General features: G+C 39.0%; 2 protein-coding genes across 3 annotated transcripts in view; one reads left to right on the top strand and one right to left on the bottom strand.

The window, feature by feature from the left end:
• LOC306876406 (neural-cadherin-like) overlaps positions 1 to 26,884 on the top strand; it is a gene marked incomplete at both ends in the record, with an annotated part of 304,042 nt that extends 277,158 nt beyond the window's left edge. Inside the window, 9 exons of the mRNA XM_079427539.1 lie at positions 1,584 to 1,711; positions 2,095 to 2,218; positions 8,368 to 8,548; positions 9,293 to 9,459; positions 14,612 to 14,876; positions 16,241 to 16,421; positions 18,262 to 18,506; positions 25,170 to 25,324; positions 26,333 to 26,884. Coding sequence (XP_079283665.1) covers positions 1,584 to 1,711; positions 2,095 to 2,218; positions 8,368 to 8,548; positions 9,293 to 9,459; positions 14,612 to 14,876; positions 16,241 to 16,421; positions 18,262 to 18,506; positions 25,170 to 25,324; positions 26,333 to 26,884 — 1,998 coding nt within the window. The remainder of the gene's footprint in view (positions 1 to 1,583; positions 1,712 to 2,094; positions 2,219 to 8,367; positions 8,549 to 9,292; positions 9,460 to 14,611; positions 14,877 to 16,240; positions 16,422 to 18,261; positions 18,507 to 25,169; positions 25,325 to 26,332) is intronic.
• A 2,280-nt stretch (positions 26,885 to 29,164) lies between these two features.
• On the bottom strand, positions 29,165 to 71,560 carry LOC306848510 (protein C-mannosyl-transferase DPY19L3-like). 2 transcript variants are annotated; one of them, XM_079383109.1, is made up of 19 exons: positions 71,322 to 71,560; positions 68,592 to 68,722; positions 67,706 to 67,833; positions 64,795 to 64,885; positions 62,607 to 62,728; positions 62,347 to 62,492; positions 61,706 to 61,829; positions 57,985 to 58,119; positions 57,770 to 57,901; positions 57,088 to 57,189; positions 56,811 to 56,884; positions 56,354 to 56,512; positions 55,606 to 55,728; positions 55,057 to 55,168; positions 52,099 to 52,155; positions 51,687 to 51,769; positions 36,022 to 36,154; positions 32,180 to 32,338; positions 29,165 to 30,942 (listed from the first exon to the last, which is right to left on the bottom strand). In XM_079383109.1, the coding sequence occupies exons 2-19, from the start codon at positions 68,698 to 68,700 to the stop codon at positions 30,754 to 30,756; spliced, it is 2,178 nt and encodes a 725-aa protein (XP_079239235.1). In that variant the 5' UTR covers positions 68,701 to 68,722; positions 71,322 to 71,560; the 3' UTR covers positions 29,165 to 30,753. The 2 variants fall into 2 exon arrangements, with proteins under 2 accessions (XP_079239235.1, XP_079239236.1); XM_079383110.1 differs by lacking the exon at positions 71,322 to 71,560 and having other exon boundaries at positions 68,592 to 68,827.
• Between the last annotated feature and the right edge of the window lie 529 nt (positions 71,561 to 72,089).

The following is a 72,089-nucleotide window of genomic DNA, read 5'->3' as shown; positions in this document are numbered from 1 at the left end:
CTCAACCATGTGTATGAAAATAAACCTCATTGGATCTCACATCAAGCAATCACATTTGAGCTTCCGAAGATTTGGGTTAGAAGTCTGGGACAACATGAGGATGAATAAATGATGACAGAATTTTCATTTTAAGTAAAATATCATTGCATCCATGTTCTGCATATATTTGTCTGTGTATGAGTGTATACACTAAAAAAAAAAATGCTGGGTTATTTTTAATATTTTTACCCAAGTGTTGGGTAGTTTTTCTGTAGCTCAGCTGCTGGGTCATTTTTATTGTCAATACAAATGATGAAACCTGTCACATACCTACCCAGCGCTGGGTACCCAATGTTGGGTAAACTGTGCCAAACTAGTTAAACCTGGATACATATCAACGGTCATTTTGTGTTCTGTTCTGAGAGAAAACTTGACTGATGGGAAACTTCCTGAATGAAATTAAGGTTTGTATTGCATTGTATTCCTATCAAATTAATACTGTACAAATAGAAAAACGTCTGTAGTCTCACATTTCTTTTTTTGTTTAAATGTATGTTGCAGCTAACATCTGCTTGAAACACTATCCGTCTACAAACGCTGCATCCACCGGATCTACAAATGTGTGACCAGGGCTGAACACAATGCGACTTTGCTGTTATAGGCTATGTAACAAAGTTCCTGTGTGCTCCACTGACTAAAATAGGAGCGGTATTGATCCTGTGCTCTAGCAGCACAGTTGTGGCCACACTATGCATTTGACAGGTTGAAACTTAAATGTCTATCAGACCAGATGGCATGAGGTAAAGCTGTTAAGATGTAACTTATCAAACATGCATATATAAGATTGTCATTTATGGACTGGAACAGCCCACTGATAGCAGTTTTCTTCCCACAGATTCCCATTGGCTGCTCTTGCTGCTCCTGTCACATCTTAAAAATGTTTACTAAATGTTTACTGAGTATTTTATGATTGTAAAAGACTGACTTCCCATTGAATAAAAATATTGTATATGAACTGTTCAGATTTTATAGTAAATTTTTTTATTATTTAAAATGAAAATCATTCAATAGGTTGACTGACCCAGCACTATGTAAAAAAAACTCAGCTTTTAAGTCATTACTTTTTTAGAGTAAGAAACCTTATCTTTGTACGGGGTCTCGGTGACCCAAAGACAAAGCTTAAAGTAACATTGACATATCTGTATACTATATACTGGATACTTGGGACTTTTTAGAAAATATTACATTGTTTCTGTTTGGTGTATTGGAGCACCCAACTGTAAAATATGAAACAGTCCAATGATTCTATTTTCTATTTTTCAACAGTGTTTTTGCCGAGGTCAAATTGAACCCTAACAGAAATAACATTAACAGAATGAATACCAGTCACGTTTCTGAGAATGTTATGAGAATTAGATTCAATAATATGTAGCAACAAGGTTTTGACCAGAGGAATATATTACATGGATCAGAAGGGGAATAAGAGGTTTATTTAAAAAAGTACTACATAAAAACATGCTTCCAATCAATGGTGTTTCATTGAAGTTAAATTCCTAAATTTTTGTGGTGATATAGGCTCTTTTTCCCCCTCGTTTCTTCTTCAGGAGGTTCGTTTTACACTTGACCGCTGCGCAGGAGCCACTATCATGGAGATGGAGGGAGTGGGAAGCTGGCTAACTACTGAAGACCACACTTCATGTGAAGTTACTGGCATCACGCCGAATATGGACAAGTAAATCACCTCATTTAGTTCTCTTTTCACACCAATGCACACTTGTTTAAAGTGTTTAAAAATGGCCCTGATGAACTATTAAAGTTTGAGTGCTAAATAAATCATTATTCTGCCTTGATAGTAGGCCAAAGAGGATCAGTCAATGAAACAATCATTACTTTATTCTTTCTCACTCTACATATAAGACTCATGCCAATTATGGACCCGATAATGTCTTGAAACATTTATAATTACACAAAGGTCTCTATCTAAAAGGTCAAATTAAATATCAGAGTTAATCTCTAGTGAAAAATGACCTCTCCATAGCATACAGCACATTAGTAACTCATGTGGTAGAGAAGCAAACGTGGCTAGGGTAACGACATCCTCTGATGTGCTTTCAGGCATCTGAACGTGACACAGGTGCTTCAGCTAGGAGGAGTGAATGAGAACCTGCCGTATATCTACCCACAACTACAACACAAGCACTTCACTGGCTGTATCCGAAACCTCATTGTGGACAGCAAGGTGAGGAAATGCATGCACATCAGTACTGACAGAGATGAATCTTTGATAGAGTGAGGGAAGAAGAAAAGATAAAGAAGCTTTATTATGCACATTACAATTATGACTCTGACTGGAGTTTTTCTCTGGTTGTTCTTGGTCTGGAGGTGACAAAAGCCTATTTTAAGAATTCATCAATGCTAATAACAGCTATGCTGCTTAAACTTTTTGTGGAAACCGTGCTTCATTTTTTTCAGGATTCTTGATGAACAGAAAGCTCAAAAGAACAGTATTTTATGCTGTCCCTTTTTAGAAGAGCAGGGGAAAAAAAGAAAACATATCATGAATTTTTAGGGTTGTGTTCACTGTCAGTTTTGAGTGTTTTTGGAACAAATGTGACCCGTTTTGGTAAAATGAGTTGAAATGTGCATGGGCTAATTTTGAGCATCACGCAAAAAAAAAAAAGTGAAAAAGTGAGTTTTTAACAAAAATTAGTTCATTAAGCCCTCGATTAGTGATCCCAATGCTCCAAATAGTAATTAAACACAATTATCTTTATTTGTACATTTTCTGAGAGGAGTACCCTTTCTCCACTTCATCCAAAGCGCCCGCATAAAAGGTGCTTCCGGCAGCACGCGATCCAGATAAATATACACATACTGTATATACAGAATTACAGTTTTTAAGTGTTCACACAAACATAATCTGTTATGTCTTAAGTGAACATTTGGGTAACTGCTGGAGAAAAACATCTGATGTGTAACGCATTAGATCTGTGCATCATAATAGGTCTTGATATATAGGTCGTCTGTCTCATTAATGTTAATCCAACAATAAAAGAATAGAGGGAATCACTTGCTGCTCTTGATCTAACTGCTTTTGTAGTTTTAATAATCAATTTATTTGTAATGAACACACTAAACGGCTTTTTACATTTGATGATTTGTTTTTCTTACTTACCTAATGAAAAATGTAATGCATTATTTACTGTTCATATGTTTGTTCTACTGTTTTTTTGTTTTTTTTTTGCATGTTTATAATAACAAAGATTAATTTAAAAATACCTATATTGTGTTTATTAATATAGTAATTATTATTAAGAAAAGAACTGGAGGAAAAGATGCAAGGTTGCTAGGAGATTTTGCTTTGGAACCTTCAGAAAACTTTAACTTGATTTTTCTCAAAATTGAGCCTGCTGACTCTATCAACTTCAAACAGGTGTAGCTCAGCTATTTTCCATCCGATTCCAACAAATCGTACATCATTTTGAATGTATTTTAATGGATAAATAACACACTTTTGAAAATTTGCTCACTGTGACTCATTTTGCTTGCACAGGTCACAAATATACCAGTATGTACTTTTAACTACTTAGCTGCTGAAGGAGATACGATTGTAAGATGTGTACTGCATAGTTCACACTTTCTCTTTCCAAGAAGTGTTATCTGAAGTGAGGTATAATCGACCATGCCACTGCCCATAATCTTTTAAGCCGATCTGAGATCTCGCATCATGTTATGTCAAGGTTTGATACAGTGGGTGACTGTTTGTTTCTCATTGTAACATCATAACTCAGTTGAAGGTTCTTGAGTCTAAAACACTTAACCAGTGGTCGCCAGCCACAAAGAAATAGCACAGAAGTGTTCACTGAGGCTACTGGGGCTTGCCTGAAGAGCAGGTCATAGACTGTTAAAGGAGGAAGTACAGAGGTGGAATTACTATTTTAGACTCTCTTCTGCCCACTCTCTTTTATCAAACCGTGTACTTCCTTTTGCTCTCTCTCTGTTGTTGACCTGTGAGAGGCTTTTTGGTGGCAAATACACAGTGTTATGGGGTGCATGGCAAAGTGGTTTTAAGATTTAAGGATATTATGCCATTTACTGAGCCACTTTGGGAGGTGCATGCAGGGAACTAAAGTGCGTTACTTAAAAGGTCACACAGGTTTGCTTGAGCCATGAATTAAGAAAAGAGAAAGTACGATCCTTTACTAAAACCAGACTTAAGGGAGAGAATAAACCAAAAAAACTCTAAAAATGTACAGTGAAAAGGCCGAACTTTCAGAGGTGTTCGGCCTTTTCTATGCTGTTTCATTGTTATACAACAGCATAGACAAAACAGAGCAATGTTTTGTCAAAAGTTTGGGGTCAGTCTCATTCTTGAACTGAATCGGTGAGTCACAAAGCATACCAGCAGTGTACAGGAGATGGTTTCAGGCAGACAACACAGGCAGTGCTAACATTCATTATGGTCTGTGCAAGATGACCTTACAGCTAACAATACAAATCGCAATATAATGTATGTAGAAAACTCACATTCAACAGGACAAGAAGGAGAGTTTCCAGGAATAATGTACCGACAGCTGGTAAATTTATCATTAATACTGCTAATGATGAAATATGTGGAAGGGTCTTGAAATAGTTTCGCAACAATGACCTGCTGGCTGTACATTGTCCCTGCTTATTGCATGACTTCTCACCAAATAAATTAATATGAAATATAGATATGAATAGATTATTAGCTTTTATTAGAGAGATGGAAATGAGCACAGCTATGTAGTAAGCATATAGGCTTGAAGTAGTTAGGTACCATGGACAACTGCCATTATCCATAGTTAGGACTGTTGAATGCTACTACTGACGAATAATTTGATTGCAATTTAAAAACGAGTATGCTGTCTCTTGGTCATGTGTCAAGTGTTTTTGAAAGAATCCTTTAAGCTTTCCAAAGCTGCCTTCATTTAATCAAAACTGCAGTAAAATCAGTAATATTGTTAAATATGATTACAAATTAAAACGACTGTTTTCAGTCACACTTTATTTTAACGTCCAATTCTTGCTATTAACAAACTATTAACTACGGCTTTTGCCTCAATAAACTCCTAATTTGCTGATTATTAATAGTGTGCAAGGCAGTTGTTGTCACGGATCGCTGAGAGGAAAAGACGAGGTCAGGGTCCAAATGCAGGTGAGGTCTTTAATAAAACAACCAAAGGCCAACACGGCACAACAAACACTTCAGCACGACAGATCACCAAATGGCAAGACAAGTAATGAACCCACACCAGAGTGGTGGGAGAGGGGAGACTAAATAGTCAGTGGCAAATGGGGAACAGCTGTGGGTGTACTGAGTGTGATGATGATGCGACAGGTGTGTGTTATGTGGCAGGTGTATGTGATATGGGAGAGGAGTCCGGGAGAACGGGAGATGGCGGCCTCCTGTGGCGCCAGGGAGAAGTGCAGGACCCGGACTCGTGACACTACCCCTCCCTAAAGGAACGGCTTCCAGACGTTCCACCAAGCGCAAAAGTCTGGAGGGAGGTGGAACCGGGGGATGGTGAAACAGGGGGAGGGATGGCGGGCCAGGTCCGTGTGAAGGCAGAGGGCCTGGAGACAGAGACCGAGCAGGAGACCGGGGCGGATTCGGAGGGTTGGACCAGGGAGACTCCAGCCGAACAGGAACCCCAGCGAACGGCCAGGGTGGGACCGGAGGGACAAACCAGGCGGGCACCGCCGCCTCGGGAGCGCTGTGAGCGGGTACCGCCGCTTCGGAAGCCTTGAGAGCGGGCACTGCCGCCTCGGGAGCTTCGTGAGTGAGCACAACTGTCTCGGGAGCTTCGTGAGCGAACGCCGCGCTCTCAGGAGGAACGTGAGTGAGCACAGCTGTCTCGGGAGCTTCGTGAGTGAGCACAGCTGTCTCGGGAGCTTCGTGAGCGAACGCCGTGCTCTCAGGAGGAACGTGAGTGACCACAGCTGTCTCGGGGGCTTCGTGAGCGAACGCCGCGCTCTCAGGAGGAACGTGAGTGATCACAGCTGTCTCGGGAGGAACGTGAGTGAGCACAGCTGTCTCGGGAGCAACGTGAGTGACCACAGTTGTCTCGGGAGCTTCGTGAGCGAACGCCGCGCTCTCAGGAGGAACGTGAGTGATCACAGCTGTCTCGGGAGCTTCGTGAGCGAACGCCGCGCTCTCAGGAGGAACGTGAGTGATCACAGCTGTCTCGGGAGGAACGTGAGTGAGCACAGCTGTCTCGGGAGGAACGGGAGTGAGCACAGCTGTCTCGGGAGGAACGGGAGTGAGCACAGCTGTCTCGGGAGGAACGGGAGTGAGCACAGCTGTCTCGGGAGGAACGGGAGTGAGCACAGCTGTCTCGGGAGGAACGGGAGTGAGCACAGCTGTCTCGGGAGGAACGTGAGTGAGCACAGCTGTCTCGGGAGCTTCGTGAGTGAGCACAGCTGTCTCGGGAGCTTCGTGAGCGAACGCCGCGCTCTCAGGAGGAACGTGAGTGACCACAGCTGTCTCGGGAGCTTCGTGAGCGAACGCCGCGCTCTCAGGAGGAACGTGAGTGATCACAGCTGTCTCGGGAGCTTCGTGAGCGAACGCCGCGCTCTCAGAAGGAACGTGAGTGATCACAGCTGTCTCGGGAGGAACGTGAGTGAGCACAGCTGTCTCGGGAGCTTCGTGAGTGAGCACAGCTGTCTCGGGAGCTTCGTGAGCGAACGCCGCGCTCTCAGGAGGAACGCGAGTGAGCACAGCTGTCTCGGAAGCCTTGTGAGCGGGCACCGCCGCTAACTCCACCCTGAAGGTTGAGCCGCTCATCCATAGAACCAGGTTGATGTACTCCTCCAGCGACTCCTCAGGGTCCCAGAATGGCGTCAGGGACTTGAAGGGCTCGGCTAGGCCACCCCTGAAAAAGACCATAAGACAGGTCTTCTCCCTCTCCGATCGCCGAGCCAATTCAAAAAACTCCCTGGCATACTCCTCCGTGCTCCGGACTCCCTGGCGAATGTTGAGGAGCCTCCCTGCTGGACCCATGTGTGGTGGGTTCATTCTGTCACGGATCGCTGAGAGGAAAAGACGAGGTCAGGGTCCAAATGCAGGTGAGGTCTTTAATAAAACAACCAAAGGCCAACACGGCACAACAAACACTTCAGCACGACAGATCACCAAATGGCAAGACAAGTAATGAACCCACACCAGAGTGGTGGGAGAGGGGAGACTAAATAGTCAGTGGCAAATGGGGAACAGCTGTGGGTGTACTGAGTGTGATGATGATGCGACAGGTGTGTGTTATGTGGCAGGTGTATGTGATATGGGAGAGGAGTCCGGGAGAACGGGAGATGGCGGCCTCCTGTGGCGCCAGGGAGAAGTGCAGGACCCGGACTCGTGACAGTTGTTAAATTTAGGGATTGGGTAGGATTAGGGATGTATAATATGTTCATACAGAATATGTGCTTAATAAGTACTAATACTAATAAACAACCAATATGTTAATAATAGGCATGCTAATAAACAACTAGTTAATAGTGATGATTGGTCCCTCAATAAACTAAGGTGTTACCCTGTTTTCTATTGTAATATATAAAAAAAAAACTAAAGCAAATAAGTGTCATTATTCAGAAATATAATATTGCTGAATTTCACTATTGACCGGTGGCTTTATTGTAAATTGTCTGTATGTATTGTTCTCTCTGTGTTATTAATGTAATCTGTTGGCCAGGTCATGTGTGGGAAGTGTTAGAAGTTAAATGTTTCCACACTGTTACTCAGGCGATACTGTAGTTTACTTCTTCCTTTGTTAGGAAATAAATGACAAAAAACCAACCTGTATAATATGAAATAATAGTGACAAACAGCAGTTCAGTGGAATTAATTCAGCCCCTTTGCTTATTTAGCTGTGCTGGTAAATCAGCCATGCTCTCTGTTTGTACAAGGTGCAAGAAGTTCCCGCACAGGGTCAAACTCATGCTGCAACCACTTCAAAAACACCCTGTTAGGAAGAGTGGGCATGAATAAATGCGAGTCATTAGATGAAAGGAAAAATTGATCTAATGTGGTGCGTGGTTGTTCTGATGTAAAGAGAATCTAAAGCCTCAAGGTTTCCCCATTCTGTTAATACAGAGCGCTGCAGGCCAGCTTTTTTAAGTGGCTGTGGCCTGCCTAGCATGGTAATATTCATTATGGCAGGCTGGATTAAAGGTGAATGCACAAATAAGATAAAACGTTCTTTCTCTTTTCATCTCTTATCTTTTCAAGGCCTCCCAGTTTGGCCCATCTTGACCGTTATTCTCTGTTTTACTTATACTAGCTTATTCTCTTTTATTTATTTATTTTCCTGCTGCTCTCAGTGTTTTCATGACTTCTGTTAGACTGTAACCCTCACTTTGATTCTTTCTCAGTTTTATGACCTCGGTTCACCGGCTGACTCCTCTGGCAGTGCTCCGGGATGTCTGATGACGGACAATAGCTGTGTGAACATGGGCTTTCCTTCCTGCGGGACCCGGGGGCGCTGCCACGGAGAGTGGGGTTCCTTCAGCTGTCAGTGCATACCTGGGTACAGCGGGCATCAGTGTGAAAAGGGTAATTACTCAGCAGTTGTCCCAAAGTTTTCAAGCCATGTCTGTTTCCACAAGTGGAATTTGAGAGAGATGGAGTCACCGAAGTTAAAGCAGATAAGAAGTCATTGCTAAGGAGAATGACTGAATGGATGTGAAAACTGTCTCTGTGTGTGTGTGCGTGCGTGCGTGTGTGTGTGTGTGTGTGTGCGTGCATGTTTATGTGGTTTATGAGGACACAAATTTGTATAATGATGACATGGGTATGACAGAGGTATTACAATATGAAGGTGGTTTATGAGGACACTGCCTATGTCCCCGTAATTCAAAAGGCTTAAAAAACATACTAAATGGTGTTTTTTTGAAAATCTAAAAATGCACAAAGTCTCCTGTGAGGGCTAAGTTTAGGTGTAGGGCAATAGCACACACAGTTTGTTCAGTATAAAAACCATTACGCCTATGGAGAGTCCCCATAAACCACAAAAACCAACATGTGTGTGTGTGTGTGTGTGTGTGTGTGAAGGCTTTTCAGTGGGGCATTAAATATCTTTGAATTGCTCTGTGTAGGAGGGGATAGTGTTAGCACCCAAGCAGGATTTTCACGCACACCGAATCTTGGCACAAATCGCATTCAGAAGTGTTATGAATTTGTAGAGCTTCTTTATGTAACATGACTGGAACATCCTGTGATATTCTCCCAGTGCATTTTTCACTGTTTATGCATCCTTTTTTAAGGACTGCATCTGAAGAACACATTTGTGTTTCACAGAGGTCCCGGAGTATTCTTTTGATGGAAGGAATCACATACACTTTCAGCTGGCCTTCACGCTCCCGGCCAGACACACGCAGGTTCAGGTCCTGGTCCGGACACGCAAACATAGCAGCTCTATCCTCAGCCTGCTGTCCAAAGAACAGAATGAATATATCAAGCTGGAGGTTAGTGCTCTTGAAAGCATCTCTCTTTTTCTCTCTCATGCTTGTCACTTCCCTTGAATATAGCAAATGCATTATCAAGGTTTTTCAGCATTATTGCATTATCTTTCTGCTGAAGATGTGTTGTTACCACGTTCTTTTTGAAAATAATTGTTCTTTTCCAAAGACTCTCATATTCTGCTTTAAAAAAACTAAAGGAAAAAAAAAACTACAGTACAAAAACTTTACCAATTCCCAAGCCTTTGAATGGTAAAGTGTGTTGAAAATAATATTTCTAATGTATTATTACTGTTAGTTCATGACACACATTAAATATGTGACCCGTGCTGACAAAATGAGTCAGAATGCGCATAGGCTAATTTTGAGCTACAGGCCAAAAAAAGTGAAAAATATTGAAAAAATTAGTTCATTAAGCCCTCGTCTAGCGATCCCAGTGCTCAGAGTAATAATTAAACTTTTAAAAGTATCTTTATTTGTACGTTTTCTGAGAGGAGTACCTTTTCTCCGATCGCTTCTCGTGCTGACTGTTATCTGAAGAGCCCGCATAAAGACGCTTCTTCCAACACGCTATCCCAATAAATATACACTTATACACAGAATTACGGTATTTAAGTGTTCATGCAAACATAATCTGTTATGTCTTAAGTGAATGTTTGGGGAACTGTTGGGGAAAAATATCGGATGTGTAACATTTTATTAGATCCGTGCATCACAGTACATAAAATAGGTTTGTCGTCTGTCACATTAATGTTAATCAAACCATAAAAGTGTTAATCAAACCCTAACCACACTTAAGTCATTTTTACATTTTACTGTTTGTTTTTCTTATTCGAATCCTTGTTTATATGTACAGTAAAATACAAATAAAAACAGTTATACACTATAGGCTACACTTTCTTATATTTGCTCTTTTTTGCATTGGTTCTTATTTATAACAACAAAGAAAAAAAAGCTATATTGTAATTATTAATCTAGTAATGATTATTAAGAAAAAAAGAGTGGGGGGGGGGGTGTAATGTTTGTGGGTGATTTTGATTTGGAACTTAAGATAAGAAAACTTTAAATCAGTTTTTCTCTAAATTTACTTTGCTGACTCATTTTTGTAATTTTTGTCCGATTCCAACAAATCATACATAATTTTAAATGTTTTTTAATAGAGAATGTAAAAATAAAAATAACTTTATTTAATTCATTAATTTTATTTAGTTAATTAATTTGTATTAGTTATTAGTTTTTTATTTGTAATTTGTATTAGTTATTAAAATTTGCTCATTGTGACTCGTTTTGCCAGCACAGGTCACACATATTGTTAACAATTTGAAACTGTATTGAGCTGTTTTTTGTTTGTTTAAATAAGTCTCAAGCTCACCAAGACTGCATTTATTTGATCAAATATATATCTAATACAAATATATATTAATACAATAAAAAATATATATTTTTATTTTAATATAGGAACAGCCATTACTGCAGTTTTCAGTGTCACATGATCCTTCAGAAATTGTTCTAATGTGCAAATGTGTTGCTCAAGAAACATTTATTATTATTATTATTAGCAAAAATGTTGAAAATGGTTGTGCTTTCTTTTGATGAATTGACAGCTCAAACTTTTGAATTCTGTATGCTAATACATTTTTTGACATTTCATGTTGTATAAATGAACATGAATGTATTATGAAAAAAAACATGAATTAACTTTGAACATTAATATGTTTATAAATTAACATTAACTTAGATATTATACCAGAAATATTGAGCACCCTGCCAACACCCTCCAAAGTGATTTTTTTGTAAGGAATGTTTTAAATGTCTCCTCTGTTTCCCTACAAATTTATGCCCATGAAATGTCCTTACAACAAATGAGCAATGTTGACCGCCGGCATATAAAGTTTATTTGTTCTTGATGTGCTCTGTAATAGCAGCCCATCTGCCAGACCCCGCGAACGTTGTTGCAACAGCGGTGCAATGTGAGAATTTGAATGGAGTAACGAGTTTGTGTTTAATCATAGAGGCATTAGTATGCGTCTCCTGATTCGACTGATACACTTGCAGAATGCATGCATCTACCCTCTCACTCCAAGGCTGTCTCATTTTTTCTTTTTTTTTTTTTTCTTCTCTCAACACCTGCTTTAAGATGCTGCAGTCGGGTTGCTGATTGCTGCTTTGTTTCTCTCCCTCTCTCTCCTCTCCTGTTCCTCTGTCTCTCTATCTCTCCCATGTAAATTGTGGGTGATTTATCTGTGGCATGAATTAGACGTGTCTGTGAGACAGGCTAGAAGACATTTTATATCCCCAAAAGTGGCAGGCTACAGATTTCATTACCTGCTTATATTGTGATTTTTGCTAGGCTTCGCAGCGGTGCAGGAACTGATGCTGCCTTTGTGCCATGTTCAAAAGATTAAAACTTAATCTCCTGCTGTGCTCCTCTCAATTACCTTAGCAATAATGCTAATTGATGTGATGTGCCAATACCCATTTAGCATTGCCTGTTGTGTCTGATTATGATGCATCATCTCACTGAGACATTTTCAGCAAGGTGTTCTTATCATCAGCGGATGAGGAGGAAATGATAGTTTGATAATCTAATTTCTTCTCAAGAGACTTAGCCACAGGTCCATTAGCGGGAGCAGAATATCAATGTAGTCTGTGTTTTTTTTTATTTTTTATTCAAGTTTTGATGACAGCTCACAGAAAACATTTGTATACATTATTTGAGACTATCACCTTTTTGAGAATAAGCATGGAAAAACAAAATATAGACCTCTAAACCTGTGGTTCTCAATCTTTTTGACTCCAACTAAAATAATTCAATTGAATCATTCCAGGAGTTATGAATGCTCCTCAAGACTACCACTCTAACTAATTGATTTACATGACTTTTGTTCATGATTTACTGGATAACAATAAATAAGGATTTTTAAATATTTATATTTTACTTACGAATTCTACCTGATAAAATATGGAAAATGTATAGGCCTATTTGTTGTAAAAAAAAATGCCATTAGAATTTTATTGTTTAATTTGTGTTAATTTACATGGCTTTTCCAGGTATAGAAATAGCACTTTTAAAATAAGGTTACCTCATGTATACAAGACTGTGGATACCCTAGATCTTCAGTGGAAAAAAAAAAAAAAAATTGTCGAGGGGGTGATATAAGAAATATCTTGATTTTTAGTAGTTTAGTGGTATTTTTTTAAAGGGGTCATGAACTGAGAAATCAAAATTATCTTCATCTTATGACATATAAGAGGTCGTTGTTCTATAAAAACGTCCTGTAAGTTTCAGAAGTTTCTTTTTAGTCTAAAAACATTATATTGAAGCCAGACTGCCAAAACAACAGCTTGTGGAATGTACAAGTCTATGATGTAATAGTGTGGCTAAACATCGCCTCCACAGAAGAAGATCATCACCTGCTTCTACATCACTGCCGGTTTAGCCCCGCCCACCAATTCATGCATGTAGTGGGTAATTGACAAAAGTTGCACTATTGCATTGTCTATCATTACAGATCATTTGATATGTAGTGAGTATTTAGGCGGTTTTACCTAAATCACAGCAGCGTCCATCTGTGAAGGATGTAGGCTGTCAAACATACACAACTTTTAGCCAATCGTATATATTCCCTCACTTTCCTCCTCAACGAAAACACTTCAGTCCTGATTCAATACCTGATGTCTCATCCCTTTACAGCGTATATCACCAAAAATAGTTTATTTAGGGTTTATTTAATGATTCACAAGATTTTGTCATGACACTGATTTATAATGTCTCATAATACTTTTTACACGTAACAAAATATGAAAAGGTGGTTGGGGAACCCAGGCATATGAGCGCTATGCACTTAAGATCCAATGATCCATGATTAAATGCTTTTTAATTCTTAAACATGCAACTAGGCAGATGGCTTCACCTGCTGCTCCAGATGATGACATTGATTTCTGGATCATTGGGTGGGGATGAGCAGCATGGAGACACGTTTCACACCAACTAGGGAAGAGAGTGAGCATTTATGGGGTAAATCTTAGGGCATGAGGAAAAAGACCAAATATTTTCCATGGAGAGATTAAAGTTAATGTTCTTGTTAATTAGTTCGCCTTCAGGTTTTAATACCTACCCAGCATAGCAAAGCCTTGAAATACTCGAACAATCCGGTTTGAGATTATTCTCATGAGCTGTATAACGCAGGTGAAACTGAGTAGGTTGTGGGAGAGGAGGAAGGTGCCAAGTTCACAGAGGTCAAAGATGTTTATTTATATAAACTGTTTACAGTTGTTGTTGAAATGTGAGAGAGCCTCACTGCCTTTTGCATCATTGATTAGTCCTGCTTTTTAAATCACCACAAAGCCAGGATCCAAAATGGAGGCTGGCAAATTATGCTCTCTGGGACACAAGCAGAAAGACTCTGAAATTAAAATGAAGGTTGGGGCTTTCTTCAGGAGATCGGCCAGCCGCTCGCTGTCTCACAAATAAATACACACTTCATTGTCAAACCTGGCTTTTTTTTTCTCCAGGCATGGCGCTATGGCTAGTACCCACGTGCTTGTAAAGTAAAACCCCAGTTGCATTTTTGTTATTAGTCTGTTAAAAAATAAGCCATTGAAGCACTTGTTGGATATTGGATGATTCAAAGCATGACACTTCAGGTTTTTTATATAGTACTTTGATATTACACACCTTTTATCCTACAAACCCTCATAAATAATAAAGCATTCCTTAGAAACATTTGATTTATATGAAGCAATCGGTTTAAGAAGAGCTCACAAAGGGAAAGAGAGAGTAAAAGAAAATCTTACAGTTGACCACTAGAGAGTGAGTGAGGCAACATACGAATATAGTGGCAAACCTCACTGACACCATATTGAATTCCCTGCTCCCACTGTCTCCAATTAAAGGGCTTATATGTTTAATTCTGTTAGTGCTCTGTCGTTTTATAAGATCCTGCCCTAGTCTGATGTCTCAAGTCCCTGTTGGGTCTGTTTCATCCCATACTGAGCCTCTCTCTCTACATCAATACCACTATTTTCATAATTTCACAATTGTTCTTTGTCTCCGGCACTATTTTCAACAGATTCCTCAGATAATTTACAAAATTCTACATAAGCTTATTAACTGAAACCATTCTCTCTCTCTTTTTTTTCTGTCCCACTTTCTCAGATCTATCAGGGTCTGTTAAGTGTCTTCTACAACCTCGGTGATGGGGACTTCAACTTGACAATGCCCTCTTATCATTTAGACAATGGAGAGTGGCATGACATTCACTTAGATCGGCATGACAATGAGTTGACCTTGCGTCTGGACGGCGGGGGAGGACGGCGAGAGGTCACGGGATCGCCGGGTCGCAGTCGGGAGATTGTTATTGATCCTGCTGTGGTGATGCTGGGCAACTCATTCCCCTCGGGACACAACAAGAGCTTCCAAGGTAAGGTACAGGTGTGCTCCTGAAGCTCAACTCTCCAATGACACATGATGCAAATCTCTGGAAATCGTATTTCCAATCCATGTTGTACTATACACTGCAATTCAAAAGAGAAATATACAATAAAAACATCAGGGCTGTGAGAAAAGTAAAATAATGAATCACAAATGATCTCTTTTTCGTCTGTTTTCTTCAAAACAAGACAACAACAGATGCACAATTGCCTCCAGACCTGTTATAACTTGCTAACGGCAAACAAGCTCAGGTGTCTCATTAAAGTGAGAAGAAACTGCTTGATGAGACTGTCTTCACCTTCTTGAGCAATTGTGTTTAGCCTCTTTACTAACATTACTGCTAATTCTAAATGAAGAATGAGTTTAAAGAAACACATTGCTGAAAAAAAGGTTAAGACATGCTATTCTAGATCCAAATACATAGTCTAATTTCTGTTTTACCTTGTTCTCTTGCGTTACGAGAAAACAAACCTGGCGCAAATGATGGAACTGGCTAATAAGCATCATGGTGTGAAAAACATACCACACTACACCAAGTTGTACTTTCAAAGCAGCACCAAATACAGCTCCCTGATTGTTAACTCGTCTCAGAGTTGATTAGCAGTCTGTCCAGAACTTCTCGCAATAGATGAATTGGTTGCAATAAATGAAATGGAGTCGATATGTCAAAGTGTGCATGGTGAGCTGTGGACAACTCCAATAGACACTGTAGCATGAAATTTTGAGCTAACAAAAATGCTGCCTTCCATGGCCAGAAAAATCCAATCACTGAGTTATATCAGAGCACTGTGAAGTAGACTGCCGTTTTACCGCTAATCCAATTTAACTTCAGTCAGAAAAAGGACTTAGCCAGCACATGCATACATCAAGCAGAAGAATCTGTACAGCTTTATCAGCTAATTCATACAGCAGTTCCCCTATCTGTCATGATTACACACTATTGTATTGGCAATAATGAAAAATTAATAGGAACGATTAATTCATAATAGCCTCAAATGCACCTTCAGTGTAGAGGGGAAGTACAGCTAGCATATAAAAACTGACTACGGGAGGGAAGGGAGACAATGACATGTGACATGAAAGAGAAGAGGAGGTGGAATAGTTCCCTGCGCGCAGGCACGCTGGTTAGCCTGAGGCACACACTTTGTGTCTTTATTAAATGGACTCTAAAAGCACTTGTCTTAAAAGCTCAGAATATGAGTGGATCATGTTGAGCTCAGTTTATCTATGTATGCGTGTGAAGAAGCAAGTGTATGTTGTGTAGGTGTAAGAGGAGGATTCACACTTTATGCTATATTTGTACTGTAACATGAAACATGTTGGCATTTGTTTTGTTTTTCCTTATTTGCACAGGCTGTATGCGGGACCTGAGACTCAATGGCCGGTTTATTCCTCTGGATGGTCAGGCCAGAGAGGTGGTGTCGTTGGTCAGTTCTCAAGGTGTGTCTCTGGGCTGTTCCTCTGACTCCTGCCGGAAAAACCAATGTAGTCCCCCCTTTACCTGCGTGGACCTGTGGAGAATCCATGAATGCAGGTACACAAATACACACAGTTGTGGTTAAAAGTTTACTTACACCTTGCAGAATGTTTATTATTTTACCTAAATAATAGGGATCATATAAAATACATGTTATTTTTTTATTTTGTACCAATGGATTTATAAAAATGGACCCTGTTCAAAAGTTTGTTTTGTGATGGTTATTCTTGAGTCCCATGTTTGTCCTGAACAGTTAAACTGTTGTTCAGAAAAAGTCATCCAGGTCTTGCATCTTTGGCATATTTGAACCCTTTCCAGCAGTGACTGTATGATTTTGACATCCATCTTTTCACACTGACAACATCTGAGGGACTCATACATACGCAACTGTTACCAAAGGTTTAAACATTCACTGATGTACAAGAAGGAAACACAATGCATTAAATATGGAGGGGGGGGCTTTTTGAAAGTTTTCACTCCCCAAATTGTACTTATTGTCTTATGGGAAACATGTAAGTGTTCTGTAGCTTCTAAAGGGCAGTACTAAATGAGAATATTATTTATTTATGAATGAAAAATGTACACATCTTTATCCTGTCCAAAAAAAGAAACAAGGTTAGTTTTAATGAAAATCCATTCTAATCTGCTCCATGTAAGACACACGTAGGGCACTCCACTTAGCCAAGCCTTATGCACTTTGGCTCTGGGGTTGTGTGTCAATGCGCCTCAGTCAAAGGCAGACAGGCAGGTATGATACATGTGGGCTGCTCTTCACCCCGGACCTATTCACTGTCCTCTCTGGCTGTGAGAGCTGTGCAGCTGCTGTGTATTGATTGTCTATGATTGTATGTTGTTGTTTGTCTACAGGTATTCCCTCTGACTTGCCGATAGTTTTATAAGCGGTCACATTGGATTTCCGCACTGTGTGCATGTGTGTTTTCCCTCGAGATTTTTAGAGAGAACCTCAAGATTTTTAGTTACATATTCAGACAAATCTTGAATTCTTTCAGTGCTCTCTTTCTATGCTGATCTCCTGGGCAAAGAAAAATTCAACGTGTGATCTTAAGCTTATTTTATTCACACAGGGTTTTAAACGTACCACATCACTGTGAGCAGTTTTACATTTACAAACATTGTGTGGATTTTTTTAGTTGTACCAAGGAATTTTCCATTGACTATTGACCACGACCAGTGTCTTTTCATTTTTGCACCACTAGCAGCACCAAACAAAATTGTGAACAAAATAAATAATTTTTTACTGTTTTCTTTTTAATGTTGGTTAAAGTTTTAATAGCTTTGTTTAGTTTTAAATATAGTATTTATTTAAATATTTTTCCTCCACTTTTAATTTTAGTCCCCCCCCCCCCCCCCCCCATTTCTGCACCACTAGCAGCACCAAATAATATTTAGTTTTAAATAGTTTCTAAACAGGTTTTTCAAATACTACCATCAGAGAAAGTATATATGTATACTTCGTCATTAATTAAAGATACAACAACTAACTTCCAAACCTGAATAATTTATGGATGTCATTGTGAGCCTTGTGTCGTGTGTCTTGTCTCCCGCCCTCGTGTTTCCTTATTTGGTTTGTTTCCTGTCCTTGTTAAGTGTGATTATCAGTTAATTATTGTCCAGCTGTGTATTTATAGTCCTGTCTGTTCAGTTAGTTTTGGTCTGGTCTACTCATTACTCCCCGGTGTTTCTGTGTGTGTCAGTCCTTGCCTTATTTGGATTTATTAAAGACTGTTTGATTTGAGTTTACTCCTCGTCTTGTGTGCCTCGTTCCTCCCCGTTGTGTGCACCGTGACAGTCTTCAGTTACTCACTTTATTTTTTTTTGCACATCATATATTACCATTTGATTAATGATTTTCTCTCTTTGTCTCCTTCAATCGCAGATGTCCCCCAGGTCACATGGTCAAGGCGAACTCTACTGGTAAATTTTGCGTGTACACGCTCTGTGCCAGCCTCCCATGTCACAGGGGCACTTGTGTGGCACAGTCTCCCTCCAAATTCACATGCCACTGTCCAGAGGGCTACCGCGGCCAGCACTGTGAGGTGACGCTGGCCATCTACAGAGAAGACGTGGGCCTCAGTTTCAGCTCCCTCTTCGCCATATGCATCTGCTTTATGGCCCTTCTAGGTATCTATCTTCAGCATGTGCTCTTAAAAAAAAATCACTTACTTTCATAATGTTACCAACCTGGTATGAAATTAATCCTTTGTTTCTGTCTAATTGATTCACCTATGTTATTTTATGGGCCTATACCTAATATCGGTGACTAATAATACTAATTATTGTCATAATACCAGTGCTTTATTGGTGTTGCTACATTGAAGAATGGGAGTTGCATTAAAAATGAGCTAATCAGCACCACTACAGGTGAACTTTACAGTTTTAATGAACAGTTTAAGTGCAAAAGGACAGTTAATTACTTAATTTTATTTAATGATAATGTCTCTCTCAGTCAACACCGATTGTTGGTTTTCTGTGAAAAGATTGTTTCATTAGGAGGCTTCAATTACTGGATCAGACCAGTTTTTCTGTCGCATAAATATTAACTCTGCTCTTCCTCCTCTGCTGAACCTCATGTATTTTCAAAACTTATTTTGATGGTTAGCACTTTAATATTCTTGCCCTGTGATTATTGGTATGCATTTATTTATAAGACTTCTGCTTTTTGTAGTAGCTGTTAGAGTTTGGTATATGTATATATTTCATACATATGCCAAGGTTTCTATCAACCGTGTTCCCATGTGTTGCATTTTACTAGCATTGTCTGACAGCGGTAAAGAACACAGTCTACATAATCAATGATCATGACTGCTGAAACTCGTATTAACTCCCTTCATTCTGACGTCCTCATCTGCCTGCATGGCTGCGCTCGGCGAGGCCAAAGGGAACCAAACAATCTTTTTCCTCCTCTCACAGTTTCGTTCCATTATAGATTTGACATGACCTTACTCATTCTCAGCTCCAGTTGCTTTTTAAAGTGTTAATTACTTGATTTGTAGGCACACATTGTGCTGTTTACCCAAGCCGGGCTGGAAATTGAGATCAATGCACTAGGGTTTTGGGCAGAATTTCAATGGTCCCGACTGTCCTGAACTGAATTTAAGTAGCCCGTAAGGTTTAATTTTTTTTCCCTTCTTTGTTTTTCTGCATTCCGTCCTGCCAGTTTGGAACAATTCCAAATGGCGACGAGCTGCGAGTCAGAGAAATATGGTTCTCTCTGCCATATGAAAGGCTTCGGCACAGCATTAAGAAGACATTTTTTCTTCCTGTAAGGTGGTTAATAGGTTTAGCACACCGTGCTAACTCTGCGCTTCCACCTAGCCAGTCAGGCCTCAATCTTCCCCACTGAAAATCAGCCCCCTGCTGACTAACATATCATAAACAGCAATGAGGGAAAAGGTCAATCCGTTAAACTCCAGGAGCAGATAATAGGGAAATGTGGTATAATGACTTGGATTGTTCTTGTATTTGCTACCTTTGAGGGTTTTATTTTGCTATTGTGGTGTCTAAGGGGACGTTTACGCAATGACGATGTACTAAAAACGGAAACATTTTACCCTTGTGTTTATCATATACAGACAACAACTTTGTCAAGCGACCCCTATTCACAGGGATCCGTGAAAACAACTTAAAACACTGTATTATGCATGCCAGGCCAGTAGTTGATGTCACTTTGTAAAGAAACTCGACCCGAACGCGTAATGTGATGTCACTGTTTTCACAAAAATACCCATTTTGTTTACACTGAGACAATAATGGAATCATTTTCGCAAACTTGCACTTTGAAACTCGTTTTCAAAAGTTTGCATTTTCAGGCTTCCAAAACACCATTGTCATGTAGCTAAATGAACAGTCAAAATACATAAAAAGGTTTCCGTTTTGTTGTGTAAATGGCCCCTAAGAGATTATGTGACTGACATGGCTTGTACCTGTTAATTTACAAATCACAAGAGAATTCAACTCTGGATACTGACTCCGTAATGATCATAATTCAGTGCAGCATGCTGTCCAGAGAACTGACTGTGGAGAGGCATCACTTGTCCTCTATTACACCTGGATTGTCAAGTATCTTTCTACAGCAGAGCAGATATGCAGATTTGACATTCACACAGTGTAGATGCTCACCTGCGGGAATAACCACCCATCATGACTTCAAAAGATGGACTTGAATGATTATGGTTTATAGTGCTCTTTGACAATCTCTCTCTCTCTCTCTGTGACTCTCATGGGATCCTTTTTAATGTCTGTGTGAAAAGTTTCTTTCAGTTAAGACACTCTCAGCAAAGTGTCAGTACCCCTATCTCCATTTTCCATGCATTTTGGTGATATCTGCTTTGAGATTAAAAAATATGCCCCATAAGACTTTTTATACCTACATTTAGATCTCAGGACTTCTGCATTTTTCTCATTCAACTAAACCAAGTCTGTCAAATTGTGTACTTTTATTTTCCACATCCTTATTTTCCTAATCATTAACCATTTAACATTTAATGTCACAATGACAGCTAAAGCTGCCACAAAGTTTCTATAATTTGCATTGCAGTTGTCATTTTGAGTGTCCAAAACCAGTTTAAGTTATGCATAGTAATAATGCTTTTAATAGCATGTGATTTCTTTGAAATGTTGCAATATGTCAGTTTTGAATGAATGATTTTTGAGTAAATGCATACAGACAGTGTGCTGAAGTATTACATGCATGCCACACAAATCTGGCATGTACTTTATGCAAGACTCATTTAGTAAAGCATCTGAAAGATATACAGATATACTGTCAGAATATAAAGGGATAATTGCTATATCTCATTAGTTTTTTAACCACAGTTTGAAGAAAAGTCGTAATGTGAGCCATTTGTATAATTAGGTACCTAATGAATACAGCTGTCATGGTTTAATGTAAGAAAGTGCCATGTCTTAAAATACTGAGTGCAATTTATTAACCTGAATTACATCAGTTACTCACAATAAATTGATTGCTCTGACTTAGCTTTTTTTTGGGGGGGGGTGTTACAGTCCAGTATCTAAGTTTAACTAACACATTCCCCTTTGATTTGACGCACTGTGTAGAGATTTGTGGTTCTGAGTTAAATTAAACAAACTTATATATATATATAAAACAAATATAAATGCTGTTGAGCAACATCTTGTTTTTCCAAGCCTAGAGAGAATGAAGAAAACATTTGTTTCCTATTAAAACGTTTCATCAGCTTGTATTGTTTTATGTTGAGCAAATATTCTACTTTTCTGTCTGTACTAAGATTTCTACTAGTGCTGTCAATCGATTAAAAACAGTAATCACATTTTTCTGAAATTAATTGATTAATCCCACCTAACATTAAAGTTTTTAAATATACTTTTATATTGCAATAATTTCTCATTCAATCTTCAAATTAATGCAGAAACAACATAAAAACTGAATATGTTTTAATATTTGTTTAATGGCATCTTTTTCTATGACTGCAAGCGAGTATCCCTGATACCAGTAGTCTAGGAAATTGTTCTTTTTTTCCCCTAATATTTAACTATTGACTGAAATTATCAAACACTAAATTCTAATTTAAATATAGATTAATTCTTAAAGTCCACTAAAGCACTAATTTTACATGTTCATTAAGATATTATTTAGTACCTTTATTAAGGTTTTTTCGTGGAGACTCTTGGCTTGTCAATTCGTGTAGTTGTGTTCAGGTTTTTCTGTCATTGTGAGGACAGCTGGTCCATAATGTAGGCAAATCCAGACAGACACAAGTCAAGTCAGTGCAAACATTCTGGATTTTTCATTTGATTTTCTGTTGAGGCTTCAGGGCATTGAAGGCCAAGTAGTGGTGAGCTTCAAAACTCTGTGCGTGTATGGATGTAGATATGGATGAGGGAAATGGAATAGTATGTGATGGTATGTAACCTTTATTATTATTATCATCTTTCTCTGGTGTATGTGTGTAGATTAGTTCATGTGATGATAGCAGTAAATGTCAATATCATATGCTCATATTGATTTGAGCATTTGAAGGTGGAGAGTGTCTGCAGGGACCTTAAATGGAGAGTGTTTCCAGAGACGTTGAATGTTAGTGTGAAAAAGTGACTAAGTGGTCATTGCATGGTTTCATATATTTCAGATCCCGATCTGGATATTCTTTAACTGGATTGCATTTACAACTTCATTATATTGTGCCGGATAAATACCTAAACAATTGATGGGATATTGTTTATTATTAAATGAGGAAACCAGATAGTGAGACTGTTACTTTCGTACAGCTCTGACAGTTTTTATATTTTACTGACGTAATGGAACCTTAACAACCTACTTTGTCAAACTGGCGGATAATTATTATATGTAGCACAATCTTTGTATTACAAATTACTTGTATGCAGATGATCTAATGTGGTTAGAATTTGTAATCCGATCACGTAAGAAAAATAGCTGCAAAGTGTAGGCTATAGAGAGAGAAACATAAGAAAATAGAAGTAGGAGTAAAGTTTTCATATGTGGTCTGAGCGACCAGATGCATTTACACTTGGGCAAGACTCCTGAGGTTTGAGTGACTGGATAGTTATGTGATTAGTTAATAAATTACCCGCAAATTGTGGTATGGATAGTAAGTGAAGAAAGGTTAAAATATAGAGGAGACCATGCAAATGAGTACAGAGAGATGAACAACGCAAAATCTTGTCTGTAGAGCAAAGGGTAACTCATTTTTAGTTTCCTGATTTATCTTTTCTTCCATCTCATCCTTTGTGATTTTCTGTATGGTAAAATAAATTCAGGGCTGCTTTTGGAGAGTGTCAGTGCTATTAAATTAATAATCACATATATTAAATTGATGAACAATGCGTTTCTTTTAATAAAACCGAATGCTTTGCCCAGGCAATGATTTATTGTTTTCCTTGAAACACAATAAATGTAATGACCATGAGACATCATCCTTAACATGTTCTGTTCCAGTGTTTATCAGAAACCTTGATAGATATTTAAACAGCTCTATTCAGGCTTTTCTATATGCGAAAAAAACATTTCTCCACTGGCTAAAGGTCTGTTATCTTTAGAATTTCAGAGTTTCACATTGAGTTCATTCCATAGCAGAAATAGAAGAGACGCATGAATGTCTTTCTGTATTGCAGTGTTTATCATCTCTACTGTGGAGATTAGGATGCTGGGCTGGTCTTGGGTGTCCTGAGAGGGGTCTGAAGGGTCAGATTGGAGGGTCATGTGATCGATGAAGCAGGCAGCGAGGAGACAAAAGGCTTGTCTGGAATCAGATGAAGAAGCCTCTCACTCAATATCAACCATACAAGATGAATAAAAAAAAAAATACTGTGAAAAATTACACTGTTGGAGAGACAGAAATAGAGTGAGAGGGAGCAAAGCGGCGTTTAGGTCATTTTTAAGGCATACTAATGAAGACGACCATTTTTAGACAGAAATAGCAATTAAATGAGTCACATTTGGCAATGAATAAGGGATAAAATTATATAAATTTCAGCCTTTTTTTCATAGAGTGCCTGGACAGTTTGACAGTTTAATAATGGTCTTGCAAGACTCTTAAAATTGTAAATGTGAAACATTTTTCCGTGTTGTTTTTATACAAGTTCTGTATATCATACATATGCCACAGTTGTCTGAAGGCATTTTGTTCGCAAATGATCTCAGTTGGATAGACACACTCCGTATGGCTTTCTGCACATCTTGTCATCATCTTCTACAAAGCTTGACAAAACTATGCAACAACATATGCCATATATCAGAACACAAATGGAATTATTTTTCTGTTTGCAAATGAGACGTTTCACCAAACAGTTAGGGTACATTTATGAAGACTCTCCAACCTCACAATTGAAATCTTGAACTCAGTTCATTGCATTGATCGAAGGACAAAAGTGAACTAAAAACATATTTTCACTCCAAGCATCTGCCTGATGACGAATCTTTAAAAAGAGCAGATATTTGATGTGTAGTTGTGTGTGGCGCGGTTACCGGCGAGGATTGAGATTGTAGGGTGCCAGAGTGCGATTTTCAGTCTGTTTTAAGAGGTATTGTGTGGAATTGTGCTGCAATGCTTTCAGTTAAGTGCACAAATAATTTAGATTAATCCAAAAGCAGTTATCAAGCTCTGACCCGGCTATTATAAGACCTTCTCGCAGACATCGTGCTTTCCCTCTTTATGGTCCCTTTGCCACATGTCAGGTTCTCATGTCTTGGAAGTCTAAAACTGGAATTATTTACTAGGTCAACCTTAAAACCCGTTGCAACAGACGCAGAATATCCCTGCTGAGGTAATGAAGTGGAAGCAATAGAAGGAAAGGAAAGAGAAAATTTCAAAAGATCTGAAGATTGAAAGAGATGAAACGCAAAAGGCAAGCACACAAAAGAAGGTAAATGGAGAAGAGATCTGAATCGAAAAGAGAGAGACAGAGAGAATAGAGTGTTGGCAGATTGAAGTGTACTGGGCATTTGATAGCAAGATAATATACTCTAAAGGTCAGAGTGGTGCCAAGCAGGATTGATTCAGCGAGCTATACTTGACACTAGCCTCACCACTCATTGAAATAATGTGTCTGTGACAAATCAAGGCCATGTCTACAAAGTCATCATGCTGACATCAAGCCACCCTAGTGCCAGGGAAGCATGACCTGCGGGATGCTCCAGGCGATGTGCTTTCACAGGCCGGCTCACCTAAAAGCAGTTTACCCTGATCTGGGAACAGGGTCAGCGTTCCCTGCAGATTGTAATAGGCTAAAGTGATCCTTGATCAGAACGATCAAGGTAATTCTCAACCACTCTCTGTTTCCCCGCAGTGCTGCTATTGGGGATTTTCCTGTACACGCGCTGGCGGAGCTATAAGGGGCTGAAGGAGGGCGTATATCACGTGTCTGCGCACCATGACGGATGGGAGGACATTCGAGAGAACGTGCTCAACTATGACGAGGAGGGAGGTGGGGAGGAGGATCAGGTGAGCACATGACTTCTGTTTCAAAATTGATTTTAGATCACAGGTCAGAGAATCCGACGCCTGCTTCCGACACAGGAGGACAAGCGAGTGCTCAAAGTTACTATGACAACTTGTACAGGTTGTCATGCGTCCCCGTCATGCACTCTGATGCTGATGACAAGTGACTTCGCTGAGCGCCGAGAGAAAATGCGACAACTCTTTTTTTTTTTTCTAAATGTGGCTTTTTATTTCCAGAAACCCACCTAACAAGAGGTTTGGGGTGTTTGATGTAACCGCCCGCTCCTCTGATCTATCTGAAGTATGTGGGTGTAGATATGTTGCAGGATCTTTTATTCTCATATCTGCCATGCGTAAAATCATGTTACATGATTATCAGATGCATAGTGGTGCTCTGATCCTCTCCATCTGATGAGGGTTCACACATCTCCCTCATCATGTAATCAATTACGCCCACACCCGTGTCACCCACTCCTCCCTCTCTGTCGCTCTTCCTCCTCCTCCTCCTCTTCGTCTATTTTTTCCTCAAGGGGCATTATATGTTTTTCTTCCTACCCCGAGAGCTGCACCACTAAATAACGAGAGGAATCATCCTCGGTGGAATGGGATTAATGTTGATGCTCAATGGGAGAAGGGGACCGGTGTCTTGTTTTGTTGCGTTGACTGAGTGTGTAATGCCGGGCTGTGCTCTTCACTGCGTCTGTCAGGATTCTTCCTCTCAGGTGCAGGAAGACGCACACAAAGGTGTTAATCAGAATGCGGCGTTAGCAGCTTGAATCCGGATTAATGTCATTAACAGTTTGGGGGATAATAAATTACATGATGAAGAAGTACAGACAAGCAGCTTATTTTGTTAGTGAGCTCGGTCTTATTAGTCGTAGCATTTTTTGTGGCAGACGTTGTTATTACACCAGTTCCTAAACGTAATGGCACGTTATGTAACGCTAATGATCTTGTTATTTGTCAGTGCTTTATGCATTTAATTTCCCTCTCTCTCTCGCTCTCCTTCAGAACGCCTATGACATGGCAGAGCTCCAGAAGTCCCTGCAGCCCAGCCCGGCCCAGTCGATGCAGTACAGCCGGTCGCGAGCCATCCACCACCACCACCCTCCCTCCCAGCAGCAACAGCAACACTTTTGCCAGCCTGACCCCCCCTCCAAAGCGGGCATGGCCACCACCACCTCCTCCTCCATCTCCTCAGGAACAACCACCATCCGTAGGGACGTACCCCCCTGCCGCTCTCCGGCTCAAGGCCAGACTGCAAATCCCAGCCGAGCAGCCCAGCTGGCCCGCAAGAGCTTGTCGTTCTCCAGCCAGGACCTGGCCCGCTACCTGTGTGAAATTATCCGTGATGCCGACCAGCACCCAGAGACGGCACCCTTCGACTCGCTGCAGGTCTTCTCCACCGAGGGGGGCGGCTCGCTGGCTGGGTCACTGAGTTCCTTCAGCTCCGCTGGGCTGGAAGAGGGAATGGTGGCGGGTCAAGAGTGTTTGAAAGAGTGGGGGCCACGCTTCGAGAAGCTGAAAGCCCTCTACGAGCGGGCTGAGGGCAGCGACCTCTAAGGAACTGCCGGGAAGAGTTCCTGCAGTGCGAGGAGAGGGGGGAGACCACTAAAGACTAAAAACCAAAGGGATTTTTCTTACGCTGAAAATTCCTATGCTTTGGCTTTCTCTGGATATATTACTTCATGCGAGACACTCCCTCTGCCTATGGAGGCGGGTGCCATTTGGGACTCTCAATGAGCAACAAAAGGGAAGTGCTAATCCAGGACACAGCAAGTTGTGGTAATGGCAGATTTTAAGCCCAGAATGGGCATCTTTATTAAAGTGACTTGCGGATGACAATGATTTTAGTGGAACCATTTGTTGTTTTTGTGACCATCACTGACAGAGCACTTTGGACGTGTTCTATATGTCTGTATGGTCTATATGTTCTTAAATAAAAGAAAGACAGGAAGAAAAATAAACTGCCATACCCAGATGCTACTAGGAAGGGGTTTGTCCGCCTCCTTCATGGGCCGCATTCTGAAATCAGTTCGCCCCTTGTTCTGTCAGGGTGGCCACTTGTGTTCATCAATCATAACTTCATATTTGGATACTGTTGATTTTTTCTATTTGCTCAGCCCTCCACTTAGATTCTATTCACTTGGATGCGAGGAAAGCAGCAGAAACAGAAAGCAGCCTTATTGTTTGTCATTTTAGGAGACATTCCTTGGGAATACAAATTGTATCTTCTCTTTCTAGCCAAAAAGAAGTGAAGGAACTGCTGGAATACAAATGTGGCTGAGGGACAAGGCTGAGTGGCTGGCATGAGATGGAAGTTTTCTGTAGCTGAAAACTATCGAAAACTCTCTTGGCTCTCACGCTTTGCTGAGCGGTAGCAATCAGAGTCTGCCAAATTAAAGGATAGCCATCAAGACAAATGAACGAATGTGTGTGTTGTTCCATGCGATCAACTCAAACGTGATATCGAGCTCTGCTGGAGGAGCTTTCAGCACAGGAATGAGCTTACAGTACAGTTTGTTTCCTTTCGAAAGTATCGTATTATTAACCAAACCAGCTTACCCGACTGTATCGTCATTTCCTGTTCTACTATAAATAACCCCTTGTATCCCATCACATTATTCGGCACTGCAGTGAAAGAAATGGGCCTCGGCACCAGGTGCATTCAGGGAGTGGCGGGCCAGCGGTTTCAGACCCTGAGCACCTCCCATGTAATATGTCTAATGGGCTTGTGAACGCATGTGGTGAGGCTGCATGGGGTTAAGGAAAAGCAAGGCAAGCTTCTGTGTGCGCAAATGGAATAACTAAAAGTCCCCCCCCCCGTGAGGCCTCACACGCCAACCTTGTATTTTATGCATTTTAAGGCAATGTTTTTTGCCCTCCTTTTATCATTTTGGTTATTTAATTTTTTTTCCGGAGAATGCCGTATGTGGAGCATGACAGACTGGCTGAGGAGAGTGGAGCAAGTAGGAGTGTGTTAAAAGACATCAGAGTGCTAATCCTAATGTGAATTGATCGCTCCCTGTCATGCTGTGAACCAAAGGATCATGGGAGTTGGAAAACTCGATGGAGAAGTCGTCACTCTTATTACGGATCTCAAAAAGTGCCAATATTTCTAAAGGCAACAACAAGAGTATAAAAAAAAGGTTTTCAAGTCAAAGCAAAGAAATATATGTAACGCTTGCTATTTCATAGAGTTAAAAAGAGGCCAACGGGATTGGCGCTTGGAGTCATCCTTGTAAGGGGATTGGAGAGGATCCAGTGCGATGTGAGTATTCATGAATGAAGCATGATGGGCTCGGTCTTTGAATCACAGAAATCCTTATCTTACGAAACCAATTCCTCTGCAATTTTGAACCAAGGCCACCTGTTTATTTGTGTGGTGAATATATACAGTACTCTATTTTGTCAAACAATGTTTTTACCTCATTTGTGCATATCAAAAAGTAACTGCTTTTTAAAAAAATATGTATATATAAAGGGATCTAATTCTGTTTAAAGCTTGTTTTTTCATGTATTATTTAATCCGTCTTTAAGTTGGTAAAAGTATCTTGACATTTTGTATTTGCATCCTTTAAAATATTTTTTTCTTTCTGAATAAATGGAGTTCTTCTGTTACGGCTTCAATTATACTTGAATACCACTGTTAAATACTGCTATATTGAAATGAAACAGCAGGGTTTTAAGTCTCTTGATGAATAAGTGGCCTATTTTATGTGGAAACGGAGCTGTAATTAGTTTGGGATAATGCAAAACATGAAATGAGATCGGCCTAAAATCTCTGACCTGTATTTATCAAAATGCCTTTGTGATTTGACTTCAAATGATAGAAGTCATTTCGTAGTAACAGATCTGCAGCACCCACCATACAAATCTGCTTTAATACAAAAATGGAAACGAACACTGAACATCCAAAAAGAAATCAACACTTTTGACACAAATGGGAACAATCCATCTGCATGAAATACCACAGTAACAAACTAGTGCAATGAACCGTACCAAAGAACTCTTACAGTTAAACAATGTCAGCATATGAAATCAAAGCTCACAGCTCCATAAAGATCATCGCCTGAGGAACAGTGTGTTGTGACAGATGTGTGAAGCAAAGGTTTACATGAAAGTCGTTTGACAGGTAAGATAACAACTACTGATTCACCATATTATAATACAAATCACAAAAAGTCACAGAGGAGCCCTCGTGCTACAAACCGAACCATGTTTATCTTTAAACGCTTTAAAGTTATTCAAAACGGGTTTGTACCCCTGTACAAAGATATTCATCCAATATCCTGGGGAAGAAAAAACACCGCAGCAAAGATTGAAGGTAGGTAAATTTTGGTAGCACTTGAGGCCACTCATTTGAAGGTTTATTGAATGCATTAATCGTTAGCGCAGCAGAGCTTATCCAAAAAATGGTAAGGCACTTTCATACACTAAAGACTCTTCCTTTAGAGCCCAAGATGGAAAAAAATAGCATCATACCATTGTTGGCAATTCAATATTTTTAACCACATTGAAAAAGACTCAATCCTGAATTGTGAACTTGTAGTTTAGTTGAAATATTCCGTTTAAGGAAATGTGATGGGATATATCTAACCTTTAAGAACACTTCAGCTGTTATTCATCCAAAAACACTAAATTTAATGACACTGTTTACTACATCAAATGTCTAAACCCTTTTTAACCACCTATAGTGTCAGTGATGGCCTTGCACAACTAATGCACAAAACGTATACAGTAAAGTCCAAAAAAAAAAAGATAATTCAACATTTCTAGGTCAAAGTCAATTTTGTGACATTTATTCTTACAATTTATTCCTAGGAGCATTTATGGCACTTGCTTTATGCCCATGAGTAAGGGTGTTTTTTCAGATTTATTTATTTTTTACACAGCCAATCAGCAGGATGAGGCCCAACTCGACACCAGCCAACAGTTTGGCAGATTTAAAAACAACATTGCCACAGTCACATTACCCCAAACTGCTCTTGTGAATTCCAATTACAAAGCATTGTTATTTCCTCATTTCATTTTGTTGGAAGTGCGACAGGAATGAGGCTGTTGTTGCATCTTTAGTTCACATTGTGTGTGAAAGAGCATAAATGTGTGTTTGGTGGAAGGACATGTGTCGAATGAGATGCGATGATCAGAGAGAGTGAGGGGTGCGACAGACTGTGAGAAAAAGAGCTTTTCCTCCAGTCTCTCCACGTTAAACTTGAGCTTCTGCTGCGGCAGACTGGCTCAGAGCAGATTTACACACACAAACACGCACCAAATCATCTAGTGCGTGCTGGCTCAATCAGGCATCTCTCCATGCACACAGCCGCACACACACACACACACACACACACACCTGCTACTATCACACACTCATTGAACATTCCAGATGGGGCGTTCAGTGAAGGTGGGTGACTGCTGTTGAGCAATGAGCATTACGGACCGTTCTCAGGTTTGTTTTTCTTCTTGAGTTTCTTGAGTTTGTACACGTGAAATGTCTTGTTTTTGAACACTTGTGTGAAGAGGGTTGAATAAGGAGGCATGCCGGCCTTAATGGCCTCACAAAAACGAGGGTGAGTTGCCTGGATGAGGTCCGGCTCGTTTTCACCTGGGCCGTCCATGATCTGTAATAAAAACACATACACAAATCGGTTTTGAAATCGTGCTTCTTTTCCATAAGCTGATATTTCTCTTCAGTGAAAAATACAGGGCAGGTTCTAAGATGAAGAAGAGTCTCGGAAGCCTTCTTTTAAAGAGAATTCCACTTCTTTAACTTTCAAATCTTAGAGAAATTGTGCCCTGAGGTTTTTTAAACATTTACTTTGAGATATATTCCCAAATTAACAGAAAGGCCTTGAAATGCTGCTGTGAGATCATTTAAGCACCCAGAGATAGAAAGAACTGCCACCCATGGGAGAGATCAGAGCGAAAGAAAAAAAAGAAAGAAAGAAAAATATCCCACACAATGCATGGCTGTTTCTAGGCTATCGGTATTGCATATACACTCCTTCTTTGGTAATTCTGTCTGCAATTAGCAAGCTTTAATTAAACCAGATAGGTTTAATCAAGGTTAAAATAACATATGCAGACAGAACATGTTACAAGAGTCAATCTTATACAAACTGCTGGAGGCAGACTGAGGAAAGGAATCGGGCTGCATCAAACGAGTAAGCGAGTGAGGCTCTTTCACTGGCTGCTCGAAGTCGGATCAGAGGAGCAAGTCAGGCAAACTTCTGTGAGATCTTTCAAAGGCATGGCATTCACCTCAGACACATGAATGACAACTGCTGACAAGCTATTTTCAGCTGGAGCTTTTTGCCATGATGTGGGGGAGATGTTTTTTTTCTTCTTTCTTTAAAGCTGACGTGTGCACAGATATTACACAAAGTGCTGCAGCTTAGAAGTTGGAAAATTTGCTTTTGTCAGATATTATGCACAACTGTAATCAACTACAAAAGAACAATCAAGCTACTCAAGCAAAAAAAAAAAAACTCACTTAAGCTAGATTGCACACAGAGTGAAACAGTATTTAATAACTACGAGCTGTGGGTGAGTGAGAACAAGATGTGACAAAATGAAAAATGTAAGCATCAACTTTACACAAAACAGTTATAGAAATTGTATGAGAGAAATGAAAACACTTCAAGAGATTTCCAATATGAAAATAATCCAACAAAACCAGTGAGTTTAGCATCTAACCCAAATGATATTTGTTTATAGCCACGTGAAGGATTCAGTAAAGGGCAAAGTTGTTAGTTTTAGCTGCGGAAAACGTCTCTGGTTCTTGCAGAAAAACTTGAATTTAAATGGAACAAGTGTGGTGTGTGTGGGCATGACCTGGAGATGCTGTGTGTGACCTACATGTCCGTTTGCCAGGTCGAGCAGGTCCCTCAGCCTACAACCACGGCTGTGCCTGCGCTCGTAGCAGATGCTGTCCTCCAGTACGATGTAGTCCGCTCCAACCGAACGGAGAACTTTATGAACCTCCTCAGCAGACTCACGCGCATAGATCTGATACACCTGCAGGGAACGAAAAGGGCAAAGATGGGAGAAAGATACATATTAGGTGCTGTAGCTTAGAGGTTAAAGGCTGCAGGTTCATTGTTGTGTCGTGTGGTAAAAAGTCCAGGAAACAAAAAAAAGTCTCTAAATGAAGGATAACAGGACATTAGGTTAGATACGCCCCTTTGAATTGTAAAAGTACTAATCTACTTGGCAGGACAAAAGTCAGCAGACACTTGCACAATGACTCAAAACACAAATTTCAACATTTCAGAGAAGAGCAGACATATGGATAAATAAATAAAAAAAATGTGTCAACTCGAAAGAAAACTTTGTCTTAACGTAAACCGTTGAGAGAATACCAGATGTGTATCAATATATTGGACCTGTGCATTAGGTCCTAAAGTGACAGCAGTCTAATATACCTGCTGCTGTGTCCGTAATTTTACGGAAAGACCACCATGTTCTGGTTTCCTTAGGAAAAGTGGTTTTATTTCATTTAAGATGTCACCACAGTTAAATCTGGTTATGTATTGCATGTTCAGCCACTAAAAATAGGTGTTTTAAATCTAAAGACTGACTAAAAATAAATCAATTTGCTGTCAGAATTAACACCGATTTAGAGGATCACTGGTTTGGCACATGCTAATTATGGCCAAGCTGTGGAAATATCACTGATGCACTGTAAGGCACTTGCTTTATTGCTTTTTAAATATACCGTTTACAGTTATTAATAAACAAGTAATTAAACATTTGTGAGAAAAAAAAAAGGCATTTAAACATTTTAATGTTAGTCATTTTTTTGCCATTGTTGTAATAGATCAAGCAGAAATACAGCAAGCAGAAAAATGTTAGAGTAGTGCATACACGGTTTCACATGCCATTAAATATATATTTACAGTATTTCAATTAATGGAGCAATATGGCAACATAATTGAGGAGGCTATGTTAAGGTTTGACATTTCCGTATAATCACATGGAGATGCAGTACAATATGGCAGAAAGGCTGCGGTAAACTCAGTCTGTCAACATCTGCTTATAAAAAGGACACGAAACCCCTACCACTATCACAACTAAAACTCATTTTCTCATGAGCCACAGATGCATACTATACAGAGAAGAGAACAGAACACTGATGAAATCCATGGAAACCGACCAAACAACATTACTGTTACAAGAATCGCCAACCTAATAAGCTTCACAACAACATTGGAAAAATGAATTATGGATTCATAATATATTTTCTGATATAAGTATAGGTATTTATGGACAATTTTCCTCGACAAAATGTAAATAAATACAAAATATTATATTGTGTGGATGCCAAAAAATCATTGCATTGCATTTATGTTGCATTTTCTCAAATGAGGCAATAAAGCACCTCATCACCTCAGTCTGATGAGAAAATAATCAACATTGCAAATATCAAATATTATGCAGTATGAACTACAATAATGTTCAAAGCAATATGTACTTTGCCTCTGTTTCAGGAAAGCTGCCACCTCTTGCTGTGACTGGCTGATCACAATGTCTTTGTCAATGCGTTAATGCCCACCTCTCATGCTTGCAATAGGTCCACAAATCATCACAAATGGGTATAATTGGTGGAAATTAATGGACTAATTACAAAGTACACAACTCACCGACTCGGATATTATCACTTTGGCCATATATGAATTGAAAACAATGAAACGTGATCATGACAGAGCCAGTTATTAACTAGCATTCAGCTTAGATAAATCAAAGCAGTATGCTACTCTAAAACGTTCACTTAAATCTCCACAGCAAGGAATAAAAATACACACAGTATGCTTATTATTGTGGTACTTTTGTTATTAGGGGTGTGTAGCAAAGCCAGTTTTTCTGTATGTGTAGCACTAGCAAAATTATAGTTTTCAGCCTGGCTTCCAAAAGTCTTTTTTTCTCATTAATTTTTACCCATTAGGATTTTTTTAAATGTCTTCATTATAGAGTTATAAGCCATGAACCAAACCACCCAGCTATGAGAATCACAACATTCACAAAAAGTCTCTGAAAATCAGATGAAAAGACAAAAGGTACAAGTAATCCCATGAAGCACTGCAAATGACAATTTGAATTAAATTAAATGGATAAATATAAAAATATCTATAAAAAATATTTTAGAGATACTTTACACACTCACTATTGTGTTGTAATTTTAGTGGTTTATCTAAAATCCCATCTGTTATCCAAGAAGAATACAGAATAACTGCATCTAACAAGTTCAATAAATTGTTGAACCCCTATAGTTGTTATTTTTGAAGCAATGGGAAAGTTTAAATATGCATTGAATTGATTAAAAGTTTTTACTTGACTTTATTATAATCATACACAAGTATTATAGTATTGGTTACTTTATAGTGTGAGGTAAATATTCAGTATGCATTTAACTGGGAAACAGCGTAAACATCAAACTTAACTGGAACATTAATTTATATTTCGCAATGATAAAACTCAAATGCAGAGGGGACTTATTCTACCCTCCTCATTTTAAAGTCCTCACACACCCTTGCAACTTTTCGGCATCTCCCCATTTGGAGAACCTCTGCATTAATGTACTAATTTGATGGGTAATTTACGTATTTCTGGTTAGATCAATTCTCATCTATTCTCTGTAAGAAGCAGGAACAGTAGAGCAGGAGTCTGGCCTTTCACCAACTGTTCAGATCCATATTTTCTCCCTCTACTCTCATGAACAAATGAGAGAGTGAACACACCTTCATCTGATCATCAGAAATCCTCTGACTTTGACCACCTCAACATTTTGCCTCGCAAACTCAAGTACTGAAACTCTGCTACAGACAAATGTCCCGTAGCGAAGCCAAAAGGAAACATAACTTTTTTTTTTTAAAGACAGCCAAAACAATCAGAATTACAGCTCAGACAAAGTGTAAATTACACATTTTAATGAGGATTTTTTTATAGATAAGTGCCACATATCAGAGCAGTGCTGCGGAGTTTATTTCACTTCATAAAGACACCCACTCATGTGTCAACTTCCAACCTCAATGAGAAACCTAATTAAATTAATTATGCCAAAAGTCACACTTCTGCTGATGAGGCTAAGTATATAACACTGCATATGCCATTAAGAAAACCCTTAAAGAGGATTTGTGAACCATTTACTCATGATCTTCTTGATACGGCCCATTTGTAAGCTCTTCATTAAGATTATCAGCTGATTTGTTAAGGTACACACTTTAGACTCCAGTTCTAACAGTATCTAAAGAGTTTTCAGTGTTAGTTTCTGACTGATTTACTGCTGCTTAATTTATTTAAATTTACATAATAGCGCAAGATTGCAAAGAGAAGATTCAATTCTTTGTTCATACGCTTCTGAGAAGTTTTTAATTTTATATAATGCAGACCTGGGTCTGACTGACCATACGTTCAGCTCTGAAACAAAACATTATATTTTATATAAATAATATTCACTAAATAAAATATCTGCATATTTTGTAACTGCTGCACAACCGTAAACTAATACTCCCTTGATATCTCCTCGTGTCCTCAAAAAAACTTCTCCAGACTAGTGTTGTTTGCAGTATTTATTATTGACACCCATTAAACAAAAAAACATTTCCACAAGTCAGTTTTTGTCCCAGGATATCTGGAGGTCCTAGACATATTAAAACTTGGATTGAATTGTGATTCAAGCCAAACCAGCCTGAGACTCTTACCTGTCTGGTCCTCTCTCTCAGTGCCTGGTCCTCGTAGTGTGGATGGTTTGTCAATACTCTCCCTGTACACAGCTTAATTCCCGCCAACAGCTGCATGCTGCCTGCAAACACTGCCCGTTTGGGCGTCTTCAATCTGTCAAGGAAAAAACATGAGAGTGCTCCATTACATTCACTTCTCAAGTTTCACTAATATTTCAGGACAGGCGATTGCACAAGGGGGCTAGCTGTGTAGTGGTGGCATTTATGAGAAAAGCTAAACCTGCAGACATTTATTTCAGGTGAAGGTAAAAATGTGAAATGGTTCAGTGAAGAGGGACGCAGTCATTTGTACACTCCCATCACCCATGTCTGAGATGCAGAAGGTTTGAAGTCTACTGCAGGCTTAAAAGGCACTCTGTCTGTCTGGATGAAATCTGTCTCCTGTCATTTTATATATGTGCATGGCATGGAGGGAAGAGCTGAAGCTGTATGCTAGTTGAATAGCCTGACGGATGTTTCAGAGACCATCTGTTTATCAAAACATAACCTTTCAAAATCAGCTCCAACATTTTACACAACATTATATTCCCGAGTATCTACACCAGAGAGAAGCCTCTGGGAGGAGAAAACACGTTCCATAACTTTCGTTGTTGATGGTATGTTGGGGGAAAATTTAGTATTGGTAAAAGCAGCTAAATTTGCCAGATTAGAGAATGATCAGATTGTGTGACATATCCTCATCCTTAAAACCATCAACAAAACTGCACAAGTTAAAAGAAAAAAATATCTAAAAGTCCTAAAATATATTTAACAGCAGCGAGAGTAATCATTTGTGCTCCCCACAATGTCTTATAAAAAAAATAATTCCACATCACTGAAATAAAGAGATATTTAGAAACCAAACAAACATCGAGACTGTTAGGGATCTGTACACTTATATAAATACAATAAAATTACACTGTATTTTATGGTGTCGTTACAGTGTAATTTCACCAATAAGTATTTACTAATAGTTAAAGTAAAAAAAAAAAAAAAAAACATTAAAAACCCTAATTTATAGTAAATCAAAACATAGTACATTAATAGCAGTAATATTAAGTAATATTAATATCTTAATTTTTAATTGTTGGGGCTTTTTATCCCCCACAAAAAAACTATTTTGGAACTGTGTTGGGTCGTCACTTGATGTCTGACCCAATTTAATCTGGGTCCCGAAGCAAAACAAGTTAAAACAATCACTGATTAAAAAAGCAGCCTCAAGCACTCAAAACTCCCACCCCATGTCTGTTCAATTTGTATAGGCAATAAAACGAAATATTGTCACAGATGTAGAATATCAGAGACTGACTCAGACAAATTTAAGATGCATCAGAACATTGAAACCTGTGGAGCTGGAATTCAGAGAGGCCCCAAGGAAACAGGACAATGTCATAAATTAGATTCTGGCACCACTAGTCTGAAGCAAGCAAACTAACCAACTTTTTCACAGAACAGCTTACAACCTTGAGACAAAAGAACACTTATTGATAATTCCAATTCAGGAAGGAGACCGTCAAATTTGGGGCAAGTAATCAGGACTGATGGTCAAAGAGATGGCCATCACATGGGTTCCACGCTGAATTCACGAGCTTCCTTAGATTGGCTACCCCCACACATAGAAGACAAAGAACCCGACTGAAATTCCTTGGTTCACAAATACTGTCTGCTTCCATATGTACCTAAAATCATCTTAAAAAGACTTTCAATTTTTAATGAAACTAATCATTTCTATGCATAACTGCATATTATGTATGCAACCCACATATTTGACTATCCTTGTTTTAATCACTCATTGTGTATGTCTTGCTTTTTAATAAGTATTGAATAGCTTAAGCCTTAAAGGGTAATATTCATGTTTGGTATCAGTTTGAAAATTCATGCTTTAAATGTTTCTTCCAATCAATTCTTTGTCAAATGCATCATAGTCTTGTAATAGAAATCATGTTCAAAATTATACTTTGCAAGAGCCTGTAAAGTTCGGACCTCTGACTGAACAGATAACATGTTGATTTATTGATGGGGGGAGAAATAAAGCAATACCCCGAGCAAGGAAAGTATCTAACTGGTCAAGACGTCCAGATGGGACGGTCTGAAAGCCGAGTTTAAAAACTCAGGACACCATCAAACTCTCTCTTCTTCTTAAAAATGCTCTCTTACAACCTCTTGGTCCTCTCCCGCCACCGCGTTTTGACGCTGCTCTTTGCCCACATGCCAGCAGCTACCACAATGAGAAGAAAACCACCTAGTCTCATTACCTCCTTTTATTTTAATTATTTTACTTTAGTTTCTTTTCTTTCCGTGGAGTTTCGTGTTATAATGTAAGTTTGCTGCAAAGTTCAGCTCTGACTGCACTCGCGTCAAACTTCAACCAGACCAACTCCACATTTTCAGCCAACGCCCAAGACCTCACTTCAAAGACTATTGAACTTCCAGCCAATCAGCAACTTCGGGGAACCCCCTGTCTGCAACGAGGACACAAAAGGAAACCCGTAACACAGGCAATGCAAGCAAGTGACACCTCCAGGATCTAACTGAATTGGTGTCTTTAATATAAATTTTAGCCTCATTGAGAAACTCGAAGCGAGGGTTAAATAAGTGATTGATGGTTGTTCAGGTCTATGCAATTGAACATATTGCTATAAACTTGGGATTTCACATTTCCATTCTCTTAAACTCATCCTTTCCTCACTTTCTCTCTTTCTGCAACGTGTGAATGTGTGAATGCTTGTGTTCATGTGTTAGATTAGTTTATGTCTTAGGTTTATATAAATAAAATCTGATTTATATTGAAAAGAGAAGTATCTTGTGCTTTGTGCTCACAAGTTAATGTCTTAATCTGCCGATCTTGTTACTGTGCTATTAAACAGTGTTTTCACTATATTTTGGATTTTAATATTCAGTGCAGAGTTTGTTATACGTTCAGTGAATCGCCGTAACACTGATTCTGTTCAAATCCCTATAAAATCATAAATGATTCCCTTTGAGCAAAATTAAACTATTTCTTTAAATTACGTATTAATATTACGTTTTTATTACGTTACACAGACGTCTTGCTTCATGGTCGGTTTCAGCTCAAGCCGGTAAAGACACAGTGTCTGTGCGTGTGAAGGTTACAGAGGATATGATGGTTTCATCTCTGTCCAGTTTGGCATGAGTTGGATTAAATATTGGATGCACTGAAGAAATGTTTCATTACAGAGGAGCAAGTGTGGTCAGTATGGGTCAACCATGAACGTGGACCTTCACAGAACAACCTTGCTCCAAGTTCAATAACTGCTACACACACAGACAAAATCCAAAATTAACTCCACGATGCCCCATATCGGGTGCAATAACACCCTGCTCCATCTCTTGTCAGCTCGTAAAGAAGTTAACAAAGGACAGATTCACAAACACACTCGCATAGGGTGCTACTTTCAATCTAAAGTTTACTAAAGCAATGAAGCAGCAAAGAAAGAAAGAAAAATGGCTCCAATTTCAGTAGGCTCAAATAATTTGGCATGACCTTCACCTCAAAGACAAACTTAACGCCTGATCACATACACCTATGAATGCATCTACGGAAAAGATTGCAAAAGACGGCGGTTCTTCCAATAACAGGGTTCAGGAGCAGCCCTTCTGATGCTAGAATGGAAAGTGGACTGGAAAATGAGGAAATATCAGACTACTGTGGAAAAACTTATGAGAGGGCAGCCCTCAGAGTACAGAACACACTGTACTGCTAGATAGACAGACAGGAAGATAGATACCAACATAAAATCCAACTGAATTCATTGAAAACATTCTAGTTTTCATCAGCATCTTTGTCTTGTCTTCCAGCATAAATGTCTTTAGAGATATTTCCAGATCTTGTTTTGTTCTAGTGTACTGTTGTGTTGTCTAAACCTAGACAGGTTTTGCTTCAAACAAGTGAACTACTCTAAAGGCATAGCATTGACACTGGATACATACATAAAATATGTATTACAGTAAAACTGAAATAGGATGTGTTCCTGATTGGTTTCTACGTTTCTGTCGGCTGTATGAACATAAATTAGCTTTCTCACATCATTAGCTTTAAATATGCAACTTTGTTTTTTTCCCCCACATTGTTTTAACCGCTCTAGGTGCTACCTCTCAGCCTTGCAATAATTTGGCTGTTCTCCACTAATGCAGCATCTAGTCAACAATTTAATGGCTTTATAACGATATGAAAACGTGCGTAAAAACAAACAGCACGAGATGTCAGTGATTCTGCCTCTAGAGGCCGCTATCAAATAACGTCCACAGAGAAGCACATGGTCAACAACAGTAGCACAGATGTCATCAGACACAAATGATCTCCTTCGCCTTCCTCTTCCTAATAGACCTTTTTCACATTTCCGTGTTCACAACAGCAAAAGGCTTCAATAAAAGTAAATAAACTTCAGTTTTATCCATCAATGACAGCGACAGTACAGCAGAATTATTGATTTCAAATGCACAATTCATTACCAGTAATGCTTCCCAACACCCTTAACTTCTATATGATTTCCAATGAATGGCGATAGAAAGACAAATGTTTTCCTGCTATTTGACCATGACAGCATGTATTTTATGGGTTTGAATGGCGAGTTGATTAAATTTATTGCCGAAATGAGAAAAAGCAATACATGCACAAAATATATACTATGAGTAAAGATTGTAAAGAGTAAACAATATGGAAGTTTGCATTGCTTTCATGTTCTTCCTAGTGAATATAATATCCATGTAGGATTTAAGAATGGTTTTACATAGAATCTTGATAGCCCAGAGTCTGTCTACTCTACTAAATACTGAATTAAAAATGAGCATTAACTTCTTACTGTTTTAATGGTATCTTTGTACTTCATTAAATCATTTCAGAGTGAACTGAATGTTGTGTAACAGTGACTATGTTAGTAATTTTTCTTATACACATTAGGTTAGTGTTAAGAATGCAAATTAAGTTTTGTGAGAAAAGGTCAGATTTGCAACACTCTTAGTTCAAGGATATTTAGTTTTTTTTTGCATTGACAAAACGGAGTGATATTAGTGAGTTACTTCCAGCTCATCTGGTCTTAAATCTAAAATACACATGGTGTATTAACCGATGAATTTCTGAACAGACTGACCTTTGACCTTGCCAACAGTGCATCATTTTCCACTTTTGGGGGTCTCTATGTAATTACTCCATATTGATATGGGACTGCACTGGCCTCTACCAGATTTACATTTAATTTCAGATTTATATTCTCTTATGTAAACGTCAGCTTGTGTTAGCCTGCACCCTGCTGACATAATAAAAATTGATTAACATCATTAATATTCCAAAGAGAGGGACAAAGAGGGTGGCCTGAGCAACCATATCTTTATAGACGTGTGCCTATGCATTATATCTCCTTAGACAGAAATTTTGAATTTAGTGAGCAAAATGAATGACCTCACATTAGATTGATGTTGATCCACTTTTATAAATATAGATAAATCAGTGCGTGTTGGTCCGTCGTTGTTTGTTAAGCACTTAATCATTTCACAGACTGATATTGATAGCATGGTCGGGCATGTCAGTCATGTGCCTTGATATATCTCTATGTCATTGGTTTAAATCACTGTCTGTGTACCAGTACTACTGCACAAACTCTCAAGGCCACAATAATGATATACTCAGAAGATACCAGACATTTTTAATGAGTGATAATTTAGACCATTATGTCTGTTGATCTGGGTCAGACTGATGAGTCCTCTGGATGATACATTCTGCACAGTGACAATTTGTCAAATGGTCTGATAGTCTGATGGCAAAAGAAAAAAAAAAAAAATCAATTAGGTGCTGAATGACATGAAAACAGTCAGCACTTCAAGAGTGAACAGAGAGGCAGGCGATGGACAGAAATGCAGATGAAAGGGTCAATGACAAATAAGAGTGTGAGAACTAAATAACTAAACTTTTTTTTAAATCTAGCTTAAAATGATTTTGCCAAGTGCTTATAAAATGTAGCCTCTGTATTTGTTGATTTTATTTGAACAGCAGAATAAGCCGTAATATATGTGTATTATATACACACACATACATATACACACACACACACATACATACATACATACATATACACACACACACACACACACACATACATACACACACACACACACACACACCATATAATGTATTAAAATCATTTTATGCTTGTATGTGCATATTTATCATCATGTATTTGACCAAATGAATAGATTCAGACAAACATGTCATTGACCAAATTCCAGAAAACATAGGAATAAGACAAGAAATGAGAAAAAGTTGTCGTCTTAAAAGGCAATTCTATCCAAGGTAAACTGACGTAGGGGAAGAGTGCATCTTTTCACTTTGCAGACACAAACAAACATGTTCATATCCACCTTATTACGCAAGCAATTTTCTTTGAATATGTGATTATTATAATAACAAATAATCATGTTATTAATTACATGAGCTTCCCTTAGTTTCCTAAGGAAGTAAAGGCGCTGTCGTGCCTTTTTGATCAGTATGGAGGTATTGAGGGTCCAGGAGAGATCCTCAGAGAGATGGACACCAAGGAACTTGAAGCTCGCCACGCGCTCCACTTCGGTCCCATCAATGTAGATGGGAGTGTGTGTGTAGTCCTTCTTAGTCTGCCGGTGGTCTACAATTAGCTCTTTGGTCTTCTGGGTGTTGAGTGCAAGGTTATTTTTGGCACACCACGTTGCTAGATGCTGGACCTCATCCCTGTAGGCTGTCTCATCATTGCCGCTGATCAGGCCTACCACCGTGGTGTCATCTGCAAACTTGATTATGGAGTTAGAGCCATGTACGTCTTTCGGATGAGACGTTAAACCGAGGTCCTGACTCTCTGTGGTCACTAAAAAAAAATCCCATGGCACTTCTCGTAAAGAGTAGGGGTGTAACCCCGGTGTCCTGGCCAAATTCCCTCCACTGGCCCTTATCAATCATGGCCTCCTAATAATCCCCATCCACGTGATTGGCTCTATCACTCTCTCCTCTCCACCTGTAGCTGGTGTGTGGTGAGCGCACTGGCGCCGTTGTGCTGTGGCTGCCGTCGCATCATCCAAGTGGATGTTGCACACTGGTGGTGGTTGAGGAGAGACCCCCACATGATTGTAAAGTGCTTTGGGTGTACGGCAATACACAATAAATGCATCATTCATTCATTCATGTACAGGTATGCAGTCGTGGGTGAAAAGGGAGTAAAGGATTGGGCTCAGCACACAGCCCTGTGGTACCCCAGTGTTTAGAGTGAGGACGGAGGAGGTGTGGGTACTGATCCTAACAGACTGTGGTCTGTTGGTGAGAAAGTCCAGGGTCCAGTTACAGAGGGAGGGGCTGATGCCAAGATCAATGAGCTTGGAGATCAGTGTGGATGGGATCACTGTATTGAAGGTGGAACTGAAATCAATGAATAGTATCCTGCCATATGTGTTGGTTCTGTCCAGGTGCGTCAGGGCAGAGTGGAGAGCTGAGGCGATGGCATTCTCAGTCGACCTGTTGGATTTGTAGGCGAACTGGTATGGGTCCAGTTTTGGGGGCAAGCATGTTTTCAGGTGGGAAAGAACCAGCCTCTCAAAACACTTCGCAATAATGGGAGTAAGAGCAACTGGTCGGAAGTCATTGAGGGCCACTGCACCAGCATGTTTTGGTACAGGTACAATGGTGGCTGTTTTGAAGCAGTTGGGAACAATGGCTTGGGCCAAAGAGGGGTTGAAAATGTTGGTGAAGACCTCAGCCAGCTGTTCTGCACAGGCCCTAAGCACTCGGCCAGGGATGCCATCAGGCCCGGCAGCTTTGTGTGAGTTCACCTTACGCAAGGTGGCGCACACATCACTGGTGGAAAGTGTGAGCGGCAGGTCGTCTGGTGTTAGCTCAGCTTTGATGGGTGGTTCTGCGTTTCCACGATCAAAGCGAGCATAAAAGTAGTTCAGTTCGTCAGGGAGGGTGCCACTGCAGTTTGGGGGTGTACTGTTTGCTGGTTTATAGTCTGTGAGGGCATGGATGCCTGTCCACAACAAGGGTTGTTGTTTTTAAATCTGTCCTCAATGCGCAGTTTGTAATTGTATTTAGCTGATTGAATTCCCCTCTTCAGATTGGACCTGGATAAACTGTAAACTTCACGGTCGCCAGATTTGAAAGGGGTGTGTATTTGGGTAGCAGGAACAGGGAGAGGTGATCAGATTGTCCAACGTGGGGGAGGGGAGTTGCTTTGTAAGCATCAGGGATGTTTGTATAAACATGATCAAGAGTATTGTCTCCTCTTGTAGGTCAAGCAACGTTTTGATAAAATTTGGGGAGAGTTGTTCTCAGATTGGCATGATTGAAATCACCAGCAATAATAAAAACTCCATCCGGATGTGTTGTTTGCAGCTTATTAACAACAGAAGATAGTTATTTCATGGCTAGTTTAGCATTAGCATCCGGGGGTACATACACTGCAGCGATTATGGCAGTTGTAAATTCGCGGGGCAGATAAAAGGGTCTGCAGTTGATAAAGATGTATTCAATATCAGCAGAACAGTGGGATTTAGCAATAATAGCATCGGAGCACCAGGATCTGTTTACATAGAGGCAAACACCCCCACCTTTGCTTTTACCGGATTCCACAGCCGTTCTATCAGCCCTGTAGATGTTGCGCCCCTCTAGCTCAACCGCGCTATTTGGAATGGTGTTATTGAGCCAAGTTTCTGTGAAAACCATAATATTACAGTCTATAAACATTCGCTGAGTGATCCGAAGTAGCTCGTCGATCTTGTTTGCCAGAGATCGTACATTAGCGAGGAAGATGCTTGGTAGAGCTGGACGATGCGGATTGAGCTTTAGCTTAGCCCGCAGGCTGCTCCGCTTACCCAGTCTTTGTTTACGTTTGCAGCGCCGATGACGGATTGAATGGTTCACACGAGCCCGGGGACCGGAGTAATTCGGGAGGTAGTAGATGAAGATCTAGTGTTGTATCCACATCGGTGTTTGTGTAGCGAAGTTTGATATCCAGTAGAGTGTGACGGTTGTACGAGGTTAATGCGAAGCTATGATGAACAACTGAACTGAAAATAACTAATAAAATAACAAGTAATTTCCAAAAACTGGAGAGACGCTGAGCCTCGCGTTGTTCACGTGTTGTTCACGCGCCGCCATCTTGGTCACCAAGACACTCCATACAGACGTGGGGTGTTTGTGAATTAGTGATATTCTGCTGGAGTTCAAACAAAGCTAGCATCTGTGAGCATGGCTATTAGCCATCTCCACTGAGACATCTCCAACAGAGACGTCTACAGCAGCAGCAGCAAAAGCCACTAATTTGATCAAATTAAATTGGAAAGAAGAGGAAAGTGGCTAGAATGACAATTCGAGTGGAAGTGAGAGTGAAGACGTCGAAAACACGAAGGAAAGAAAGAAATAAAAACAGCGAAAACAGCAGGAGGAAAATGCGTCTGTTTAGATGGGGAACAAATTACTTGTGCTCGGAGGGGCTGAGAAAGTTTTTCCTTCAGAGAAAACAAAAGACTAATTTATCTTCATTATTTCAAAACAAGGCAACATTCAGAAATAACTCCTTTATGGGGGCTATAACAAAAGAGTGCACAGTAGAAAACTAAAAAATTAATTACATGGCAGGGAGACGTTCTCAATGATAAGGCTGACTGTGATGACAGAGTCTCAGAACTGCGACAAAGGACTCGCTTCCATCTACGGGACAGATGCGGTTCTGGTGAAAGGCCACTGATCAGTCATGAAGAGAAGACACAAACACATGACACCCACCCCAAAAGCATTCTCAGTGTATCTGCAGAGATTGTAGGTTCTAAACTGTTAGTTAGAGATTATGATGGCACACATATGGATGGTTTGTGCTATGAACTAGCCCAGAGGTTCCCAATCCCTTTCTCATGGGATGTGTTTTCTCAAGTCACATTCTTGCACAATGCCATGGAACAGAATGTACTGTTTTAGACTATTTTTAATTTGACAAAGCATCTGAAAAACAGCATATGACATGACATAACCAGACATCAGTCAACAAAGTTTACTTGGGTTTTGCGTGTATTGTACAATAAGTTCACACAGGACCTTGCATTTTTGTTCTGGTTCCCACAGACATATGTACATTGGCTGGACCAATCTGGAATCTATACTTTTTAAATGGTGTTTGAGAATAAGAAAAAACACATCAGACATCAACACATAGGATGGTTCATGTCAGATTTACAGTTTAAATGTTATTTGGCAAGCAGTTTTGGGGAATTCAGTATTTCCCCATTCAAGTAGATGCAAGATGGCCTTGATGTCCAAAACAGCTGCCAGGTGAACTGACTTTCCTTGAACATTGATTCATGCATGCTATCAAATGGAGCATATTTTGAAAAGTTATGCATTCAGTACGCATAAACTAGCATTCACATCAAAACTGAAGTATACTTTGGGCTTTTATACTATGTACAGTACGAAAGTTCGTTTTTTTTCCAGCTAGGAAAGATGTTTGTGTTCAATGGTAATTATTTTATTCCAACTATGAGTGAAATCATAATTACATCCCTGGGCTATAAAGCCTCCCCTCCAGCAATCTGTCACTCACATGAGATCACAGCAATTAGCAAAGGACAATGATCCAATCAATTCCAGGAGGACAAATTAAGTCCCACCCTACAATTTGTTTTTGTTTTTTTATTCAAGAAGCCATTTCACTCGGATATACAGTATCACAATAGAGAAGAAAATATGATTGCAATTTCATTCATGGTAAGTGGAAAAGAAATCCATCCAAGATGGCAGACAAAACAAGAATTCAGCTTCAAATAATAATAAAATATTAAATTAATTAAAAAGCACTCTATTAGAATGAGTGTCATATTTTTATATCCTTTTGTGTGTCAAAATATTGCAACATGGGTAGAGCTCAACAGTCGGTTTCTAGATTAAGTAATTATATTCCATTCATTTCCTCCATAGTGAAATAGATTTTTCTCAACTCTCATGAGCGCTGAGGCTGTTAAGTAATGGTATATATGCTTCTTCATTTAGCATACGATACTCATGATCCTTAAGACTAGGCCAAGAGCAAGAATACCATACTTACGGCCATATAAATAAATGAGAATGCTAACTAATTGCTTTCTCCAGCTATTACAGACCTCCTTAGAGTCAAGCCTTCTGTGTGCTTCATGCAAGGCAGCTCACTAGGTTTTGAAGCAGTACCTGTCACTCTACACTAAACAGCTGTCTAACAAAACCAGAAAAGTTTACTTTCACACACTCACTATAAAATCTAATTCAGTGTCTAGTGTGTTGCTTTTAGCTCAAGATAAATCAAAGATTGCTTGATGAGGATACTTTCACAGTTGTAGTTGTTCACCCTCCCTCTTCACATTGTGCCACAGTATGTGGTTTATTATGCAGTAAGTTCCAATCATGGTTAGAGGAGGCTGATACTGCCACTCTCCTCAATACGCTTTTCATGCTCACCCCCCCTTCTAGGCTGGTAATCTACATATAAAACAGTGCAGGCTTTGGCAAGCCAAGCACAGACAGAAGTGTGAAGTGATCCCTGCTTAACTCTTTCATCTGATGGTTAATTAGCGTGTGGAAGCGGTTTAATGCCACAGCGTCAGCCAAGGGAACTCACCCACTAATCCCTGACACAAATCGCATTTTCTTCAGGGAGAGATCACCTGTGTCACTGCAGCTGAAACATCTCTCTCTCTCACACACAATCACACATATAAACTTGACTATGAGCAATGTTTTTCTCCCCGCGTGCAGTGAGAATGGTATCATCGATGAAACCCTCTGTTGCCAACCGCTGAAGCCTCTCTAGCACCTAATGTCTAATTCATATGACGTCCACCTTAAACTGGCCCAGTTCCAAACACCTTCTGCCTTACAGCTGTAAATCTCATCCAATGAATAGAGTATTCACTACAGCTTTTTATTTATATCCTTCACAGTACGTAATGGAGTGAAAGAAAGAGCAAGAGGAAAAACATTTTATATTAGTCTGATCAAGAATTTGGCAATTTTATGGACGTTCATTGCCCGTTTTACTTTTCAGCTCCCACAAAATGAAGTATATTGTGATTTCGATGGTGCCGAATGCTAGATTTTGTTGTTTCGCAGCATGCATGGCATCATGAATAAATTATGCAAAGCAAAGCCTCAATGTTTTTGTTTTTACCATTTACCACATTATGTGCATGATGAGTTGTGTGTTAAGGTGTTAAAGACATAATTTCTTTAAGTGTCATGTTTTGTGTGAGAAACGTTAAAGGAATAGTTCAAAATGAGTCTAAATAAAATGTGCTCACTCACCCTCAGGCCATCCAAGATGTAGATGAGCTTGTTTCTTCATCAGAACAGATTTGTAAGAATTTAGCATTATATCTCTTGCACACCAGTGGATCCTCTGTACTGAATGGGTGCCATCAGAACGAGAGTTCAAACAGCTGTTAAAAACCATCACAACAATCTAAAAGTATTCCATATGACTCCAGGTCATCAATTAATGAATTTGAAGGGAAAAGCTTTGTGGTTGTAAATAACAAATCCTTTAATGAAGATTACTTAATTTTAGTTGTAAAGCACCACTTCTGGACAAAATATGTCTATAATCAATAACAATATTTACTCCAACAAAAAAGTCATTCTCCTCTGACATCAAAAACCATGATGTGTGTCTAAAACTGTTTTTGCTTTTAAAACAGTGCTTTATCTGTGTGTGTGCGCGTGTGTATATTATATTTAGACATACACACACACACAAGGTGCTGCTTGAAAGTTTTTGAGCCCTTTAGAATTTTCTATATTTCTGCATAAATATGACCAAAAGCATAATCCGATTTTTGCACGTAAATTTTCACAAGTCCTGAAAGTATACAAAGAGAACCCAATCAAAACAAACGAGACAAATTTTCTCTTTTCCATTTATTATTCAGGAAAATTATTCAGTATTACATGTGAGTGGCTAAAGTATGTGAATCTCTAGGAATAGCAGTGAATTTGAAGGTGAAATCAGAGTCCATCTGTTCAGAGGTGTTCAGAGTGTGCCCTGCTTTATTTAGCGAACAGTGAGCTATCAAAGTTTGATCATGTTTGTGGAAGCGTGTCATGGCACAAACAATGGAGATCTCCGAGGACCTCAGAAAAAGAGCTGCTGTTGCTCATCAGGCTGGAAAAGGTTACAAAACCATCTCTAAACTGTTTGGACCTCACCAATCCAGTCAGACACAGTGTACAAATACAGGAAATTCAGGACCAATGTTACAAACTCAACCTGGTCTCATGGCATAAACTTACCTGGGTGCACATTTTAGCAAGAGTAGCGCTAAAAGACGGGTTAAATACGTAAACCCTGGCACATTTTTATTACGTTGATATAGGTAAGCATTGCTGTGTTTTTATTACGTTACTTCAGGTACGTATTGCGGCGGTTCAGAATTCAAATATCGGGGACCGTCGCTAAAAATTAATGCTCTATCATGTTGGAAATATGCCCTACACCAAACCCAACCCTAAACCTACCTGATAGTGTTGACAAATGCAAAATTGATATAAAAACGCATTTGTTGATGCAACTATGCTATTTGAACTTTGTTATATGCAGATTTGGACTGTTTTGTCGAACTGTAGTTACACAGGATTCAAGCCGAAGCTCTTCACCTCTCAAGTACATCTCCGTACTCCGTGAGCTACCGAACAAACCTACCATCTATGAAAACCCATAGATATGAAGCTGGATATGTGTGATGCTAACGTTCAAAAGTATCAGTTTTCAAATTTCCCAGCATATTAATATTGTTTTGAAGTCATAACATGACATTCTTCAAGTAATAGTGTGAAAATTACACGTTATTTATCGAAACTCTGTAAATTTGTGTGAAAAGGAATAAATGGCGTCTGAGTTTTACTGCTTCTAGTGTTAATTTCTTTTGGAAACTGCAGTGATATGTACTTATTGGTACGTATTTCGCGTCTCGCTAAAAAGTGTGCCCTTTATGCTATGAAACCAGGTAGCACGAACTCCAGGAGTTCGTTGACCAACAAAGATCACTCTAAAAGAGATAAGTGTAATAGTCCACAAGGTTGAAAAGGAACCCAGGGTAATCCAGGGTCGTCCATCATCAGGAAAACACTGAACAACCATGGTTTGCATGGCAGAGTTGCAAGAAGAAAGCCACTGCTCTCCAAAAAGAACATTGCTGCCCATCTGCAGTTTACTAAAGATCATTTGGACAAGCCAGAGGACTGTTGAAGAAATGTTTTGTGGATGGATGAGACCAAAATAGAATTTGTTTGGTTTAAATGAGAAGCATAATGCTTAGAGGGAAGAAAACACTGCATTCCAGCATAAGAAATGTGAGGTGGTAGTATCATGGTTTGGGCCTATTTAGAAAATGTCAGGATATCTATGAACTGAGTCTCAAGAGAAAGTGGGTCATGCAGCAAGACAGCAACCCCAAGCACACAAGTTGTTTTTACCAAAGAACAATTAAAGAAGAACAAAGTTAATGTTTTGGAATGGCCGAGACCAAGTCCGGACCTTAATCCCATGAAATGTTGTGGAAGCACCTGAAGCAAGCAGTTCATAGAAGAAAACCCACCAACAACACAGCTGATGAGTTGAAGCAGCTAAAATTCCCACAAGATGTTGTGCAGGACTGATCAGCAGTTACAAAAATTGTTACCTGCAGTTATTGCTGCAAAAGGGGGTCACACCAGATACTGAAAGCAAAGATTCACATACTTTTGCCACAGATATCTAACACTGGATAATTTTTCTCAATAAATAAATGACAATGAAAATAGTTTGACTGGATTTTCTTCGTCTACTTTCAGGACTTGTGCAAAAATCTGATTATGTTCTGGATCATGTTTATGCAGAAATATAGAACATTCTAAAGGGTTCACAAACTTGAGCAAAACTGTATACATTTCTCTCCTGATTCAAACAAGATGGCTTTTTCACTGGAGAAAGCAATATTGAGCTTTTGCGTCACAAGATGTTAATTGAGGGACTGAAGTCATGTCAATTACTTGTGGATTATTGTGATACTTTCATCAGCTATTTAAACTTTTCATTTTAATGGCACCTATTCACTGCAGAGGATCCATTGGCGAGTGATGTAATGCTAAATTTCTCTAAATATGTTCTGATAAAGAAAAACTCATCTATATTTTGGATGGCCTGAGGGTGAGTATTTTCAGCTATTTTTCATTTTTGGGTAAACTATTCCGTTAAAAAACATGTATGCCATTCGTTAGTATGTGTTTGTAGTACTTGTTATAAAACGCTGCTAGCGGGAGCATCTTCTCAATTATACTAATTATTCTGTGAGCAGCACAAAAAAAAAAAGACGCAACCCAACTCCATCACAGTCCATACAGCATATAGCTAAAGAAAAACAGATTGTGTGACGATAAGGATGAATTACTGCAAAAAAAGTTTGGCATGCTGATGCGAGGGACTTCAACACTTCTAAAATATAAAAAAGTAAATTAAAAATTTAATATTAATCTCACGCTTTTATCAATGCCTATGAGTACCCTTCATAGTGCCATCGGTGGCTTGCGTGCCTAAGGTTGCGGACCTCTGGTCTGATCGCTGTCTGCGAGTGTTTGCTTGTAGTGTGTAAGAGGAAGATCACAGCTGCTTTACCTGATCCACTCCATTAGCTCCACAGTGTCTGGGTCATAAAACTCTCTCAGCTCAGAAATCTCCTCCATCAGTCTGGGCCAGAACTGTCAACAGAAAGACAGCGGTTGAGGTGGAGGGAGAGTGTGAGACTGCTGTAATGGGAATGACTCACAATAATCAATGATCAACAAAGCAGCCCAACAAACATCCAAATATACACAATTCATATCTGATTGCTCATTCCCGATGCTGTGTTAACAGAGAGAAAAAAATAGCATTGTGGAATCAGAACTCTCCTAAATAACACACACAGTGTGATAAGAATTCCATTTGCATTTAATAGGATTCCTGCATGACTGTTTATGATGTCCAGTCACCCAGGCAGCTTAGCAATGCAAATAGATACATGACAGCATTGTTGAAAATGTCTTACCTTGTAATAAAGAAACGCCAGTATTACAATAGGCACAGAGTACCTGATCAGTCTCATCTGTGGAAACAGATTAATAACATAAATGGATAAATAACCATATAAATGTGAAGAAAAAGGATGTAATTGTTTAGGATCAAGGGCTGTAACTACATTGCCACCTAGTGGGGAAATTAACCGTTCAGCTGTGTGCACATGGGCACATTTATGCAGAAGAAAGAAAACCACGCCTCACTGAAATTCAATATTAGTTCATAACATTGAGCATTATAGCTTCAAAATTACACTTTTATATAGTGATACGTGATAACCATCTGTTGTGGGCTTCTATGTAATCAATTCTATTATTAAACTTGTGTTTTTTGCTATTGCTTGCACTAAGTACTTGGGAGAGCAGGGTAAACTCTATTATATCCTTAATCTATCAAACCAATTTGTTACATGAACATATAGAAGTGCACAAGAAAAAGAATCAGTAAACATTAGAAAAATAAAAATAAAATAATAAAAAAAAAACATTGCACAAATTTTCACTTATGTTGGTGAATCGGCAACAGTCATGTAATAGTTGCTGGAACATAGTCATGTAATAGTTGCTGGAACATAGTCATGTAATAGTTGCTGGAACATAGTCATGTAATAGTTGCTGGAACATAGTCATGTAATAGTTGCTGGGAGGCAAAGTGTGTCAGATGCTTTGGGGTAAGATACTGTGACAAGATAGTTTTTCAGCCAATGCAAGAAATATTATTTGAAAACGTTGAAAACTGCTGCACTACATTAAACTTACAAAAACGTTAAACTTATTATGAAAATGTGTTTTGATTTATGAAAACTTTATGAAAATGTGAATAATATGCAAGGAGATAAGACTTGGAATTGGACTGTGCATTAGTAAGCGACTTTTATATGAAACGTAAATTATTAATGTGTTCCTCTCACATTACACAACATACCCCTAACATGAGAGAAGTTTCACTGGAAAACATTGTTTTGGATAATTTTTATTTTTTTCCCTTAGAAAAACTTTTATTCAGCAAGGACACCAAAGGTGACCAAAAGTAACAGTACAGACATTTCTATTACCCGATTCGAAAAAAGTTGGGACACTGTACAAATTGTGAATAAAAACAGAATGCAATGATGTGGAAGTTTCAAATTTCAATAATTTTATTCACAATACAACACAGATGACATATCAAATGTTTAAACTGAGAAAATTTATAATTTTAAGGGAAATAAGTTTTTTAAATTTCATGGCATCAACACATCTAAAAAAAGTTGGGACCAGGCCATGTTTACCACTGTGTGGCATCCCCTCTTCTTTTTATAACAGTCTGCAAACGTCTGGGGACTGAGGAGACAAGTTGCAAGTTTAGGAATAGGAATGCTGTCCCATTCTTGTCTAATACAGGCTTCTAGTTGCTCAACTGTCTTAGGTCTTCTTTGTCGCATCTTCCTCTTTATGATGCGCCAAATGTTTTCTATGGGTGAAAGATCTGGACTGCAGGCTGGCCATTTCAGTACCTGGATCCTCCTTCTACGCAGCCATGATGTTGTAATTGATGCAGTATGTGGTCTGGCATTGTCATGTTGGAAAATGTAAGGTCTTCCCTGAAAGAGACAATGTCTGGATGGGAGCATATGTTGTTCTAGAACTTGGATATACCTTTCAGCATTGATGGTGCCTTTCCAGATGTGTAAGCTGCCCATGCCACACGCACTCATGCAACCCCATACCATCAGAGATGCAGGCTTCTGAACGGAGCGCTGATAACAACTTGGGTTGTCCTTGTCCTCTTTAGTCCGGATGACACGGCGTCCCAATTTTCCAAAAAGAACTTCAAATTTTGATTCGTCTGACCACAGAACAGTTTTCCACTTTGCCACAGTCCATTTTAAATAAGCCTTGGCCCAGATAAAATGCCTGCGCTTCTGGATCATGTTTAGATATGGCTTCTTTTTTGCCCTATAGAGTTTTAGCCGGGAACGGCGAATGGCATGGTGGATTCTGTTCACCAACAATGTTTTCTGGAAGTATTCCTGAGCCCATGTTGTGATTTCCATTACAGTAGCATTCCTGTATGTGATGCAGTGCCGTCTAAGGGCCCGAAGATCACGGGCATCCAGTATGGTTTTCCGGCCTTCACCCTTACGCACAGAGATTGTTCCAGATTCTCTTTGGATGATATTATGCACTGTAGATGATGATAACTTCAAACTCTTTGCAATTTTATCAGAAACTCCTTTCTGATATTGCTCCACTATTTTTCGCCGCAGCATTGAGGGAATTGGTGATCCTCTTGCCATCTTGACTTCTGAGAGACACTGCCACTCTGAGAGGCTCTTTTTATACCCAATCATGTTGCCAATTGACCTAATAAGTTGCAAATTGGTCCTCCAGCTGTTCCTTATATGTACATTTAACTTTTCCGGCCTCTTATTGCTACCTGTCCCAACTTTTTTGGAATGTGTAGCTCTCATGAAATCCAAAATGAGCCAATATTTGGCATGACATTTCAAAATGTCTCACTTTCAACATTTGATATGTTATCTATATTCTATTGTGAATAAAATATAAGTTAATAAGACTTGTAAATATTCGTAATTTGTACAGTGTCCCAACTTTTTTTGGAATCGGGTTTGTAAATGCTTTAGAACTTTCTACTCAAAGAAGTATTATTGATGATGAGAAATTTTACTTGAACATCAAATCAGCATATTAGAATGAATTCTAAAGAATCATGTGACACTGTTGTAATGGCTGCCATCACATAAATAAATTATGTTAGATATTAAAATAGAAAAGTTATTTTAAAATTGCAATAATATTTAATTGCTGATTTTACAGAAATTTCCCAAACTTTTGAACGCTATTGCCAATATCTCTCATTTACAATGTGTGTGTCTGCTAAATGACAATGTAAATGTGTGTTTTCGTGACAGATCTCAGTCACTCACCATGGTTTTATTGTTGCAGTGAAGGACCCTCAGATACAACGACCACACCTCCTTACCACACACCCCAAAAGCGGCGAAAGCACACATGTGGCCAGTCCACAAATATTTCATCCTGCCAGCAGCAAAGATAGAAATCTATTGGTGCTTTCCATTTTATCATAAAGTTCAGGCAACACACAGCAAACATGAAAGACTCGAACAGCATTCATTTTCAACTCTATTACTATTCTGACACCAAACTAAACTTTATGAAGCGATATTGCAATGTTCTACCATAATTCATTCATCATTAAAATCTCGAATGAACCGTCAACTTGGGATACGGACTAATAAGATGAAGAAGATCACAAATCAGAAGCGGTGTGGAGGACAGGAAATGAAACTGGAAGCAGAAAAGAGGTTGAAATTGAGATGCACCATAGCAGCAACAGCAGGGAATGAAATTACAGATGGCAGAGTGAGGAAAATACAGAAAGAAAATATTTGCATGGAGGGAAAGAGATACGTGGTATGAAAGCAACAAAACTTTCAAATTTACAACTTGTTTACCTCATAGTGGAAAAGGCGAGCAGGCCAAAGAAGACAGTGTGCAAGAGATTGTAAGCGACGTCCGGACGCATCCTAAAGGTCCTGTCCTCTTTCTCCCTACTCGCTTGGCCTGACCCATTCGTGCTGGGATGAAGAATTAGGAATCAAACAAGAGGGAAAAAATAAAGAACTCTACCACACATAATATCAGCTGTATTATTCAGAGTTCAAGCGTGTGTGGGGTTTTTATTTTTCTTAAAGTATACATTTAGGCTGTGGGTTAGCAGCCTATCTGATTAGTGTGTGTGTGTGTGTGTGTGTGTGTGTGTGTGTGTGTGTGTGGTGCAAAGCCTCTGGGTGTTTATAGGCTCCTGTGATTCTGATAAGAAAAGAGAACAAAAAAAAAGAGGGCCACAGCAGCCCTTAAAGCAACAGCAAATCTGCTTTGATCTGAACATAATAACACACATTTAAAAGCCCTAATGGAAAAAATACATCTAGTGTCCAATTATTATGTAGCACATCTAATAAAGACTAATAACTCTAATTATAAATTAGCATTTTATGACCTGTGGTGGACAAGGTGGTTATGAAGCTATAATCACTGCTCTGTTGGTCATTTTTCAGCCTATTTTTGTGCTCCAATTAGAAAATTGAACATTATGAGAATATTTAAATTCCCAGAAACACATCTCGTTAATGCGTAGCATACAGCGTGGTAGTGCGCCTGAGCATTTCCTACAGTGAGCAAGTGATGCAGTAGTTTTACCTGAGATTAGAGAGCGCCACCAGCAGCAGCAAGATGAAGAGCACACTGAGAGTGCACAGATACGGATAGAGCAGCACTGTGCCAGCCAACCGCTCAAATGTATCCAATGGCAACAAGCCAAAAGCCTCTTCACACAGATAGAGACTGGCATCAAAGTCTCTGAAAGAAAGAGGCAGGGAGGGAGTGCGGGGGGCAGGATATATATTATACAGATTATTGGGAGCAGCAATTCATCTGATCAACTGAAATGGCTTCATAAATATCTAGTGGATGAGCAGATTATATTGTGTGCCAGATGTTATTTTTCCACCAGAACTGGATGCATTTAATCACAGCGATTAATGGCTCGCTGTAGTCTCTGAGTAGATCTCACTTCTGAATAAGACACCACGATATGGCATTTGACTGATGATAAAAGGCTTAGATGTAGCACCACGAGAGAAGACCAAAGACTTACCTCGTTGCCCCGAAGCCAAGCTTGGCCTTTATGAACTTAAAGATGTGCTCGTCGGATTTCAGCTGGAGAATTTTCTGTCAATTAAAATGGAGAGTAAGGATGAAATCATTCATGTAAGTGTCTCATGAGATCGGGATGTGGGTTTTTATGAGAATGAGATATGAAGAAAGACAATGAGAGTGAAAGCAAAGCTAGTGTCTCAGAAGAAGATGGTAGTGAAGCTCTATTTTATCATTAATGACAGGGCGGGCGATGTAGAACACGATTCATAGCTCACCTTGGCTGAATAATTGATGGTGAAAGTTAATGTGAGGACGAGGAGTGTGTGAAGAGCCAGTTTTCCTACTCGTATGGCAAAGCCGCCCATCTTTAGTCCCGTCTGAAAGCCACACATGCACACAGCAGGCATTAATAAATGAACTACAACTATATTCTTAGCCTCAGTTTTCAATCAAAATACAACTGGGTGTTAGGGAACATTGATAAGGCTCGGGCACGAAAACAAAAGTGATGAAGTGCCTCATGTAAATATGTTTTTGTCTAAAATGGATGGGATGCATTTTCAGGAAATGTCTTGTAATTGTTTTCAGTTCATAGTGATGAGTGTGCCTACTGTATTTAGACATTGCCATCACATGGAATTGACCCAATACATCATTTATTTAGTTGCACTAAATCATTATACAAGAAATATTAAACATGAGCATATGGGATTATTAGGAGAAATTGCATCAGTGAGCCTGTAAAAAACTGAGCAACAGTATTGCAGATGAGCACATGCTAAAAAATGTAAAATACAAATCACACACCCTGGATGAAAACATACACATTGAATAGATAAATGCATATGGTATCTTAGATTTCATGCAACATATATGTTCTTAGAATCACAAAAACAGGTTTTATGCTTTTACTTACTCCCAACGTAAATCAGTTTTATTTGTGTACCGAGCACTGACCTGGAAGTGTTTGATGAAGAGGGCAGACACAATGAAGCTGAGCACCAGAGAGCCCAGAATCATAGAGTTGCAGAACTGCAGTAACCATACCAATAACAGGCTTGATACCTGCATCAGGTACAGAGAAACCACCTACAGGGAGAAAGAAATGAATATCCAACCTCACATGAACTTCAAAAGGTGGAAAGTCTCTAAAATGTGTCTTTGAGTGTTACCTGTTCCGCTGTGAGGAAGTCCAGGCAATCCAGAGTAAAGATTATAAGGGCCTGCACCAGCAGGACAAACTGATTGAATTGCCATGTCAAACAGAAGCAGAAAGTGGAGGCGAACACCAGCCACAGCACCACCCTCTGTGGTAGAAAGCACACAAACGCAAAACAATGTTCAATTCTAATCACCAAACATACAAAAACTTTGTTCTTTCTACAGACCTCATACAATGAGAATTTTCCCAGTAATATACCATATGTCAGGAAAGCAATTAAAAGTCTGTGCTTAGAGAACATACTGAGAGAGAACAAATATGTGCTCGGCAGAGTAAATATTTCACACATACACTTGCAATTGCTAACCTCCATTTCATATTTCATAAAACTATTTCACAACAGCAGCAAGCAGTCAGACATTTATCACAACTTACGGTCTCGTATTTTCTCAGTTCTTCTAGTCATATTTTCTTTTTTCATTATTTGCCATTTTTCATAAATTTTCAGAGTGAGAAAACAAAACTGACCAACTTATTTGACTTAATTACATTATTTAAAGCTAAAGTTTGTCATGTTTCTGATTCTTTCCATCTCATTCTAATATGGAAATAATGCAATGTTTTTAATAACGCATTTTTAGATTCCTTTCCCTAAAAATGTAAGCACTGTGGCACTATCACAACGGTCCTGTTCCAAATGACACCCTAAGCCCTCACAGTCTTCCTCAGAGCCCATATTTTTGTGATGTAATACCGATTTGACTGTTGGGTAGAAGACTGCAGTGGAGCTCGCTTTAGACAAACGGGACACCCTACAGTTTTTGTGATCATTAGTAAATGGTGGCCACTGTGAGTCTGGAAGAATGCAAGTGCACATAAAGTGTGCCATTTGGGACAAGGCCAACATTTTACTGTTTGAGCATCCCAACCAGCTTGACACAGCAACACTGTTTCTACCAATAGTTTGAATTTGGGGCAGAGACCTGTTTATCCAAATAACTGAAGGCAAAGGGAGTGTTCAGAAACATTTTTTTCATTTATTTTTATTTTTTCATTTCCATTTGGTGAAACTGGTGGCAAATCTTTTGATCCAGCTCATGTCATCTGGTGACAGCAGTTCTCAAGTTAACAGTACGCTGATACTAAGACAACAGTTCAAATCAAATTCAACAAATAGTTGCAACATTTCACAAGTCACCATTACACTAGCTGAACTGAGAACAGTCTCGGACATGTCCGCATTGCAGATAAATAATGCTGATGATATTATAGTCAGGGTTGTGGCATATTGATAGAAATTAAAACAAGGCCGGGATGGCTAGAAGTGTAATGTGTTCAATGGATTGTACTGTTGTTTAACAGCATGCAAATTGCTCAGCTGATTATAAAAATAAATAAATAAATAAATACATTTAAAAACACTCTGTAGACAAAACTTCATACAACAGTTTTAAAAGTTCTGAGTTGTGAAAAGTATAATTTAGGACCTTGATTGAGCATGTGCCATTGTAAACACTGTCAATCCCTCACAGCCTGGTTCACAGCCTGGAACTTCGAACTGCATCCTCTAGAGGTCGTTTGGGGAACGAGAGGACGCAGTATCTCATTCCCTTCTCAGGGAAGCATGGTTACATACATAACCTGAGACATTCCCTTCCGAGGGAACTTTGAACTGTGTCCTCTAGTTCCCCAAAGTGACATCTAGAGGACACAGTCTCTCGTTCCCTTCTCAGGGAACCATGGTTACATACGTAACCAGAGACATTTTTATCTGCATAAAATTCAGTATGGTGTCTAACCTAAGGTCTATGAGCATGCATGAATCAAGGACTTGAATGAGGGGGTGAAAGGTAAGTTTCTTTAAAAACAAATGCATAGTACAACCAGTTATATTAAACAACATCTTACAACCCGCATTCTGGAAAAGTTGGGACATTTTTACATTTGAATAAAATGAAAACTAAAGGATATTTTATTCACAATAGAACAGAGAAAAAAGACAAATTAAATGTTAAACTTGTATCCACTAAATGAGCTCATTTCAAATGTGATGCCTGCTACAGGTCTCAAAAAAGTTGGCACGGGGGCAACAAAGGGCTGAAAAAAACAATGTTGAAAAGATTCAGCTTGGAGAACATCTAGCAACTAATTAAGTTAATTGACATCAGGTCTGTAACATGATTAGCTATAAAAGGGATGTCTTAGAGAGGCAGAGTATCTCAGAAGTAATGACAGGCAGAGGCTCTCTAATCTGTGAGTGCAGAGTGCGTAACAATATTGTGGAATACTTTAAAAACAACGTTCCTCAACATCAAATTGCAAAGGCTTTGCAAATCTCATCATCTACAGCGCATAACATCATCAAAAGATTCAGAGAAACTGGGGAAATCTCTGTGTGTAAGGGACAAGGCCGAAGATCTTTGTCGGATGCCCGTGGTTTTCAGGCCCTCAGACGACACTGCATCACTCATCGGCATGATTTTGTCATTGACATTACTAAATGGGCCCAGGAATACTTCCATAAACCACTGTCGGTAAACACAATCTGCCGTGCCATCTGCATATGCCAACTAAAGCTCTATAATGCAAAAAGGAAGCCATGTGAGAACATGGTCCAGAAGCACCGTCGTGTCCTGTGGGCCAAGGCTCATTTAAAATTGACTGTTTCAAAGTGGAAAAGAGTTCTATGGTCAGACGAGTCCAAATTTGACATTCTTGTTGGAAATCACGGGCACCATGTTCTCTGGGCTAAAGAGGAGGGAGACCTTCCAGCGTGTTATCAGAGTTCAAAAACCAGGTATTATGGGGGTGCATAAATGCATACGGCATGGAGAGCTTGCATGTTTTGGAAGGCACTATGAATGCTGAAAGGTATATAAAAGGTTTTAGAGCAACATATGCTCCCCTCCAGACAAAGTCTATTTCAGGGAAGGCCTTGTGTATTTCAGCAGAACAATGCAAAACCACAGTGCAGCTATTACAACAGCATGGCTTCGTAGTAGAAGAGTCCAGGTGCTGAACTGGCCTGCCTGCAGTCAAGATCTTTCACCTATAGAGAACATTTGGTGTATCATTAAACAAAAAATGCGTCAAAGTTGACCACAAACTCTTCAGCAGCTGGAAACCTATAACAGACAAGAATGGGACCAAATTCCAACACCAAAACTCCAGAAACTCATAACCTCGATGCCCAGACGTCTTCAAACGATGCTACACCATGGTAAACATGCTCCCGTCCCAACTATTTTGAGACCTGTAGCAGGCATCAAATTTGAAATGAGCTAATTTTGTGCATACAATTGTAAAATTTCACAGTTTAAACATTTATGTTATCTGTGTTCTATTGTGAATAAAATATTGGCTCATGTGATTTGAATTATTATTTATTTTTTTCATTTTATTTAAATTTAAAAACATCCCAACATTTTCGGAATTCAGGTTGTATTATAACATGTAAAAACTGTTCAGTCAAGACATGAAAAGAATTTTACTATAATGTATGCAGTGTTGAAGCATGTATTTTCACCCGCCGGGATGACAGTATTACATATTAGTGATAATCAATTTAGTGACGATGTAAAAGAAATGGTGAATATTTTTTTTTAACTGGTTCACTGCCACAAACTGTCAGAGAGAACTGGTTTGTGGAAAAGAATCAGACTTTTCATCACTAATCTGAATCTAAAATGCTTACAGAATAGACATCTAAATTGATCAGGATATAAGATTACCTGGTGAATAGGTTTTAGCTGTGGTCTTAGGTAGCAGGTTATGGCAGCCACCTGAAGAGCAAAGAATGGTATTGACCAGTTCTCCCTTAGAGAGATGGTAAACTCCACACGTGTGGTGTCCACTCTGCACACAAATCAAGCATGCAATCAAACAAACACAAAAAACACAAGCTTAACCTGTCAGAATATAAAACAAAAAAGTGAAAAGTGTGATTTTTCAATGCTACAGTATTTTCTACAACGCCAGAGCAACTATAAATAAGCCAGTTACAATTTAATTTCCTACAATGTGTGAACTTTGTGCTGCAATCAAAACATTGTGCTGCTTGATTGAGGTTCCCAGTCAGCTCAACAAATGGTCTGGTGTGGGAATCTATTGTTTCTTAAATATTAACACTGCTCCAGGGGGAACGTCCTATCAGGTGGCCTGTGCCTGTGGTATTGTATAAAAAGAGTCCTAAATGACAAATTTCATTTCAGTGCTGTCCTTGAGAGCTTCAATTCACATTTTAGAGAAACATATCGGCTTTGACACTTACCTGAATTAAGATGCACACTGCATCATAATTAGCATTTATTTACACCAGATGGACTGCAAAGGTGAGTTTTGTGTGTATGAGAGACCGATTGTGCACACACACCTGTTGAGAATGTACCAGACTCCACTGAGGGCTCCAGCCAGCCAGGAGTCACTGAGTAACCAACTAGTGATAAAGAGGGCGATGACATACACTGTCTGCAAAGCAAACACTGTGTAGATGTAGAAATAAATTGGCTCCAAGTAGGTCTGCAAAATAAACAGACACACACATACATACAGGATGGGAAATAAATAAGCTGATTCTGCAAAAGCCCACGAGAATCTATGCATTTTACAAAGAAAACAGAAGTGATTGAACACCTGGATGGGAAGTATTCTGTACAAAAAGCTAAGGAACACTTCTTGGTAGATATTCATACGCTGTAGGATGTTTATTGTTCTCTTCGATTCAGTAGTGTTGTCATGAATAAGCTCATAAAGACCTGTGAATACAAGAATACACAAACTCATTAAATATACAAAAAAAGTCAAAATTTGCTCAAATTGACTTTGGGCCAGATTTACTAAACAGGGCAAATTAGCAAGAGAGCGCAATTCCAAAACAGCGCTGATGGGCATGGAAATTTCTGTGGGTGATTTACTGACAACACGCAAAATAATCAACATCTTATTTACATATCGACCAATGCAATATACCAAGCGCAGCACAAATTAGCATAGTCGCAAATTAGCAGAGCCAATGCTCATCAGGTACGGGTGGTCCACTTACGACACAGGTGCAAAATAGTTTAAGACATGCTTTTTTGGGGCGTTAAACAATGGCGCAAATACCAGTAATTTGATGAGCGCAAATGTCAGTAAATTGCGTTGTGTGATTCGGTTTAATACTCCCCATCAATTTTGCGCCTGAAAGGAAATGCATTTGAAGGAGTTATTCAATAAGGTCAGGCACAAAAACAACTGTGTCCACACCTTTACAGCGCTAATTCGTCACTGTGCATCTTTAGTAAATCCTGACAGTACTATTTAACGTCAAAAGACGGTTTGCACTGGTGTTAATAAATCTGTTAGTAAATCTGGCCCTTAGACTCTTATCACCTAGTACAAACCTAATCTGGTTAATTTGATGAATCATGTTCTTTTGCAGTACTGCAGCTATACAAGATTTGCTAAAATATAGCAAGTTGTCTAATTCTTTAGGAGGTTGCTAAGTATACTGGGAAGCACAGCTAAAAACATTAGTATTAGTATTTCTTAACCTGCATTTAGGTACTGATAACTACACCAACACTTAAATATAAAATTTTATTTGGATACATTTTTAGTATCAGTTTCACAATCAGTTTTCTTTGAAACATAATTGAGCCTAACCCATTTGTCACAGACAGATCATAGACTAAGAGACTTTTGACAAAATGTGTAGTTACAATATTTTGCCTTTGTATAGCAGTATGGCTTATATAATAATTAGAGCTCATATGCAGGCAATAACACTTTGATTTGAAAGGGATCCTTTTCTGTAAATGCCAAAATTGCCACTAAATGGTATAATGGAAGTGGATTCCAAAATTAAACAACCTCAACCTACTTTATACCATCACAGATAGTACTACAGCTGTGACGTTTAACAGTAATCGATTTCTAAGACTGCTTAATAGAAAAGCAATGCTCTGAACATGCTTTTACTCTACTATAAGTACAAAGGCCCAATTGTGGTGTCTAGAGAACAGCTTTTGGCACAGCTGCAGTTCTTACCATTTCAGTCTCAATGGGTAATGACCTAATTGTGATGCTTTTCAGTGTAGAAGCACAAAGAAAATCCATTCCAAATGGGGCTGTTAGGCCAATTAGATTGAGCAAAGACCACTTAGAGCAAAGTTGTACATTTCCTCTATTTTCTGAGACCAGTCACACTGATATGGTTATGTAATGAAGCATTCCTTTGATAGCTCTCAGATTACATAAGTGATAACAGAAAGCAGACAAGAAACTTGGCATTTTGGACTGAGCTAAATTAACTAAAAGGGAAGAACACAAATGGAATCAAGCATTACAGATTTGAAAATTTCTTACCCGTAAAGATGGTGATGAAATAATACTTTCCCTATAGGACAGTGGTTCCCAATCCTGGTCACGGAGAACCCCCAAAACTGCATGTTTTTGATGTCTCTCTTAAGCCCGAGACACACTTTACGATTTTCGGCTGTCCCAGACGAAAGACTGGCATCGTGAAACAATCGTGGTGATTTCTGATTCGTCTGGGACAGACAAAAATTGTAAAGTGTGTCTCGGGCTTTATCTGACACACACTTTTGATGTCTTGGAGTCTTTACTTATGAGCTCATAAGTTGAATCAGGTGTGTCCGATTAGGGAAACATCTGTGCAGTGTTTGGGGTTCTCCTAGACCAGGATTGGGAACCACTGTCCTATAGGAGCAATATTTCTACAGAAAAATAATTTTAACATCAATGTTCCATCAGAAAGATGACATGATGCAAGAGTGATCGTATAACCAGTAAACCTGTCTTGTGAATTAGATCTCAGTACCTTGCTGTATAGAAGGTGCCTTTAACATCTGTTTGTAGTAGGAGTAATAAAGGCCACATTCTGTCCGGAAGGAGATTTCACGCTCGACTTCCTACAAATGCAAGAAGAGATGAGAAGATTCAGTAAAAATGAACTATGACAAGAAGCACAACAGGAGTAAATGGTGTTAAAATGAAATACATTTCCCATCCGAGTAAGAAATCAGTGCAGCTATCTGACCAGAAAAAAACTGAGATTTCATTCGCAATAAAAGCCTTGAGGAAGAAAAAAAAACAAAAAACAGGTGTTGTAAATATGGTGGAGTTGTTTAGTGGAAGTGGTTTTCAAACAAAAAGATCCATATGCTCCACAAAGATTAAAGTCATATGAAATTTGGTTGGAGAAGATGACACTTATTTTTCCTTCATAAAACAGCTTTAACGTTCTTTTTTTCTAAAAAACTCAAATACAAAAAGGCAATTTTAAGATATAAAAGTATAAAAATGGAAAGCAACAATAACAATGGAAGATAAAACAACGAGAACTGGCTGAAAAGAAAATGACCTCATGACCAAGACTGTAGCTGCTTCTCCTGATACACAAAGCGCACATTTAAATTCACTTCATTTAACAATGTTTCTTAGCAACATTCTTGCAACAAAAATGGAGACAGATTCTTCTTCGGCTTACCTTTAAGTGTGAAAACCACAGTAGGTTTTCATGTATAGAATAAACACACCATGCATGAAACAGCCCAATAACCAATGCCAACAGTACTCCTGCTGCTATGACAGCAGCCGGCCAACAGTTTTGTCCTGGAATGTGATTCCATGAAAGCTTTACACTCTCTTCTGAGCCCCTCTGCCCACTCTTGTAATCCCTCGGATTGTCTTTTCCCCCAAAGTTTAGCAAAGGTGGTCTATCCTGGGCGGCCCCAGAGTTATCATCCAAATTGCTATTCCTCCTTCGACGAACCTTCATTCTCAAGGATTATTATCCTCCGTCTTCCCTGTCTTTCCTGAAGGTTCCTCTGTTTGAGACCGCAAGCTCTTTTGTTTGTCGGCCTTTCCAGAGTTTCTTGCCCGAAAACTTCATAGCACACGTATTAAAACAATAAAACAAAACCTCAAGAGATCATTCTAAGCTCCGGTCGGCACCAAACAGCAATCTGTCGGAGGAACATTTTACATGTGATCAGAGAGAGGGGCTGAGACAGGAAGGAAGGCATGTGGGCCGCACAACTGGTGACCTCTTGGTAGTCAGGGGGGAAAACAAAAAGTTTGAAATTAAGACTGTGTGGCGCTATAAACGACATGAACATGACTTCACATGCAATGAATTTAAAAGCGTCCCAAATGCAGCTGTCTCCCGCTTTAGGGTGGTGTCCCAGAGGAGGAACATACTGGACTTCAAATGCCTTTGTTAAAAAATAATGGCAATATCGTCATTTATGAAGCTAAGTATAATGGAAAACCAACTCCTGCTAAGAACATTTACACAACCTCTGTGAAATTCACTGCGGTTTCCCATTGAAAGAGTGGAAACGATTAGAAAAACAATGCAGAACCCGTCTGCACTTCTAATGGAGCTTTCTGCTGCAACATTTGATTAGCTGTTAACCAGTGGACATTCCCACAGCTCTCCCTCTGAAACAGAACAGGTGATTCATGTGCCTACAAATAAAGCACAACCAAATGCTCACTCAGTCATGGAGGCGTTTTTTAACCAGAGAATGAAAGAAACACATTGGGACTGAAACTGTGGTCATCCATTCACAGCCATCTTTCCAGTCACATTCAGAAAAGCAAGAGTACAGATAAAAGTAAGATGACTTATAAGCAAGCAGTAAAATACCAGCCAGCATGCATGAGCTTCCTTTTTCCACTGCTGTCACACTCTGACTTCATTTTAAACTTCAGATGACCTTTTTGTGCTATCCATTCCACATGACAAAAAATTTTTTGAATAGGACTCAAATATTTCCCTTAGTTACTTTTACACATGTCCCCTTATCTGCAACCCATTTTGTCTTAGACCACCTACTAACAATCTGAACCTGGTGCATTTATTTAGAGAGAAAATTCATACTGTAAGCAGAGGGCTAGTCCAGGATACAGTAATTATTCAACATACTTTAGACTATTAAATATGCCTGAAAGCATAAAAAAGAAAGAAATTGCAAGTCTAAAAATACCCTGCCAACACATTCAGAAAAAAGCACTCTTATCTGGTGTTATGAAGTGTGGTGCATATTCAATCAGAGTATTTATGAGACACATTATGTTCTGAGAAACAAAATAATCTGAGGACAAAATGTTCAAAGCTCACATGAAAGCAGCACAGGTTTGGCTCTTGTTAGATTCACTAAATGAAAACTAGGCCTTGGTTCCAACAAAAGATGGACACATACTTTCAAACCGTATTGCACAATAAATAAATACAGAAATTCCAAAACCGGCGGCAGTAAATCTTGCACTGATTGAGAGATGTGGTTAAACTACTCCTGATCTGTATTATTTTAATGAGCGAACTGGGATACATGCGGATTTATCCAACTGAACGCAACATAACTTTTTTGGCATTGTGGTTTCATCTGTTTCAGGTCTGGAAGTCATAACACAATCTGCAGACCAAACTCTGGCTAACTGTTTATGTGACTGAGGGAAAGAAAAATAATAATCAGTCAGCACATATGGAAAACTATTCCTTTACAAGAGGAAATACATGAAAAATGAGACAGATGAGAACACCATCACTGACGAAACGCAACATTATGAATCTAGATCTCTTGAGCTGTTGTTTATATTAGGAGCATAGCTTAAGACCACTAAAACTCATTCAAAGCCTGAAAAGAAAATTAATCACAATGGAAGGTTGTCCCTGGATAGGCACTGTTTCAGGACACTGAACATAAAAAAGCTCTGGACTTTACCTTCATATTGGAGAACCAGAGGTCATTTTCATGAAGTGTAGCCACATAGATGCAGCACAGCAAGCCCAGACTAATTCCCACTATTGAGCCAGTCATTAGACACAAGATTGTCCACCACGAGAAACCACCTGGAGAGAATGACAACAATCTTACCCAGACCATAATATTAAACAACAAACATGGTAAACAGGAGGAGGCATGCACAAAGTAAGATCAATGATTAATATTATATGACAATTTAAGTATAAAAATCAGTGTTTTGAATCTGACACATGATCAGTCTTTAAATACGTTGCATGTTGATAGGAACTCAAGGTTCTGGCCTGATATTAAAGTGATACTCCACCCAAAATGAAAATTTCACATATGTACATTTATTACACTACACTTTGTATTATATTACATTTGCATCAAATTACAAAAAAACAAACAAAAAGAACACTGCTTTGAGGGTGTTTCTAATGAAGTGGCTATGACAGTGACAGTAAATTTGACCTTGTTCTCTATTCTTTTCCTTTGTTATACAGTTATAAAAACCCTGTTGTGGATTTTTTTCTTTTACTATTTGAGTAAATAGTAATGCAAAAAAAAAAAATAAATAAAATAATAATAATATATATATATATATATATATATATATATATATATATTTTTTTTTTTTTTTTTTTTTTTTTTTTTTTGATGTAGCGTTCCATTCACTGCTGTAAGTTTATCCAACTATGATAACTTCCGCTTCTTTCAAAAATCCAGTGACAGTCCTCTGTGCTTCTGTATTACTTCTTGTGTGAGTTCCACACGCACGCTTCACATGTTGACATTTTTATTTTTTGGGTGAACTTTTCCTTTCAATTTTCTTTTATCCACTTTTGCAACAAACAGCACTGACCTGTTGCAAACCTCTCTCTGGGTTCAGCTGTACAATCAGGCTTCAGGTTCTGAACGCTGGGCCCCGGGTCCTTCCCTTTACTGCCCTTTCTCTGCCTGAGGACAGTCATACTGGAAAACAGGCCTCCAGTCCTGGCAAAATATATGTTCAATAATAATGACAAAACCCATGTATGAAGAGTTAATTTGCAAAAAACAGTTAACTCCGTTTTTTTTTTACATTTTCAAAAAAAAACTTTATTTTAGTATTATTCTGTTGTCATGTTTTTATTGTGTTTTATTGTGTCAGTTAGCTGTATTTTGTTGTTGTTTTTTTGTTATTTTTACTTAAAATAGCCCAACTGGAGTTTGATTGAGATTAATTGGAATGTATGGCGTTATTTTAATGCCAAATGTCGAGAGCGCGAAAGTAGATTAATGAAATGCGCGAGCGCGAATCTCCCCTTTGCTCTCGCACAAAACCGGACGCGCGCTCTCAGATATACGCTGCTCTCGCGCATTTAAAATGTGTCTATATGATTCTTAAACTTCATGTGGCCATACATGTATTGTGTACTTGGGTTGAAATAAATAAATACATATCTTCTGATTTAAGAAAGCACTAGGGTCAGCACTATTCCCTAAATAGCCTACTTAAGATGTGGAGACCAAATATAACACTATAATGAATTTATCATATTTGTGATAACATCACTACATTATATTGTATGGGTTTAATGCATTTGCAGACAGTGTCATTACCTATAACTGTATATTCACTGTTTTAGAGGAGAGTGCCATTGAATGTGTTGCTAATATGAAGAGAGTTTTCATGAAAAGAAAATCTAACTAAAATCAGAACTGAAAACAAAAACTGGATTTAAAAAAAAATAAATAGACTCCCAATAAATGTCCAAACAGTGATTCTATCAGAACATTTAGAGTGTTATGATATCATCATTTACAATAACATTTGATGTTTGATAGGAATTGTTACTTACTATTGCCAACAACTGAGAATGTATTGCAATGATTTTAAATTCAGTTGAGATATCTGACATACCATTGACCTTTTATATGAAGTCTTTAGAGCATTGGTCTCAAACTCAATTCCTGGAGGGCTGCAGCTCTGCACAGTTTAGCTCAGAAGTTTCTAGTGATCCTGAAGAGCTTGATTAGCTGGATCAGGTGTGTTTGATTAGGGTTGGAGGAATTGAGTTTGAGACTAATGCTTTAGAGCCAGGGCTGTTTTTAGATAAATCGAGGGGTTTGACCATCCATAGTTGGAAAGAGGTTATTTATATGTACAAATCATCCAAGCACCTAATTTCTAGCCATTTCAAATATACATTTGATTAACATTGCTATAATATTATTAAACTGGAAAGAAATGAAAGATCCTTCCTTGATTGTCAAAATATTTCACAGAAAATAACAAAATACAAACATAAATGATTTAAAATAAAACAAAGTAGCCTACAATAAACTGTGTTAAAACAAAAATGCAACAATGGGTGGGGTAAAACACCCCCTTGGCACAAATTATGTTTTTGTTAAAATTCTAATAACATGAAAACTCATTTTCCATATTTGGTATATAATGTATGTCATTGTCACTAAAATAAAGAAAACTTTTCTGAACACATTTGTTTCACTGAAAAAATTACACAATCCAATCTACCCTGATCTGTTTTTGCAATTGAACTGTTCATATATACAAATTAAATATATAATTTATGCATGCGTGACCCTGTCTGTCTGTGAAATCCAGGCTAAAGTCTCAAAATCTAATTACGAGATAACACGCATCAAAGTTTGATTTTCAACCATTAATTTCACAATGATTTTAATCTCTGACATGACCTTACTTCAATATTAAAGATACCAAGGTTACATTTTCACAGAATGTCCTTTCCCTTATGAAGGATGAGTTTGTGTAGAAAACACAAAAACTGTATATCTCAAATAAATTATAAATAGTGACTTGATTTGTAGATTTATAGAAAATGTACAGCCAATGTTGCTATGGTTACCATCTAGTTTTGTAGTGTGGTGTTTATGTAGGACAAACCTAAGGTTAATGAACATACTGTTGTTTTAAAATACTGATGTGCACGAAGAACACACACTGTTAAGACACAAATTAATTTGAGAAAGCCAGGCCCATAATTCGCACCTGGTTTTGGGTAGATTATTACAGCTATGATGAGATAATACCGTAGTCCACATGAATACATACTGCACCTGTTTCTTCCTGCATGTTTACAGTGTAATGAACTCAATCAGCAAGCTATTAACGTAAAGATCACTGAAACCCGCTTTTGCGATGCTGACAAACACAACGATCTATTCCCGTTATACCGGAAACACTGGAGCTAACGGTGTCAAAATGTCTCCATTCGCGTTGCTTCATGACACTTTCGCGAACTACGAGCAAGTTCAACAGCCGGAGATGAGAGTCCGCGACAAACAAAAGAGCACGGACCACGAAACCAAACAATAAAGCATCGCGCCGCGCTTATTCCATTCATTCATTCATTCATTGGCAGGCCTGTGTTTTGCAGCGGCGTTTCCGGCGCACAGCTCAGCAACAATGTCAGGAGATCTCAGATCGCATCTGCCGCTGATCTCGGTCTCCGGTTAGGGGACAGACACACAGCTGCCTGCTGCCTCACCTCGCTCGATCCCCATCCCTTCCACTCACTAGTGTAAAACAACGCACAATACGCACTAAAACATCCGCGTCTCTCACCCTGTTCAGTGAAGCTCGTAGTTCCTTATCGGATGTCCGGTAGCTCCTCCTTCCTCACGGACACTCGCCTGCGAGCAGAACGGCGCATGAAAACAAACCTCTTCTGCATGCAATTAACAGGAATAAATATCAAGACGGAACATTAAATCCACTAGCAGAGCTGTGTTGTTGTTCGGACTGACAGCACGCAGTAGCCTACACCGCGGCGTGGAGAAATGAAGGAGCACATCCAGAGCCTCTCCCCCCTGAGAGAGACTCACACCTCAGAGTCTCAGTAGCCTAAGTTACCTGTTGAACACCTGCCCCGGGACGCATGGTCACGAAATCCATAACTGGGTCATTTCTATGGTAACTCATGGAGATGAAAACTATTTAAAGTCCTTTTTTATTGTTGCTTATTTTCTGTCGCAGTAAGGAGTCAGGACAGGACACTTTTTTTTCACGCAGGTTGTAATGAATTTTCATTTATTAGCAGTGCCAGAGAAACAAACTACACTGTGAAAAATGATTTTGTGGTTTAGTAAATACATAAAAACAAATGTAATGTCTACATTAAATTTAGTTCAGGCAATAATTAAAAAATTAAAGTCAGTTCTATAATATTACTCAATTTATGCTTGTAGAAATTAAAGTTTGAACTTATAAGTATAATTTACTTAGAATTGTTTGTTTACAAGGATTCTTTAAGTTATGGTCCCGTTTTTCCCATCATGCACTGGGGCATGAATAATTAAAAAGGTAAAAAAAAATCACTGTTTTAGAATTGTA

This window comes from Barbus barbus (genome assembly GCF_936440315.1).
Source record: "Barbus barbus genome assembly, chromosome: 1".
Taxonomy (NCBI): domain Eukaryota; kingdom Metazoa; phylum Chordata; class Actinopteri; order Cypriniformes; family Cyprinidae; genus Barbus; species Barbus barbus.
Note: the sequence above shows the minus strand (reverse complement) of the source record. Positions and strands in the feature narration are given on the sequence as shown.

Coding starts and splice junctions, on each gene's coding strand:
- LOC306848510 (XM_079383109.1), bottom strand. CDS start 68,700: ATGACTGTCCTCAGGCAGAGAAAGGGCAGTAAAGGGAAGGACCCGGGG. Junction 58,120..61,705: donor AGCTAAAACCTATTCACCAG/GTAATCTTATAT, acceptor TTTCTACCACAG/AGGGTGGTGCTGTGGCTGGT. Junction 57,902..57,984: donor ACTTCCTCACAGCGGAACAG/GTAACACTCAAA, acceptor TTCTCCCTGTAG/GTGGTTTCTCTGTACCTGAT.